A 70,716-nucleotide genomic window follows, 5' to 3' on the forward strand; every position below is an offset into this window, starting at 1 on the left:
TTGGTGCAGAGTGAGGAAAGCTAGTCTGCCGATTAGCCTTGGTACCAGCTGTCCCATGCTCGCACCTCTCTGAGCTGGAGGATGATGTCACCCTAAAAAGAAACCAGCCACTGCTGAGAGCAGAGGAGTCCAGTTATGAAGTGCAGATCTCCAAACTTCTCTCCCTTTCTCAGAGCACCTGAGGGAGGTCTCCACACTCCCCTTCTAGCCAAGGACACACAGGGCTCTTTTCAGCTGCCCCTGTACAGCCTCCCACCACCATCTCTGTACTCTTAACATCTCTGCAGCTTCTTCATGCTTCTCTCGGATATCAGAGAGATGCTATGAGACAGATGTGCCTTTCTGGAGGGCAGCTCAAAGTCTGGCAGGACATCACAGGGAAACAGTCAAATGTCCTACAGAGGGTCTCTCCTTCAGGGTGGGTCAGTTCATTTCCCAACACCATGGACTGGATTTCCTGGAGCCACGCAGGTTTGAAGGGGGCTGGGGCAATCTCACTCCCATGCAGGCTCTCTGTTGCACAACTTGCAGCATTGGTGTCTGAACTGCACCTGAAACCTCCCAACCCTTGAAAGCCCGAGAGAAGAACAGGAGCAGCATGGGCAGGAGGGAAAACAAGGAGCAATATCATGATCCTGCTGCCAAAAGAGGCAAGCAGAGAGAGACAGACAGGCACTCAGGAAAGTCTTCACCTTTACCCAGTTGGGCAGGCCACCTTGCAGACAGCGATATTGCAGGGCAGTCACTCTCAGCCCCCCTGTTGGGCAGCATGAAATGGGCCCGTGGAAAGAGAGATGTCCCTCTCCTCAGCCAGAGGTCTGGCTGCAGAGGAGGCAGCTCGTGTCCTGGACTCCATGGCTGTCAGGGCAGAGGCTCTGTTGAGTAGGAGAGGGGACATGGGGGGCTTTCTCAGAGGAAGGTGTCTGCATCAGAGGGACTGACCATGACTTGCCCAAATCCATCTGCCCATGACAATTCTTTTAGCAGTTCCATCAGCCCCAGAGCTGGCTGAACAGGTGCTTGTCCCACAGCAGATGGGCCGTGGGGCTGAGCAGAGCTGGCAGCCCTAGCCCTTGGGAAGGCAGTTTTGTGCTCGCCCCAGCATGGCTGTGAACAGCAGGTGAGCTCACCACAGAAGCTCCTGCTTGGTGCCATAGGGACGAGCAAACCAGGATCCAGTGCCCAGGTCCTGGGGAGGTTTGTGCTCCCATCCCCTGGTTTACAGAGGTGGTGCTCGAATCCCTGAGCTACAGGGCCACCCTGCAGCCTGGCAAGAGCTCTATGGATGCACTGCCACCTCGGAGTGCTCCAAAGCTGTCATCTTCCTCCTGAGCTTCCCCCAAGCCCAAGGAGAAAGCCCCTATCCTTCTCCACTCCAAATGTGGAAAGTCCACAGGAGAAGAGCATTCCCAGAGTGAGACCTCGTGGAGATGGGTGATGAACACGGCTGCTGGAAACACAACCCCCATCCCCACAGGAAACCCCTGCTCCTACTGGGCTCAGGCTCCAGCCATGCATTTCCCACAGAGAAAAACGGGCCGGGGGCTGTTGACGGAGGGGGCTGTCTCAGGGCAGGGGCTGCCAGCAGGGAGGCTCCAGGTCCTGGGGCTGGAGGTGGAGTCTGAGCCCCAGCACCCCAAGGGCCCCCAGGGACACCCCAGCCCTGCCCCACCACCCTGGGGACATTCTGCTGACACCATCTGTGTTCCCCAGCAGAGAGCAGTGCATGTAGGGTCAGATCCGGGCAGGAGGGCAGGGCAGACCATTAGTGGGGCCAGCACAGCCCAGCTCTCCTGCAGTGTAGCTGAGGGCTGGACATGGTGACTGAGTGCCAACCAAGCCCCTGTCCAGCTCCCATTGGATCAGCAGCTGATCTGGGACGACCGAGGGGAAGGAGCAGGGTCCAGCCCTTGCTTACTCTGCACTTTGGCCCTGAGGTCTAAATCTCCAGGGCAGAAGAGGCTGGTGAGAGGCACCTGGCACACAACCAGGTCCCTGCAGAGCAGGTGCTCCAGCACAGAAGTGTCTGCCCCAGAGCAAGAGCCCCTCTGCACCCTGGGGTCCCCCTGCCCTGCCACACGCAGCCTGGGACAGAGATGCCTGAGACCCCTCGCTGAGCAGCACTGGGACTTTTCCCTCACGCCTACACTGCCTACATCCAGTCCCCTCCTGCGATCCCTTCCCAGCTCTGCACACATGGTCCAGCCCTCCTGCAAGGTCCCCAGCACCAGTGCTCCAGCCTGGAGAGGAGCCGCGATGTCCCCAGCCCCAGGATGTGCTGCTGCCCATGGAGGGTCAGTGCAGGGCTCAAGGCTGGAGGAGCTCCCAGCGATGCCTGGGGAAGCGCTCCCATGGGAGAGGGTGCTGGTGACAGCTGCCGGCTGCCTCCTCTCCTCAAGGGCAGGATCCTGCTTTTTGCAGGCAGCCAAGCTGTGGCTGTTCCCAGCGGGGAGCCCAGCTTTCCCCTGCCCTGGCTGGGGGAATGGAGGGGACACACACAACCCCCACTGCTGGGTGGTGGCTTGGCTGCTGGGGGAGAGCAGACATGTCCCTCCAGGGACCCAGAGCTGAAACCCTCTTATGAAGCAGAGGCAGCGCTGGGCAGCACCGGGAATGGGGGAGTTATCTTCTGCCTCCCCAAGACAGGCACCAGACCCTGGGCAGACGCATTTGATTTTGTCTCCCAGCCTGATGGTGCAGGCTGCGGGGAAGAGGTGAGCTGTGCTCTGGCTGCTGGGCAGGGAGAGCTGAGGGCAGTCGCATGGCCCCATGCACTGCAAAAGGAAACATCTCTTCACATCACTGCCTGCTCCCGTCCCCCTGTGCCCTACACACAGATCTCCCCCTCCACAAACCCAAACTGGCGCCCCAGGCGAGGCAGCTCCTTCTTCTGCCCTTGCAGCCCAGCAGCGGGAGGGCAGAGGGGTGGGGGTGGATGGGAGCAGGAGGACGGGGGTCCCAGGGCTGCCCAGGGCCCTGGTGCCTCACAGCCCCTGCCAGGAAGGAGCCAGCTCAGGCTGTGCCAGGTGTGCTTGAGGGTCCACGAGGGCTGTGGGAGCGAGGAGCAGCCCCTGGAAACGGGAGTCCCTGTGGAGCCAGAGGAGGGGAAATCCCAGCTCTGGGTGCCCAAACAAGCTGCTCTGTACCATGTGCCAGGGCAGCGGGAAGCAGAGCTGCCTCCCAGCTGCTATGGGGAGGTGATCCCTGGGTGATGAACCCCTCTGGGTCTGGCTGGGGTGTTCAGGGCCCTGCTGTCACCTCCGGACACACGTCTGTGGGGCCACAGCCCAGAGATAACCCTGTCACTACAGCTCTGTGGTGGCCTCCATGCCTTGCGTGGCCCTGGTAGAGCCCTGGGGAAAAGAGCCAGCAGGGGCACTCTGGTGGGGGAGGAGACTGGCCCTCCCTGCCCAGAGGGGCATTACGGGACCCTGTAGAGGGACCCATTTTGGCTGGAAACTCTGTGTGTGGGTTGCAGGATGGAAATGTCTCTGCCAGCAGGAATATCCTCCAGCTGGGCTATTCACTGTTATCGCACTCCAGGGACCATGGGCACTTGCAGGTGCACAGCCTGTCTCAGAGCCCGCTGTTCCCAAGACGTGCCCCTTCCCCACTGCTGGTTCTTGGTGCTTTGCTCTCCCTGATCAGCCTTGGGGACACTCCCGCCACCTGGGGAGGGAGGCTCCAGCTCTGGATCAAACCTCCAAAGGGTTTAGTAAGAACAAATACCAATGCACGCTGTAAAAGTATGGGAACAGAAATAGAGGAAAGGCCCAGCTGTTTCTGCTGCCAGTGGGAGAAGGGAGAGCGCTCTCTGGCACTCACGGCTCTCCCAGCTGCACAGGCCTCTCTTCTGTCCCCGGTGCGCCCAACTGCACGGCAGCAGTGGGCTCCCCTGGCCCTGGGCTCAAGGACCGTTTGGCACCAGGGCCCTGTCTCTCAGCCTTGCTGTCCTCATGGGGATGTGCCAGAGCTGCCTCTTCAGCATCATCATACCCCGTGTCCATGGAGGGCAGGGATGGGGTGGCTCTCCTGGCTCCGGGGGCTCTGTCACTTCCTCGGGAGTGCAGGCTCCACCCTGGAAGCAGCAAGGACACTGCATTGCAGTTTTCCCCATGCGGGTGCCCCTCCTGGGCTGTATATCCCCTTCCAACCCCTCCTCTCACTGCCCCTGAGACACCCAGCCCAATATCCCTCCCCACTTTCCCCACCAGGAAAACACCTTGGACAGGATCCCTCCCCGTCCCGAGAGGTCAGGCTCTCAGTACACAGTGACACTCTGGGCACTGGGGACGGCACCCCAGGAGCCGGAAGCACTGCCTTCCCCCTCACCTCTCTGTGCCTCCCCGGGCTCGTCTCCCTCCTCTGTTTCCCTGGGTGCTTCCCAGTCTTGCTGCCCAGGAAGAAAATCCTCCCTGGGCTCAGAGACTTCCTTGGCATCATCATAGTCATCTGCTGGGTCACCTCTGGGCAGGGTGGGGACATCTGAAAGGAGAGGGGAGCTGTTGGCAATGGGAAGAGCCCTCTCACAGAGCGGAGGAAGGAAGGACATGCCCGACCAAGGGGCTGAAATGCTGGTGCTGGCAGGACTACAGGAGACCCTGCGTTCTGCCCACCTCCCCTTGGGTACAGGAGTGTGCGTGCAGCAGTGGGGATCCCTCTTGCCCAGCCACAAGGCTGGCAGTGTCGGGCTCTGCCCTGGAGTTGGCTGTGAAGGCTCCCCGTGTGCCTGAGGAGATGTCGGGGCTTGGAGGCACAGCTCCTCGGGGCGAATTCGGGACCTGCTGGAGGCAGGGATGGGTCGAGCACGGGAAGTCCCCATGCGACCCCTCAGGGCACAGGGCTGCAGGTACCCAGATCCAGTGGGCACATCCGACCCTTGCCCGCTCAGGACAGCTCTGGAGTCACACACGAGGGCGATTCCTCCCCACCGCGACAGTGATACTCAGTGACACTGCTGTCGTTCATACAGCTATGGGAGGGAGAGATCGACCCTTCCTCTGCCTCCCCCTCCATTACCTGGGGCTGACCCAGCACCGTCCTCCTCCTCGCTGTCCCCGGGGTCGGGCTGCAGCTTGGTCAGGGACCCCTCTGAAGAGGAGCCTGCGGAGAGGAGCAGCGGGTGTTATCGGGGTGAGCTCTGCTGGCCCTGCTCATGGCCAGGGCTGCTGGGAAGGGGGCCCTACACAGCAGGGACTGCACGGGGAGGAGGGCTTGGGGCTTGCCCTGCTGCCATGGGACAAACCCCATCTCAAAGGGCCTTTCAGAGCTGCCCTAGGACGGCCCCTTCCCTCACCCACCAGGTACAACCCCAGGGGTGCAGCAGGAGAGGCAGGGAGGAGCTGTGCCCCTGGCTGCGATGGGCAGAGCTGGTGGGGAGGAAGCTCCTCTCCTGAGCCCAGCACTGGGCTGCTCTCCCCGCAGACCCCGTGGCCCCAGCGCTGCGGGGACCACTGGCCTGGGAGCTGCCGAGGTGCTGTCCTGGGTCAGGGCTGAGGGAAAGGGCCCTGCAGATGTGCTCCCTCCCAGCAGCGACCCACACTGACCTGAGCGACCAAACTTCGCCTGTTTCTCCCACGTCAGGCTGTAGTCAATCTCCTGGTACACGGCCTCAGAGAAGGACTCCAGAGACCTCCTGGAGCCTGGGGACAGAGGCAAGGTCGGCACAGGGACATGGAGACAGGAGACTGGACCCCAATGTGCTCACCCATCCCTTCTGCCTGGGCCAGCCCAGGACACACCCCACGGCCTGGCCCCACTGCTCTGTCCACTCATCTTGGCCACATCCCTGCTGACAACAGCATCCCTGTGCATATGGTCTGGGGCAATGGCATCCTCACGCTCTCCCTTCAGAGACAGCCCCATGCCCCTTTTCACCCTGAGTCACTCCCTCCTCGGACCCTGGAGCAGCTCCCGCAGCTCCTCTCCCTGGTGAACTTCCGTTCTCTGCCAGACAGGTCGTGGCATGGGTGGGAAGGGATGGACGCAGGGAGAAGCCCAGGGACCAGACACCCGCACACAGAGAACCCCTGCCCTGCCTGCCTTCCGGCACCGCTCCTGCCCCACGGCCTCCCCTCCAGCTCTGACCAGAGTGGGGCCAGCAGCATCCTCAAAGGTCTCTCGCTGTTCCCATCTCCCCCAGCCCCTCACTGCCGTTTCTATCCTCCCCTGTCACCATCTCCTCCTGTGTCTCGACTCTCTCCACCCTGCTTGCTGCTGTCCCCAGCCAGACAGTGAAGGGGCAGGGATAGGGCAGGAGGCAGCACCCCCACCCCAGCTCTGTCTCTGCCCCTCACGGACACCCCACAGCACCCGCAGGGCTGCCAAGAGGCGTCGCCCACCTGGGACCGATGGGGAAGGACCCACCTCTGCGCTGAGCTCTGGCACTTCTCACTTGCCCCACCAGCAGGGCCAGGATCAGGCACAGCAGGGCCCCCAGGATGATGCAGATGATGACAGGCACTGAGATTCTCCTGCTATCCTTCTCATGGCCCCGGGGCAGATCTGCACAGGCAGGGACATGAAGGAGGCAGCTCCTGGCCTGGGGGAGGTGGGGACCCATGGACACCCCAGTCCTTACCCCCGACACATGGCAGCAGGGGGTGGGGGCACAGAGGTGGGTCACGGGGCAGCTCCCACACTGCTGGGGGAATCACAGCCCTCCCCAAAGCTACCTGTTCCCACCCCAGGGCCTCCTCTCCAGGGCTTCGCACCCCAGCACAGAGCCCCTTCCCTCAGGCTGCAGCTCACAGCCTGGCCTGGGGAGATCAACCCCCAGGGAGGAGGACAGGTTACCTGCTCGGGGAGGTGACATTGTCATCCTGGGTGGAGCTGCAGAGCAGAAAGAAACAGAGATGTCAGAGCCCCTTCCCTCAGGCTGCAGCTCGCAGCCTGGCCTGGGGAGATCATCCTCCAGGGAGGAGGAGAGGTTACCTGCTTGGTGAGGTGGCATTGTCGTCCTGGGTGGAGCTGCAGAGCAGAGAGAAACAGAGATGTCTGTGGGTGTGTGTGTCAGTGGATGTACCCTACAAGTCCCCTCTGAACTGCCCCCGTCTGGGTCCCTGTGACAGCACCCAGGGCCTCTGCTCTGGGCCACAGGGAGGACAGCACCAGCAGCCCAGGGGATGCACCCAGGGAGCTGCAGGAGTCCCATGGGCAGAGGCCTGAGGACACCCTGCCCCACAAACTGCTTCAACCTCCCAGTGCCTCCTTGATCATGCACAGCAGCCAAAACCCCCAGTAATTCAGTGTATACCAGCATGGCACTCAAAGCTCAGCCCCAAAGGGTCCATGGTTAGCAGAGGAGCAGACGGATGCTCCCAGAGGGGAGGCTTTCCTGAGCCAGAGTGCTGGCAGTGCCCGGGGCAGTGCCTGTTTTCCAAACAACCCACAGCCACCAGGACTGGTGTCACTCTTCCCATTCCCTCAGCAAACCACAGCCATGAGCAGGATGCTCTGCTCTGCCCAGTCTTTCCAAGCTAAAAGCTGGTGGTCCTGGTGCTCTCTATTGAACATAAAGAGCAACAGGCGCCTCCGAGAGGTGTCCAAGATGAGGGGGAGGAGACCCTGCCTGCAGGTGCCTCTGCCCCTCCTTGGGCTATGCGGGGAGCTCAGGACAGCTATTGCTGATGAACGTGGGTCACCCTGAGAGCTGAAATCTTGCTCGTGTCACTACCAAGCTCTTTCTCTGCATTGCACCTTGCTGAACAGGGAGCAAGACTTGGTGTGAGCTTTGTGCCCAGGTGGCTGCAGCATTACCATTGCAGGTGATGTGGGTCTCTTCTTGTTGGTCATTACATGACTGCGGGTTCCAGGGAGAAGAGGGGCACTGCCAAAAGGAAATGTTCCTCTTCCCACATTCAACACGATCCAGCCACGTGGGGCCAGACACATTGCCGTACTGCTGGACTCTTTCAAAGGAGCCTTCATCTCCACAGCCCAGCTCTTTGCACACCAGGGACACGGTGGCGAGAGTCATTGAGTTGGAGCAAACACTTCCCCACGTCCCGTTGTAGAAAACCTGCAGGCGCCCAGAGCAGCCATTGCTGTTCTCCAGCCTCAGGGCCACAAACTCTGGAAGGAAAGGCACAAAGTGGGGGAACAAGCTGGTTCTGGGGTGCGGAGAGAGAAACCGCAGGCATCCCTGGCAATCCCTCTGGCTGTTCTTTGGCAGCCGAGGGCAGGAGAGTTACTCCAAGAAGCAGGGACCCTTCTGGGCACTCCAGGGCTCAGACAGGCAGAGGGCACTGCCAGCAAGTCACCATTTCAGCAAGGGAGCAGAGAGCAGTCCCTGAGGTGCAGCAGTGCCCTCCCCTCTAGCCCCTGCGCATGGCTGTTCTCTCTCCATAACCCTGAGTAAAGGCCGGTGGGGACTGTGCACGGCTGTCCCTAGGACGGGGGCAGGAAGGGGGCTTGGGGCAGCCAGGGACAGTCCCGGCCATGCCCTGCTCTCCCCTCATCCCTACCTCCACACGCACCAGGCTCCCACCACCGCTCCCAGCACACACCTGAGCAGACAACTCCTGCATCCTTTTTGTGGGGGCAGTTGTGCTGTCCCCAGGTCGCGGCAGGGCAGTCCCAGAGAGCAGCTTCATCCCCAGAGCAGTTCACGTTGTCCAGCCAGATCTGCCCGGAGCCTTCCCCGTAATGAGCAGAGCCGACCACCTCCACAGCCACCCCGCAGTCCAGCTGGTGGCAAACAACGGTGGCGTCGGACAGGTCCCAGGAGTCGTTGCAGATGGTCCCCCAGGTGCCCTGATAGTAGATCTCCACTCTCCCGGCACAGCGCCCTGTCCCGTTCACCAGCCGGACCCGCCAGCTCCCTGCAGCCCGGAGAAACCCCCGCTGTCAGGGTCTCGCGGTCCTGGGGAGCACAGCGCAGCAGGGACTGTCAGAGTGACTCACCTGAGCAAACCACCCCCACGTCCTCAGCAGTTCCTGCTGGCGCTGCCTCAGGCAGGGAGATGTTGCAGAGGGTCAGGTGAGCCTCCTTCCCTCCACACTGGACCCTTCTCAGCTCCACGGGGCCCGTCCCTCCCTCAGGCTTTGGCAGATTGTAGGCTCGCTCTGCCTCTCCGCACTGGAGCTGCCGGCACACCACGCTGGCATCGTTCACGTCCCACTCGTCATCCAGGACTCTGCCCCACGCCCCGTGCAGGGCCATCTCCACTCGCCCGTCACACCGGCTCCCTCCGTCCACCAGCCGCAGGGATCCCAAGGGCCCTGCCCAGAGACAGGGGAAATGCCCTGCACCCTCTGTGAAACCAGGCAGCCCTGCACCCTGCCATGTGTCTCCCATTTCTGATGTCCTTGGACACCCTGGAGCTCACCCAACTGTAGCCAGCTCACAGTGAGGAGCTCAGGGATGGGAGTTTTCCAAGGCATTTTTTATTTTCTCCAGCCACTAAACCTTGCTCAGCCATACGCTGTCATTGCTCAGGAAGGTGCAGAGATGGGAAAGCATGGGAGGTCTGGGCAAATCTCAGAGTCACCACATATGTCCTAAATGGCGCATATGGAGCAGCTCCAGCAGGAGCAAGCAGTGGCCTAGCCAATGGCCTGGGCGATGGACAGGACGAGCACAAGCCTTGCTCCCGTCTCCACCCTGCGGCTGGCACCTGCTGAGATAGCCGGGGAAGAGCCCACATGGCCCTTCTGCATCCCCATGGATCGGGGACTGGGAGCTTGTGTCTTTGGCAGGAAGCAGAGGGAGGGGGGCCTTTCTGAAAAGACACATTGAGTTTGGGGTATATGCTGCAAGAAGCCAGGGCAAATCCCAGTCCTGCTCTGCTGCTCAGCCCCAGGCATTGCTCCTGCTGGGCGAACCCAGGGCAGTCCCTGCAGGTGGTGGCATCAGGGTCTCTCTGCAGGGCTCTCTGCAGGTCTGGGATGGGTCTGTGTGCTGCAGGAGGGAGCAGAGGGTCCTCTGCAGCCACAGTGAGTGGAGGTGTGCCCCGCAGCCTCGTCCCGTGCCTGTGCTGCAGGAGGAGCGCAGAGAAGGCCATGCCTGATGGTGGCCCTCAGCGCCTGAACCACCTGCCTTAGGGAGGCAGAGATGCCTCCTCCCTGCTCGGTCCTTGTCTCTCACAACGCAAAGTGGTCTGCCTGAGCAGGCAAAGCCCTTTGAATCCCTCCGTGGAAAGCCAGGGTTGCTCCAGGAAGAAATACACGTTCTTGTTGCCTTGGGCTTCCCTGCTTTGTTGGCTTGCTGTGTCACACACAAGGGGCAAGTCTGGCTAATCCTGCCTTTTCCCTGCACTCACCTGAGCAGAAAACACCAGCATCATTGTCCTGTGAGCACTGGGAGGCCCCCAGGGCAGTCACAGGGCACTGTCCCAAATGGGATTCGGTGCCCTCACAGTGGAAGCTCTCTCTCCAGACAGGGCCCGTTCCTCTCCCAAAATGCCCTTCTCCAGGAACAGACTCAGCAAATCCACAGTTGAGCTGATGACAGAGAACGTGGGCGTCGGAGAAGTCCCAGCGAGAGTCACAGAGGGTCCCCCAGGTTGCCTGCACCTGCATCTCCACTCGCCCCGAACACGCCGTGCTGCCATTCACTAGCCTGAAGCCTGCAAATATTGCAAAGCAGAGAGAGGGCAATTGGAGAGGATGGCTTTGTGCTCTTGCACCTCCAGTAGCCAAAGAGGGAAATGCCACAGAGATGCAATCCCATCTCCTTTGCCTGCATCACTGGAAGATTACAGACAACTCCATGCCTCCTGTACTCACACCATGCTCAGCATGGTCACTTCCACACTCCCCTACCCCACAGCACACAGCAGGCATTTCACACCTCCTCCCTGAATGCTCACGTGTGCAGGTGACACCAGCGTCGTTCGCATGGGTGCAGGTCAGGTTGCTGAGGGACCTCCAGGGGCAGGAGGAGAGGACGGATTCATTCCCCACACACTGCAGCTCTCTGTCCCAGATGGGACCGACCCCCTCTCCAAAGTGGGCTGCCCCGGGCACGGACAGGGCTCTGCCACACTGCAGCTCCCTGCAGATAACGTTAGCAGCTTTGAGATCAAAGTGTGAGTCACAGACTGTTCTCCACTGGCCTCCGTCTCTGATCTCCACACGTCCTGAGCAGGGGCTGTCCCCTCCAGCCAGCTGCACAAATCCTGGAAAAAACACCAATGGCAGGCAGTTCCCAGAGGCTTCTGGCAGTTACATGCCCACATCCCACATCGTTTCCAAGGCAGCCACATCCAAAATGCCCCGTGAACATCCCGGCAGCAGCCGTCAGTGGGTGCTGATGACACAAAGCCTTCAGGGCCTCCCTCACCTCCTCTCACACCTGCACAGTGCTCCAGGGCTTGTGTCTATCCCGGAACCACAGCCACAGGCACTGCTCAGAGAAATGATGCTGCCCCAGAGGCCTGGCACTGCCTGCCACAGGGTCCCCTGGCACAGCAGCACCTGGTCCGGGAAAATGGGCCCAGGTGTTCATGGCTCCTGCAGACTGCTCAGCCCCTGCGGAGCTCAGGGCCAGGCTGGGGAAGCACCTCGGAGCAGCCCGAAATGTGCCCTGTTTCCAGGGCTGTCCTGGGGTGTTGAGGTGTCTGGGAGGGGACACACGTGCCAGGCACAGAAATGGTGCAGCTGTAACTGGGTTGGTGTCTGGGCCAGCTGCCCCCTCTGACATGTGCCCGGGGAGGGGTGTCCCCAGGCAGGGCCACAGCACGCTGCCAGGGGTGCACACGGAGCAGACCAGTGACCGGGCAGAGGAGCAGGAGACCCACGGGAAGCCCTGGGCCAACACCAGCTCTCACTGCAAAAGCAGGTGCAGATGAGGGTCAGTAAGTGCTGGCAAAGCCCTGTGGCACAGGACAGCGTGGGGAGCCGTGGGCAGGCAGGAGTGTCTGGAAAGCAGCCAGCAGGGGGCCCTGGGCACAGGGTGCAAGGTCCTACCCGCTGCCCTGCTCCTCTGCTCCACGCCCTGCTCTTCTCCCCGCTGAAAAGGCCCTTTGATTCAGCTGAGGCACTCCTGTCTGTGAGGGGAATGACCCGAGGGGAATGACCCTGGCCATCTCGTGCCATTGCCCAGCTGTGGGGTGACGAGCAAGTCGTCCCTGGTGTCTAGGGCATGGGGACCCTCAGCACTGCCCGATGGGTCCTGGCAGAACAGGCAGAGATTGATGGAGACCAAAAGACCCTGTGGGGCCGGGTGAGGGGTTCATCTTCAGCCCGAGGCACCGCCTGAGGGTGGCTGAGCCCCTTGTCCCCTGCAGGGACATCAGCAGCAACAGTCCCAGCTTGGCAGCAAGAGGAGCCACGTCAGCGCCTGCACTGGTACCCACACATTTCTCCTTCAGGGCACAGCCCAGTTAATGCCCTGATCCCAGCCCCGACCCCAAACGGGAGGGATTGACTGACTCCTTACCTGAACAAATCACTCCAGTGTCCCGACCATGAGTGCAGAAATGTTTTCCCCAGCCAGCATGACTGCACTCAGACAAGGCAGTCTCGGTGCCTCGACACTTAAGAGCGCTCAGCCAAATCGGGCCAGATCCTCGCCCAAAATGTGCGTTCCAAAAAAACTGGAGAGCAGATCCACAGCCTAACTGCTTACAAACCACAACAGCATCTTCCATGGTAAAGCCATAACCACACACCGTCCCCCACTGACCCTGGTGTTTCACCTCCACTCTCCCAGCACAGTGACTGCCTCCAGCCTTCAGCCTCAGCTCGGAAGCACCTTCAAACAGACACAGGACCGGTTAGGAGAGCACAGAGCCCCATTGCTACCACTGTGTGGGGTCCCCTGCCTGGGGCCAAGTCCCAGACACTGGGGTGGGAGCCCTCTCCCCTCTCCGGGCTGTCCCGGGACAGTGCTTGTGTCCCTCCTCTCCCCGCAGGCTGCGCTGGGCTCGGCTGGGGGATGCCCAGCTCTGATCCTGCTGGGACATTCACACCCCACAGCCCTCGGCACCTCCTCACACCCCAGCAGCCCAATCCACCCTGCCCATGCCCATGCGGACACCGTGCCTGGCCCTGCACAGGGCACCCACTCCTCCACAGAAAAGTGCCCCATGAGCAGCCCTGAACCCCCAGACCTCCCCACACACTGCTGCTCCTCCCAGGGCCCCAGCCCCATGCCCACCGCCTGCTCTGGGAACCACCCAAACCCACCCACCTCCTGCAGGGTTTTCCACATCCCCAGGGAGCACTGAGATGATCCCCATGATCCCTCCCAACCCACGTCCCCTCCTCGCACATGGGCATGAGCCCAGCCCCTGCTCTTGGCCAGGACTCCTGGGAAGGACACCTCTCTGCTGGGCTGTGGGTGCAGGTGTCCTGGTCCCCTCCTCTCTGCAAAGCACAAACTGCCTTTCCTCAGGCCAAGCACACCCTGAACCCAGGGCAGTGAACACCACAGAAAGCCTCCTGGGCACCCCGGGGGTTGGCTGTGCCCCAGGGATCGATGAGCGCTGCAGTCACCAGCTGACCCACTGCCAGCTCCAAGGGCACAGCGCTGGGGGAACAGGGGGTCCCCAAAGGATGCCCAAGGATGAGCTGTCTCTAAACACACTCAGGCAATGACTACCACAGCAGCACAGCAGCCCTGGAAGCACAAAAACCCTTCTCCTACCCAGAGAGGCAAAAGCAAAGGCACAGGCTGCATGGACTTGAGCACCTTCTGCCCCTTGCCTCTTTGGGCTGGGGGAGGAAACCCCATTTGCGGAGGGATCCCAGTGACCTCACTGGTGCCCGTTGGCCCCAGGGCTGTGGGACAAGGAAGCAGGCACTTACCCCTGCAGAGCTGCACCCAGAGGAGTAGCCACAGCACCCGAGGGACGAGGACTCCCTCGGCCTCCATCCGCAGCCTCCTGCCCTGCTGGCCCTGTGGCAACCCACTCCTTGCCACAGCTCCTGGGGACTCGCAGGGGACAACAAAGGCAGGAGGGCAATATATATCTGCAGGTGCTGGCCCAGCTGCAGGAGGAGCCAATCGAAGCAGCAGGCACCTTTTTAGACATTATCAGGAGCCATCTCCCATCTGACACAGCCCTCCAATGAACTTCTCCAGTGCCATTCATGACCATATATGAGGGACGGCTCCGATGCGGATGTCACATCGCTGCACTGGCGCATCGTCATGGGACCCACCCCTGTGGGACAGGGCAGATCGTGGTGGGGAAATGGCTCTGCCGCCCCTTGTACCCCAGTGTGGGGACCAGGAGCTTTGGGCATCTCGTCTGCTGTGTGTACCCAAGTGGCCAAGGTGCGAGTGTCCTGTTGTCCCTGTACCATGGGGACCATGGAGCTGGGACTGCCCCTGGGGAGGGCAGTGTCATGAAGGGAAGGAAACAGCCCCAACCCTGCTACAGCCCCACTGTGCTGGGAGCAGCAGCAGTGGTGAAAGGCCTCGTTACCATGGCCAGAGCCCCTTCCCATGAGAATGGGCTTGTCGATCCCTTCCCGCACAGCCCCGCAGTGGGTGCCTTGGCCGGGAGCAGGGAGCTGGGGCATTTCACTCCTCTCACAGCAGACAGGGAAGCCCAGGCGTTCAGAGCCCTCCCTACTCTCAGGGTGTTCACCCAAGGGCCCGTTATTCCCTCGCTGGGGCTGATCGGGAGATCAAAGCCTTGCCTGCAGGTGCACAAACCACAGCCCACGTGACGTCAGCAGCCCCCGTGCCACACTCTCCCTGCAGCAGTGCCTGAGCCAGGAAGACGGTGGTTTCTCTCTGGGCTCGGTGCCCCAGGCAGTGTCACAGCAGGTCTCCACTGTGCCATCTCCAGCCCTGAACCTGCTCCCAGGGATGGGGCTGCAGGGGCTGCTGCTGATGACTTTGCAGGCACAGGTGCTGCACCCAGGTCCTGGAGGGGGATTTTTCTCCTCAGGTGACCAAACTCCTCCCGGGCTTGTGGATTCAGGGCCAGGCAGGGGCATGGCTGTCCCCTGTGCAGCAGGGTCCCAGTGCTCACAGCTCACAGCACCTTCGCAGCCCACGGCCACTGGCACTCGCCACCTCTCCATCTCTCTCTAACTGCCCTCTCATTGCACACCACCATTTAAGCAAAACAGCACACACATTTCAATGCAGATTTCTCCTTAGGAATGCTGCATCTCACACCATCACACCATTCTGCTATTGCACATCTTTATGCATTTCAATGCCATTACACTTTCACATACAGTTATGTCTTTTACTTTTCCACTTAATGAGTGGATTTCTGTTGAAGAATTTGGGGACATTGTATTAGGCTCTTTGAATAGTATCGTGGCTTGCTTTCTTCACATTACTGTATTATTTTCCCCTTTAATGGGATGCTGGCCTTAGCCTCTCAGGAGCACTTTGCACTTAACTTATTTACCTTCCCGTCCCTTCCTTTCCCAACAGGCACATGGCTTGGATATTGATTGTGAAGTCACTGGTTCCATAGGGCCTGATGGGCCAGCAGCAGGCACATGGCTGCGACACATGCTTTTGAGGGCATTCCTGCTAGAGTAACTGATAGGCCAGCAGCAGCCACATGGCTTGGACGCTGGTTGTCAGGTCACTACTCCCTGAAGAGCTCACAGGCCAGCAGCAGACACAGGCCTTGGATGTTGATTCTGATATCACTTCTCCCACATTCCTTGATAGGCCAGCAGCAGGCACAAGCCTTTGATCTTCATTCTGAGGGCACTGCTGCATTAGCATGGCACATCAGGGACACAGAGGGGACAGGACTAGACATGGAAGCAGTCAGGGCCCCCCCCCCCAAGGCCTGAAAACACAGCAAGGGCCATTCTCCATCCCTTGAAGTTGCTTTTAGTCCCCCAACAGCTTTGAAAATGCACTTGCTCTGAACATCCATTTTCAGCCCTGCTCATGTTCAGTTCCCACCTCAAGGAATCTCAGGAAGTGCTTCCAAGGGGCTTCCCAAGGATGAAGCTCTCCTCTCCCTTGTGCCTAACCTGCTGCCAAAAAGAGGCCTCTGTGTGCATTTTTCCCAGGCCTTTCTTTGGCGCTGACATTACCTCCGTCTCCTCCAAGAGCCTTTGCACCCATTCTCCAAGCAGAACATACTCAGACAGAGCATTGGACATGTTACTGTCCCAGAGGTGATATTCAAGCAAGTGTACACATGAAGAACAGAGACCCAGTACAGACCCTGCAGGAAAATCTAACAAGCTCCCTGCCATTGGACAGGTGGAATTTCTACAGCACACACAGCCTGGAAATCAGAGATTACTAACGCCACTGCTCACACCAGCTCCGGACTCATTTAGTGGCCTATCAAAGTCTTGCTGGCTCCCTGGCAGGCTTCAGCCTTCTAGCCTGAAAGAAGTACAGAGTCACACTCAATGTCCACAATTGCCAGAGGACAACATCCACATTTTAAATGTACCAGTACTAAAGAATGATAATGGAATGGAATAAATTCATGTGCACGCTACTGCCCGATGAGCTTCTCTGACAGAAGTGTCCTCACAGAAGACATCCAAGCCTTTTGTCTCAGACAGAACTGACCCCACCAATGCTTACACCCACCATATGCCTTCTGCTGACCTGTGCACTTCAGAGACAGAAGCTTCAGCAAAAGAACTTCTCCCGCCATGAACATGCTGCTGGCCTATCCGCTTCTCACACAGAAAGGACTTCACTGTGACGTTTACAGCCATGTGCCTGTTGCAGGCCTAGATGCTGCCAGGACAGGAGTGGCCTCCAAGGCAATTCCCAGCCATGTGCAAGCTGCTGGCCTGTCAGGTACTCAGAAAGAGCTGGCCCCACAGTCACCTTCACACCTATGTGCTTCTTCCTGGCCTATAAGAATCTGAGATGGAAGTTACCTCACTGGAACTTCCCCAGCCAGGAGCCAAATCCTGCTTATCAGCTGCTCAGGTAGAAGTGATCTCAAAAGCATATATCCCAGCCATGTACCCACTGCTGCCCTACCAAGAGCTAAGTGTAGAAGTGACCTCACATTCACCTTTCCAGCCACAGCTCTGCTGCTATCCAATCAGTTCATCCATCAGAAGTGACCTCACCATCAATATCCAAGCCTTGTTCCTCCTGCTGACCTATTAGGTTCTCAGGCAGAAGTGACCTCAGAATCAGTAGTGGAGTCGTGAGCCTCCTGCTGGCTTATCAACTACTGACAAAGAGTTGACTTGACATTGGTGATTTTCTGGCAGAGCTCTCATACATAGTCATAACCTCACTGCCCACACCCCGGCCACACGGCTATTGCCACCTGCAGCTCCCCCTGCCCTCCCCCAAGGCTGAGCCAGCTACTGAATGGCCTCCCTGATTCACCTCGTGGCCTCATAATGTTCATAGTGCAGCAAAACACCCAGTAGGTACCAGTTACTGCCCCAACAGAAGATTAGCTTCTGCCTATGTAGTACCCGCACCTCCCCTGTGATACTTCGGAATTGGATATCAACCTGCAAGTAATGACTGGCGACATTTTCTAACAGGACAACTGCATGGGAGCAGCGATCATGAAGCTGAAGACAGCAGGGCCTCCTGTCTGAGTCAGAGCAAGAAGCCGGCCCTCAAAGAACTCACAAGTCTGCTTCCTTCCCAAATGATGAACAAACTCAGCAAACCCTCTACACATGAAGCAGAAAAGGCGTTGTCCTATTTTATGCTTTGATCTTCCCAGAGGAAAGCAGCTGGCTCCCTGGAGGAAAGCAGCCCTGTTGCCAGCAGTGCTGCCCCCACCTGGCATGAGGGCACCCGCTAGCATTTGAACACACCCACAGCCCAACCAAACCCACTCGCACTCTCTCTCCCTCTCCTCTCCCCTTCTCTCCCTCTCCCCTCTCCCATCTCTCTTTCACGTGGTTTTCTCCCTCTCTTCTCTCCCCCTCGCTCCCTCTCCCCTCTTCTCTCTCCCCTCTCCCCCACCCAGGCCCCACTGCTTCCTCCCCTCCCTGAGGGCCCTGCATGCTGGACTCTGATTGGCTGACAGTGCCGTCAGTCCAAGGGAGCCCCGCCCTACTCCTCTTGCCAGCCAACAGGAGGGCCGCACTGGGGCGGTGCCATGGCAACCTTTCAGCCAGGAGAGGTGGCCATCAGCCCCCCTCCCCCACCCAGCAGGATGGCGCCATCTTAGAGGTGGCTGCGTGTGGCGTCGGGCGTCCCGGGGCCTCGGGGCAGCCCGGCGCCGTGGCCAGGCACGGACATGGCTGCGGCTGCGCTGGAGACCAGCCCTCCTAGAGCAGAGCTCAGGCAGGGCCTGAAGGTCCAGGGCTGATCTTCAGTGGTGGCCTGGGCCCGGAGCAGGGGGTGTGGGGGGAGGCCCTGGGAGAAGCTGCTCAGGGCCGTTAAGAACTGTCTGTGCCCTCAGGCCCCTGACTCGCACGCACAGGGACAAACCCGGTAAAAGGGTCTCTCCGCTGGCTGCTCCTGGCCAGGGGCCTTTCCAGTAGCTGACCCCAGACCCCACGGTCCCTGAGGCTGCTGGCACCCTCAGCTCACAGGCCCCATGACTGCTGGCCCCTTCTCCAGTGGTGGCACTTTGACCTCCATTCACACACATGCACACAGAGTAGAGAGCCCCTCAGCCCAGAGAACAGCTGAAAGGGGAGTCAAGAGAAGACAGGACGGGCTGCAGTTACCAGGCACAGACATGGCCAGACAAGCTGACTCACCAGGCACCTGTTCACAAGCAACCGGCACCTTTTATCCCCTTTGCCCTCTGTTTCTCCACATTGCTTCTTCCCTAAGCCAGTTTGATCCCTCCCTTTCACCATCTTTGGTCCTTCCCCAAATCGTCCCGTAATAAGTCTCCCTCAATTGCAAAATGTTCTTCCTGGTGTCCCCTATTGAGTCCCACACTTCTGCAGGCAGTAACCCCCTGCAAGGGGGTCTGCAAGGTGGTGCAGGGAGACCATTGACTCATGCGGTGGGTGTCACACCAGGACAAGGGGTTGAGGAGCCGGGTTCAGGTGCTCCGTTGGTTCTGATGAGGTTATGGGGGGTTCTGCCGCCTGTCATTGTTCCTCTGCTCCTCTGTGTTTGTGGAGATTAGCCTTTAGTCCCATAACCTATCACAAACCAGGAAGGAGAGGAAGAGCTGCCTGCTTCAGCAAGACATGCTTGGATCAGCTAGTAACTCGGTGCATTGCACTGCAGATTGATAAGTCCGGTGAGAAACTGAATCGCAGCTAAATACACTTGGAAAAGCAAACAAGGCTGAAGAGGCTTCTGAAGTCTGGCATGCTCTTAATGAAACTTCACTTTGTAAACTGGACAAGCCACAGTTCTCCAAGTCACCGTGGCTTTCCTCACATTGTACAAGTGATAGCCCTCATCCTTCTTGTGCAAACAGCAGTGTGAACGAGATGAACAGGAACAAACAAAAGTGCTCTAAGCCTTGGACAGAATGAGTCTCCTTACCCATTTCTTTGTAGCTGGTGGGAGCTCATCCTAGGTGTATGTAGCAAGGTATGTGAGCCTTTGCTACCAGCTTCCTTTAAATGTTATGAGAAGGAAAGTTTGGTGTGGCAAGCTGGGGTCTTATGTTGACTGTTGGTTTCTTTTGGATAAATGGAGTGCTTCTAAAGGGAGTCCTTCTAGATCCTTCCAAACGCAGCCATAAATGGGGGAGAGAGCAAGGGGAAAAAAGTCTTCTGTGGAGAATTTAATTCTGGGACATATGAGGTAAGCTTGACTGGCCCTCTGAACCAATTATTTGGAAGGAAAAGGTGACTTTTTTCAGGAACCCCTAAGCTATGTGAAAGACTTTGCTGCAACAACTCTTCCAAAGAACATCATTTGCCTGCAAGAAGAGTGGGGTGGGGGAGGTTCAGCTTTGAAAGGCTTTTCTTTGTGAGTTCTTCCTGAAGGCTACCTCTAGGCTCAGAAGTAAATCCAAGTTTTCCTGCTGACAGTTGCCCCACTACGAAGCCAGGAGAGTTCTGCAATCAAAATGCATAGGTAAGGCAGAATTTCCTTCTTAGCAGAACATACGTGGTTCAGAGAGTTACCTTCATGTTTGCTTATTTCCTTCAGAATTTTCTCCTGGCAAAATTGAATGTTTCACTAGACATTGTGTAAGATCAATGAGAAAAACCATCCCACCCTCTTCTGACTCTAGCCTTGACAAAAGCCTGCAAATATGGACACCTTACAAGGGAGTGTATTTCTCTACATCCAATCTCTGCAAAACTTCCAACTGGAAAAGGAAGTGTAACAGCAGCATAATGAGTTATGTCATGCTCGATCTACCTCTGAAAGTCTTCAGGGAATATGAGCATGTCAGTATCTTAGAACTGGCATCAGCCTATTTAGTGCAAGTCTTCAGCTTGTATGCAAATCCTGCATCTTTTCCCCACTCTTTTCAGATCTCTGTCCCACTTCGGTCTTTGAGATCTTACTCCTGAGTCCTCAAAATGTTACCAAGTTTGGAAAGGCACCTACGCGTAGACCTGTGTCTGTAAGGTACCCAGCACACCTGAGTCCTGAATCTTTCTTGTAGTTTATAGGCTTTTCTCTGCAAAAACTTGCAGAGTGACTAAAAGAATCCTTCTTAGGAAGCCTGTGTACAATGCCGTGAGAGGGACTAGGGCCTTCCTCCTCCTTTTGAAAAGAAAAAGAGGTATTGTGCTTCCTGGCAACACGAGGGAAAGGTATTCAGTGGGAGGGCTGAGAATTCTCTATATCCTCCTCACGGTGTGCTATGTCCTTGTAATAACTGCGGGGATACAGGATCTCTCCATAATACGGTGCTGTTGGGGTTGCGGAACTTGGAATTTTGGAACCTTTGTTCCCCAGCAGCACATTCGCATCTCTGTTACTATTTCCCTGTCATCTGTGGTGCTAGAACCTTTGTTCCTTGCTCGGACAGCGGTCTGCTCTTCCTCTGCCTACAAAGCTCTCTCCTGTAACTAGTGTTAACAGGTCTGCTGAGTTCTGTATTGTACCTGTATTCCTTGGGATTGTGCAGCCAAGCTGGTTTGACCAGAGTGCTTTGCAAGTAGATAGCCATGGCTGTTTAAGTCTTCCCAGACTGAGAAGGCATGTGAGAGGAAGAGTTGTAAAGGCGCTTCCCATCTAAAGACTGTGACACAGCTCATGTTTGACTTGCCATTGCTGTCTTGGATGTTGGATTATCCTTTGATGAAAGACCTTCATACTAGAGCCTCTTGTGTCGATGGCCTCTGTGGTGCTTCCCCTTGTGACTTTCAGCAGATTTGTGCTCCTCAGCAATTGTCTCAGTACGAGAAACTCCTTCGGTATTAATCAGTTTTTGTTCCATGCTTTCAAAAGTTGAAATGTTGTTCGTACCCTGGTGGAGTTAGGACACTGAAGAAGAATGGACTGCAGACCAGCTGAAGTAGTTGTAACATTTCTGCATTCTTGTCTGGGGCTTAATTCTCAAGGGGCCCTTTGGGCAGCCCAAGCTGGCATTGTTTCCTAGGAGATTTGCAGTGTAACAATAGTGGGGTGGCCTGTCTAACGTAGGTAGTGATGGAAGAAACTTTACACCCCAGTTAAGAGAAGAATAGAGAGTCTTTGTATGTGAGGAAAGCAGTTAGCTGCAAATGACTTATTACTATCATGCAGAGCAGTTCAAGTACTGTTAAAATCGACCCTATTTTCTTCCTAATATCTTACTATGATCTTCAGAATTTCTCTGTTTCTTCTACAGAAGTGGATTTTTCAGTGCCCTCAGCAGGAGGGAAAATGAACCTAACTAGAGTGTGTGGTTGCAAATTCTCAAACACTTATTCTTCAATCTCTCTATAAAGAGTGAACATTGGAACTAGCATTTCCTTAGTTTTTAAGAACCTGCATAAGTGTGAATGTGACTCTGCCGTTGTGTGCATTCCATATGAAGATGTCCTACTGCTTCTATTTATTCTTTCAACCCTTTTTCCACACTTGCTTTTCATTGCTGTGACATGTGCAATTTTGCATTAGTTGCGCAGAAGCAGTATTACAAAGCCGTGGATGACATGAAGGTGATGGAAGATCCTGAGGTTTTCAGTGATGCAGAAGAAGTAAGGATTCATTTCATTTATTCTTTTTGTATAAGTAATGTATTTCTGTCAGCAAAATAATGTAAATGTGCTTCTAATTTAGCTGAAATAACTTCTTCCAGAGAGCAGCACTATCTGAGAGAACCTTTAGTTTTCCTGGCCTATCAGGTACTCAGGCAGCAGTGACCCCACAATCAACATCCAAGCCATGTGCCTGCCACAGCCAATCAGTATACATGGAGAAGTGACTTCACAACCACATACTCCGCATATGTGCCTGCTGCTGGCCTATCAACACTCACATGGAAATGACCTCACAGCAACATACCCCTGTCATGTGGCTGCTGCTGGCCTATCGGGTAACCAGGTAGCAATGACATCACAGTCAACATCAAAGCCATGTGCCTGCTGCTGGCCTATTAGCACTCCTGCAGTGATAAACACATTCCCATGCCATGTTCCTCATTCTGATGTATGGCAGTGACCCCACCCAAGCGCCTGCTACTGGCCTATCAGGTACTCATGCAGGAGTGACCTCACAACCATATATCCGACCCAGCTGCCTGCTATTGGCCTAACAGGTGCTGAGACAGAAGTGCCCTCATAAGCACATACCCAGGCCATGTGCCTGCTTGTGGTGTATCTGATATTCAGAAAGAAGGGACCTCACAATCAACATCAAAGCAATGTGCCTACTGATGGATTGTCAGGTATTCAGGAAGCAGTGACCTTACATGCAATATCCAAGCCATATGCCTGCTCCTGGCCTATCAGGTACTCAGGCAGAAGTGACCTCCCATTCAATATCGAACCCCTGTACCTGATACTGGCCTAAGAGGTAGTTGGGAGGCAGTGTCCTCGCAAGCAACATCTAAGCCATGTGCCTGCTGCCTGCCTATAACTGATGCAGATAGCAGTGACCTCAGGCAACATCCAAGCCATGTGCATTTTGCTGGCCTATCAGGTAGTGAGGAAGCTGTGACCTCACAATCACTAGCCAAGCCATGTGCCTGCTGCTGGCTTTTCAGTACTCATGCACAAGTGACCAGAAAAGCACTTACCTCCGCCATGTTCCTGCTTCTGGCCTATGATGTACTCAAGTAGCAGGGACCTCAGAATCAATATGCAAGCCAAGTGCCTACAGTTGGCCTATCAGTACTCATGCAGAAGTGACCTCACAACCACATATCCCAGGCACGACTGTGCCTGCGACTATCCCAGTGCCTGCGACTGCCTACCTGCTCCAAGTTTCTTTTTATATGGCTGGGGCTCTGGGCAAACACTGCTTTTGCTGACCTCTGTGAGTTACCCAGTCACAGGACCGTATCTGCTTTTTCTGCTTGAAAAGTCCATGCTAGCGAGGGAAGACTGCAGTACCTCCGTATCACTTCCTCCCTCCCTGAAGTCCGTGCAGTTTCTATCCCAGAAGCCTTGCATAAATCAGTTGGCAAACTTCTTCAGTCTTATTAACTCTTTACTCGCTTGTCACCCAGATTTTACCCTAAGCTCCAGGGCTCACTTCTCCACTGGCTGCTTCACAGAATAACAGAATGTCTGCGGTTGGAAGGGACCTCCGGAGATCATCTAGTCCAACGCCCCTGCTCAAGCAGGGTCACCTACAGCATATAGCCCAGGACCCTGTCCAGACGTCTTTTGAATATCTCTGAGGAAGGAGATTCCAAAACCTCTCTGGGCAGCCTGTACCAGTGCTCTGCTACCCTCACAGTAAGGATATCTTATTTAAAGCACCCTCTTTATACCCTCCCTTCGTATACTTATAGACATTGATAAGATCCCCCTTCAGCCTTCTCTTCTCCAGACTGACCAGGCCCAGCTCTCTCAGCCTTTCCTCACAGGAGAGATGCTTCAGTCCTTTAAGCATCTTAATGGCCCTTTGCTGGACTGGCTCCAGTAGCTCCATATCTCTCTTGTATTAAGGAGCCCAACACTAGACACACTACTCCAGGTGCGTCCCCACCACGGCTGAGTAGAGAAGGATCACCTCCCTCGACCTGCTGGCAATACTCTTCCTAATGCACCCCAGGATACCATTGGCCTTCTTGGCCACAAGGGCACATTGCTGCCTCATGCTTAACTTGGTGTCCACCAGCATTCCACGTCCTTCTCCACAGAGCTGCTTTCCAGCAGGTCAACCCCCAGCCTGTCCTGGTGCATGGGGTTATTCCTGCCTAGGTGCAGGACCCTGCACTTGCCTTTGTTGAACTTCAGGAGATTCCTCTCTGCCCATCTCTCCAGCCTGTCCAGCTCTCTGAATGGCAGCACAGCTCTCTGGTGTATCAGCCGCTCCTCCCAGTTTTGTATCATTGGCAAACTTGCTGAGGGTGCACTCTGTTCCTTCATCGAGGTCATAGATGAAGAAGTTGAACAAGACTGGACCCAGTACTGACCCCTGGGGGACACCGCTAGCTACAGGCCTCCAACTAGACTCTGCGCCACTGATCACAACCCTCTGAGCTCTGCCATTCAGCCAGGTCTCAATCCACCAATTCACTGTCCACTCATCTAACCCACACTTCCTGAGCTTCCCTATGAGGATGTTATGGGAGACAGTGTCAAAAGCCTTGCTGAAGTCAAGGGAGACAACATCCACTGCTCTCCCCTCATCTACCAAGCCAGTCAGTTCATCACAGAAGGCTTTCAGATTGGTTAGGCATGATTTCCTCTTGGTGAAGCCATGCTGACTACTCCTGATCACCTTCTTGTCCTCCACATGCTTGGACATGGCCTCCAGGATGAGCTGCTGCATCAGCTTTGCAGGGATGGAGGTGAGGCTGACTGGCCTGTAGTTTCCTGGGTCCTCCTTCTTGCCCTTTTTGAAGGCTGCAGTGACATTGGCTTTCTTCCAGTCCTCAGGCACCTCTCCCGATTGCCATGACCTTTCAAAGAGGATGGAGAATGGCCTAGCAATGACATGCACCAGCTCCCTCAGCACTCGTGGGTGCATCCCATCAGGGCCCTTGGACTTGTGGATGTAAAGTTTTGTTAAGGAAATTTCCACTCTACTCTAGTTTTGCGGAGAAAGAACAGGCAAGGTCACGCGCCCTGCAAGCAGAACATCTTCTCTGACCTTGCCTTAGCCCTGTTTTTCCAACAAAGTTGAAGAACTGCAAAGAAGGCAGTTCAGTCCAGCCAGCAGCACAAGAAGTTGTTCAGAGGCAACACCAGAAGAGGTGCAAAATCAGCTGATGACTGCTTTTAAGATGGACCATTTAAGGCTGGCACGAAACTATCTCCTACTGTAACACAGCAAGGGAATTGGTAGAACTAAGAATTGTGGGTAGATCTGGTCAGTGATGTAAACTAAAGTATTGAATATGTAAGAACTTGCTATCGCTTAAAAGTTGTAACAAAAAGCTTCTTGGGGTCCCTTCTTGTGCTCCCAGCCAAGAGGCATTCTATTGCTAGCAATAAAACTTTAAAAACTTAGAAATGTGATTCCTGCTGCTCATTACTGGTGCCTGCGAATGAACAAAAGAGAACAGCGAATTTTAACAGGGGAAGGGACCCCAAACACCCCTAGTGCCCCCAGTGTCTCCTTCCCTGTCCCAAGTGTCCCCCTGTGTCCCCACATATCTCCATGTCATCACCCTGGTCCTAATGTGTCTCCCATGTCTCCCCTGTATTCCCCTGTCCTCCCCCCAGTCCCCACATGGACACAATGTGTCCTCCATGTCCTGACCCAATCCCCATGTGACCACTATGTGTCCTCCATGTTCCCAAACTGGTCCCCATCTGTCTCCTATGTGTCCCCACATCTTGCCCTCATCCCCAGTGTCCACATGTGACCCCCAAGTACCCATGTCCTCACCCCGGCCCCCAGAATTCCAGGATGGCTGAGGTGGGATGGGACCTCTGGAGATCACCTCGTCCAACCTCCTGCTCCAGCAGGGTCACCCAGAGCAGGTGGCCCAGGACTGTGTTTCCCAGGCGGCTTTTGAACAGCTGCAAGGATGGAGCCGCCACCACCTCTCTGGGCAACCTGCTCCAGTGCTCGGTCACCAGCTTGGTGTCCACCAGGACCCCCAGGTCCTTCTCTACAGGGCTGCTCTCCAGCAGGTCCCTCCCAGCCTGGCCTGCTGCCTCTGGTTATCCCTCCCCGGGGGCAGGACTCGGCCCTTTGCTTGCTTGAACTTCAGGAGCTTCCTCTCTGCCCCTCTCCAGCCTCTCAAGTTCCCTCTGAACAGCAAGAACCACTCAAGCCTGGCAGACTGTTACTGCCTGATTCCTCCCCAGTTTGTACCACGACCCCCATGTCGTGTCTCAGAAGGGTGCTGAGATGAGCTTGTCCTTTCTGAGCTCTTCATTTGGGGGACAAACCCCCTGCTTGTGGGATTTCTTCCCCAGCAAGGCTACAGGAGGAAGCCGCTCTTTGGAGATGCCTCTGTTGGCTCTCCTTGGCCATTCCCAATGGCTGGAGGTATTGAAGCCAGTTATGGGGGGACTGATGGATTTTTGATGACAAGGGAGGAGTTGTAGATGTTTTAGTCGGGGACTGGTGGAGGCATCTGTCCCACCAGGAGGTGCCATCGCAGCATGCCTGGAGAAGGAGAGCAGAGCAGGTTTGGGGATGGTCACCAGGGTCAGCTGCAGCCCAGCGATGGCCAGGCAGGACATAGCTTGACCCAAGGGACCTCCTAGGCCTTGGCCTCTGCTCCTGCACGGCTGTGATGGAGACAAGAAGTGTCAGGGCAGGGCTGAAGTAGCTCAGCTGGGAGAGTGTTAGACTGAAGATCTAAAGGTCCCTGGTTCAAGCCTGGGCTTTGGCACTGGGGTGCCTTAGTGGTCTTTTGCAGAGCTGGGCATCCAGGCCACGCGGGAGCTGCAACTCTTGCCCTTCTCAATGCTCCTGGGCATCATCAACACACAGATGACACAAGATGGACTTGGAGTCATTAGAGAGGAGAGCAGGGCAGCTTATTGCTGCTGATGTTTCAGCTACTGACTCAGCTTTGCGTGGAGAAACCACTGCCCCAGGATCCAAGCCCTGGAGCCCAGGGGGGTGCTGTACTGCAGGGGTCTGCAGGTGGCCATGTGGTGGCTGTAGGCCATGACAGTGAGAAGAGAAAACTGTGCTGCCATCAAGAAGAGAACCAGGCAGCTCTGGGCAGCACATCTGCCCACACATGCCTAAAAGCCTAAGGCCGAAGCTGCTCCCCTGAAGACCCTAACTGTCCAACCATCTTGGAAGCCTAGCTCCAAGGCGTTTGGGGCCTGCGAGGCAGAAGCAGGGCAGGGCCTGTGGGGTTTAATCTTGCAGTGGAAGCGCATGGAGCTGAGAGCAGAGGGCGGAGGCAGGGCAGGGGGAGCTGCAGGTGGAGGTGTCAGGGCGGGGCTGTAGGTTGTGAGGTCACTTGTGCTGCAGCAAGCTGATTGGTGAGGAGCAGCAGGCTGGCATTGTGAGGTGCTCAAGGGGAGGGCGGGGTCAGCCCAGGAGGGCAGGGAGGGTGAGAGAGGCCAGAGGCAGGTGTGCTGGACAGTGCTTGGGTGCTGATGAGGAGGTCCTCTGCGTCCCCTCACCCAACCAGCCAGAAGCTGGAGGCAGGCGTGGGAGCAGATGAAGGGCACGGAGGCCTCGGCCAAGAGACAGCACATGCATTGGGGAGGTCAGGGGTCTTCAGGTAATGGGGATGCCGCTGGTACAGGGACTGCGAGAGCACCTCTGGCAGACCCCTACCCTAAGCCTAACCACGTACCTGAAGCACTACCCTTTGGCCTTCCCTCCTTCCCCTCCTCTAGTCGCTAAGACCAAACCCAAACTGCTGTGCTGCAGCCTCAATCCTTACCCCTCTAACACTCATTCTGACCCTGTGTCTGAGGCTAATCCCTAGCCCTCATTGCTTGCCTTCAATGCTAGACCTGGCTCTAGCACTCACCCCCAAACCCAAGGCCACAAATGGAGCCCATTCCCAAAACCCTCAGCAGAAACACAAAGCCCAGCACTCAGCCATCACCCAAAAGGGTTCCCTAAGATCCCTAAACACAAAGTCCCAACCGTGCACTGATGCGTGAAGCCTAAGGCCGTAGCTGCTCCCCTGAAGAGCCTAACTGGCTGCGCTGACGTGACGCAGTATTTATCTCTGCCCCGACCTTTGGTGCTGCCACCACAGCAGCAACGCCCTGGCCCGGCCCCGTGCCCTGGCCCGGCCCCGCACCCCAGCCCCACACAGCGCCATGTCACACTGACCCAGCATGGCCTGAACTGGCCCCAGCCAACTGCTCCCACCGCCCTGGGCAGGGATGGGCCGCTGGAGCCAGCGTGTGGCAGCCACAGCGAGTCCCTTCGGCCCAGGGTGCCCAGCCCTTGGGGGGGCTGGCCTTGCGCCTGCCCGGGGCAGAGCGGTTCCTCACCCTGCCTGGGCCCAGGGTGCCCAGCGCCGGCCTGGCCCCAGCAGGGACCTGGCACACGGCTGGTCCAGGGTGGGGACCAGCACACGTTTCCCCTGGGGTGAGCACCTGGCACATGGCTGGCCCTGGTGATGGGCACAGACCCATTGCAGCCCTGTGACAGTCCCGAGCTCTTGGCAGACGTGGTGGGGCTGTTGGCAGCAGTGGGAGATGCCTGGCACCGCAGGGGAAACCCAGGGGATGCCCTGAGCCCCTGGACTGCCCTGGGCCTGGCACCATGCTCTCGCTGAGTGGAAATCCATTGCCAAAATCCCTAGGGAGGGGGTCACCCTGTGACAGCTGCATGTGGCAGGAAAGGAGAGCTGTCTGAAGAAGGCTGAGGGGCCCTGCAGCTCCTGCTGGGCTCTGGAGAAGCTGCCAGAAACACATGGCTTAGAAATGAATCCTTGGACTTTTCCTCAGCTCCCAGTGGCTTCCTGTCTGGGAGACCGGCCACTGCCTCCTGCTCCTTCCCGCTGGATCTCCTTGTACCTCCAGAATGACAGAGCAGGCTTTGAGCTCAGGCACACATTGTGGATGTCCCGTGGCAGGATCTGCATGCCCTAATGCCTCTGTTTGAGATCCACACCCCTCCTGGGTCCACATTAAGGCGGTCCCCACCTCAGCTCTGCAGCTCATGTCAGGGATGGGGTATGTTTGAGAAGGGGGATGCTGTTTGAATACGCTTGCACTTGTCATCTCCTGCGTTAGGCATGGGCTGAATGGTTGTGAGTTGGCCCACCCAGAGCATGGTGTGTCTTTCACTTATTTTCTAGAGACCCTTGCTACCTGGGGAGGTGTGTCTGACTACACTGTAAGGCATCTGGTGCTGAGCCAGGTGGGTCTGTCCCCCTGGGCCTGGAAAGTTCTTCCAAAGAGCTTCTCCAAGGCTTCTCCAAAGCTTTGCAGTACAGCAGGAGTGGGCAGGGCATAGAGCACCATCACCATGCACTGACAGATCATCAGCCTGTCCACCTAACAGTCTCATAATTCTTCTCATCCTTCCTGTTTTCAGGGACTCCGAATTATTCAGCTTGGGACCTTCGGTGTTGTAACAGAACAAGTTGGTGGTGGGAAGCGTGGCCTTCTGACTGTTCACAAACCTGTGTTCCATCTTTCAAGAATATTGCAGAGGTTCACGGCCTCCCCAATGATAAGGCCTATGTTGCTGGTAAGAAGACAGCCTGGCACTTTTGCTTCCCCTTGGGACATCTTTGGGATGTGCACAAGTGCTGTTCAGATGTGACTGTTAGACATTTAGAATTCCTCTACCAGGTCCTGTGAACAGCTCCATTTCTTTTTATTATTATTATCATGAGATCATAATGCACAACACAATTATACTCCCTCTCTCTCTGACTTGCTGTAACAGCTGGCAACATGCCCAGTGTACTGGGGCTGCCTCTTCCGCTCAGATCTAGTTAAAACCCTTGGTCCATGTTTATTGCCACACCAAACCTTGTACAGGAAAACACCAGCGTTCATACTGCTCCTTGCATTCTCCTTCTACTTAGAAGTGAGCCAGATGTAGAGAGCCTTGAAAGAGAGATGGGGACCATAGTGAGGATGAAAACCCATCAGAGGCCAGCTTTGCTGTGACTGCTGGTCAGCGCTGCCAGCCCTGCAGATGTAGTGGACATCGGTGATGCCTGTGGGGCAGGAGGAGCTCAGAGCTGTGTTTGGAGTGGGTCTTTCCTTTCAAAGGATTCCATCTTCTCTCTTATGGCAACATGAGTCTGGCTCCTTTCAGGGATAGGCCTCTGGCACCCAAAGCAGGCATGTTTGCTGTGCACGTCTGAGGGCGCTGGGGATGGCCTGAAGGATCTGAAGGGGTGTAGTGCAGTGCTTGTGTAATGCACTGAGTGTGGGCACAAGTACTGTGACCTGGCACCCATTTCCCCATCATGGGAACTCTCTGCCTTTCTCCTCTCCTTGTCCTACCGCTGTGTTTCAGGTTCATTCCAGATTGCTAGGACCTTCCCATCTCTGTAGGCAAGAAAACCTTGCTGTGCACTTGGCACATCAGTTGCAGAGTGCTTTGAACTTCTCCTAGGGAGGGATGACATCAGCTTCCCGCAGGAGCTTTACCAAATGTTAAAGAAGACAGGCCAGGAGCAGTTTCTTGCTTGAAGACCTCAAAGCTGCTGACATTCTGTTTTAGCCTGCTGAACTGCTCTGTTAGTGACTTCATTCTTCTTGTGTTGCTTCCTAGGTTGTAAAGAAACAGAGCCCCTGAAGTATGCTCACGTAGCCTCAGACATCTCCGTTCCTTGGCAAACAGTGGAGGCTTGCACAGAAGAGACCATGCGTCTTTAGTCTCGCTGCCTCGAGAGTGGCAAGAATGTTGCCCTTGTTCTGAAGGACATTGGCACGCTTGTTATTCAAGGAAAAGACGTGCAAGCGAGATTTTACAGAGACTTTCTGCAGAGGCTAAATGGGACTGAACAGCTGGTAGAAGCTCTTCTTGGGGTAAGTTTCCATTTCTCCAGTTCTGCTTCTTGTGCTTTTGAAATCCTAGCAAAGTGCAAGTGAATGCACTTCTGTTGGCCTGCCATGACCTCTCTGGTCATGGGGATGGTCCTGGCCTAGAGTAATGCCAGCTTCCTGGACTGTTCTTCTCTAGCGTTCAGAGGACTTGGTGACATAGAAGACCCTGGGACTTTCTCTACTGGGTCAAACCAAAGTCCCCTCCAGCCCAGGATCCTGTTCCCATGTGCTCGTGGAAAAATTCAAAGAAGAGATCACACCTATTGTGTGTTTTGCCATGAGACTTCCCTTCTTCCAGAAAACCAGGCTTTAGTGCCTTATGTCTTCGGATCACATTTGAATCCAAGACTGGAAGCCAAAGAACAGGCAGACCAAGGTCCAGATGGGAGCAGACCCCTTTTGCTGCTGTCACTGTGTTGGTCTAGTTGTGCTGACCAGCTCTTTGCAGTGCCTCTGGAGCCGCCGTGGCACAAAGGGGGGCTTCTCCTGATGTGTGCACCCACATGCCACACTGTGTCAGAGAGAGAATCCTTCCACCCCAGTGCCCTTCCCCAGATCTGTAGTGCAGTCCTGTCCTTCAGCCTGGGCTTTCAGGGGCAACTGTAAAGGTGAGATGTGAAAGCAGTCTGAGCTCAGCCCCTCAAGGGCTAAGCCAGAGATGCAAGCAGGCTGTAGCTGGTTCCCAGCTCTGTCTCTTCCTTCTGTCTTAGTCTGTGGCATTTTTTCAGTCCTTTCTCTGGGCCGGGACCATTTTTCCAGCTTTTTCTTCCAGTGGGTCCCAGAGCAGGACCCTCAACTACCCCTTGAACACACACCAGAGGGTTGACCCTCACAGTTGTTAGCTGCTGTGTAAAGGGAAAGGAAGGGCTGTGTCACTCTGTTCCTCCATGCTGCAAAGGCAGCCATCTGAATGTTAGGAGAGACTGTGGGGTTAACCCCATGTCTGAGCCCTTTGTTCTCAGCTCAGGAGGCATCAACTCAAGGCAGCAGGAAAAATGCAGCAGCCAGGAACCCCAGCCAGTGAAATGCCTTCTCCTGTGCTTGCCTCCATCAACTGCTGCATTAGGAAGCACCTGGTCTCCGGGCTGAGTCTCTGGATTCTGAGCCTTGCAAAAAGCCTGACAGGGTTATTCCCCTTTCTCATGTATTCCCCTCCAGCTGCTAGGCTGTATAACTGAGGGGCTGCTGTGAGGAACAGAGTTCTTTGTTTCAGCATTTCGGAGAGGCAGCTTCTTCTCTGAGCAGTGGAAATGTTTGCTGCTCTTGTGAGCACTGAGATAATTTTCTTGGCATCATCTCACATGTGTCTCTCGCCTTTGCAGGTGCCAGAGATGAGGGATTCAGTCCTCTCAGGCAGCAAAGCTGCTCATTTTCAGACCCATTCTGGTCATGTCATTCTTTGCAGAGTGAGTATGTTGGCTTCTTAGCCCTGATTCCCACAGGAGACGGGAGATGGTCTCCAGTGGCAGCACAGAGGATTTGGGTTAAAAGGAGCTTTCTCACAGGAACGATAGGGAAGTCCTGGAACAGTCTGATGAGGAAGCTAATGCCCCTCCAAGCACTGGAGGTCTTCCTTATGTCATTCAGCTGGCTCATACAGTCCTCCAGCATCTGGTATAGTCTGCATATCCAAGTGTGGATTTGGGCATGCTGAGCTTTCTTCTGGGCATGTTGTGCAGCCCAGGGCGTTTCGGCTGGGGGGAATCCCTGTCTCTGTGGATGTAAACAGTTGGTTGAAAGCAAAATTCTCCTGTAGAACTGCCTTCTGCTGCAGGTGCCCAGCTTGTGAGCACTGATGGAGGCCCAGCTCCCCCTGTGTGTCCATTGGCTGTATTTGCTTATGGGAGTTAAGGCTTAAAATTGACAATATTAGCTTAAGGGCATAAGAGTGCTGACTGGATGGCTCAAGTCAAGCGGCAGAGGCACAGGGAGAGACAGTCAATCGTGTCCTGCAGGAAGAACCAGCCATGCTGAACCCCCATCACTAGTCTTTCCCTGAGATCGAGTGCAGTGCAGGTTTCCTGCTCTGCAAGTGGCAATTCCCTTCCCTCATTTATGATGCCACAAGATATCTCAGACTGAGAGGTAAGTGCCAGTGGGAAACAGTAGTGAAACCTGGTTAGGCTGTGACATGGCCTTGAGGATGCTGCAGTGACTCTCCTGGTTCTCCAGCTATGGTTGCAGTATCCCTGTGTGGGGTGCCTGAGGCCAGGCCAGACCCAGGGGTCTGGTGACAGCACAGGTCCTGCAGGTGCTGGCTGCTCTAGTGGTGCATGTTCAGAGCCTCTGAGTGTGCTTGGAAGTGGGGCTAAAAACTTCATTGCATTGTCTTGCAGGTTCAGCAGAGAACTGAAACGCAGCCAAGGGTTCAGTCAGGCTCATTGCTTCCAGTTGGGAAGGAGAAGGAGAGTGAGTGGTGAGAAGCTGGCTGAAGAAAAGCCAAGTGTTCAGGAAGTCCTCAAGTACCACCTGGCATCAGATGAGGAGGTGACCGTCTATGTTTACTTCTCCCGCATAGGCAAGGAGGAGAAAAGAGCAGCTGAGAGGCTGGGGACACAACAGACAGACTAAGTGTGTGCCAGATCCAGGAAAAGCATGGGAGAGTTGAGGGGCAGTGACCCACCGAGATGTCAGAATCCCAGTCGCAGAGCCACTGGGTTTAATGTGACATCCTGAGACTTCTGTGACTTGGGACTGACCTGGATTAGGCTTTAATACCATGCATCTCTCTGCAACCCCAAGCAAATGCCCAGCCTTCCATCTGAGGGGCTGCTATTTGGCACTGAGAATAGGATTACAATGTGGGCCATAGAAGTTCTGAGCAGCTACACACGAAGGGATCCCTGCAGTGTTTGTCTGCGCCTTTTTGATCCTCTCACTGAATGCTGAAGCCCAGAAGCAGGTTCACCCCCAGTCTTGGCCCCACCGGACTCAGTCCCAGGCTGACCAAATGCACATAGGCCCTTGTTTGGACCCAGGGGCCTGTGTCACACCACAGTGAGCATGAAAACACCATCAGAAGCACATCCAAAAATGTATGGTCTGGAATAGCCTGCAGAATTTCTCTGCCCTTCTCTCTGTCAATCCCACTTAGTATCGTTCTTTCCCACTCCTTAACTCCTCTGGGGAGAAGAGTTGCCTCCTGAGCCAGCAGGAGAGGTACCAGTGACTGCCAGCCATGCTGGCACACCCAGAACTTTGTTCTTGTGAATTAAACCAAATCTCCAAACTGCTGTGGATCTTTCCTTGGTGTGGTGTGAACTCTGCCATTTGCAGCTTGTGAACATTGGAGGGGCCCCCAAATGACCACTGAGGAGTTGGGGGTTGAGGGCAGTGCCTGTTCCCAGGGCAGCTCTCTCGCAAGGTCATGCCATAGCTCTTTGTCTGCAGCTGCGGTCAGGGTGCCTCAGGGACCTCCCGCTCTTTGTAGGTCCCAGTCAGAGCAGTGGAGTCAGCCCTTTCATGGCCAGCACATGCCCTGGTGACAAGGGGACTCTGCAGGGAGGTGGGAAGAGCTGGTTTAGGCCTCCTGAGGCAGAGAAGGGGTTAAGGCAGAGCCTCGCTGTCCTGGTGCCAGTCCTGGCTGCAAGATGGGAGGGGACCTTTAACTCTCGTGTGCATGTTTGCTGCATTGAGGGTTGGGCTTTGGGGGGGTTTGACAGGAATGATGTGGGTCCCAAAGACTAGAAATGATATCTGCTGGAAAGACAACACAGCTAGGCACAAACCATCCCAGAGGTTCCTGCAGAGCATTGGTGACAACTTCTTGACACAGGTGGTGGAGGAGGCAACAAGAAGAGGTGTGCTGCTGGACCTCGTACTAACAAAGAAAGAAGGACTGGTGGAAGATGTGAAGGTCGGGGGCAGCCTTGGCTGCAGTGACCATGAGATGGTGGAGTTCAGGATCCTGCGAGGAGGAAGCCGGACACTAAGTAGGATCACAACCCTGGACTTCAGGAGAGCAAACTTTGGCCTCTTCAGGGACCTGCTTGGAGGAATCCCATGGGTTAGGGCCCTAGAAGGAAGGGGCACTCAAGAGAGCTGGTTAATATTCATGCATCACTTCCTCCAAGCTCAAGAGTGGTGCATCCCTATGAGAAGGAAGTCAAGGAAAGGAGGTAGGAGACCTGCATGTATGAGCAAGGAGCTCCTGGCAAAACTCAACTAGAAGAAGGAAGTGCACAGAAAGTGGAAAGGGGGAGAGGCCACTTGGGAGGTGTAGCGAATGATTGCACGGACTCAAGAGGTGGTGCATCTTGAGACGTTTATTGTTTGCTTCTGAGCATATTTATATTAAGAAGTTTGCTGCTTCAGCGGATTTACAGATATATACTATTCACGTCACAGATACGCTTCGCTAAGCTGATCGTGCTGATCACGCTCCTGTTCATGCACAAGCTAGCCAATCATCACGCTGATCATGCGGTGATCATACCCTGTACCTTGTTACTTTCTTCTCCTTTCGCATACGCTTTGCTGCTTGTAACTTCCCACCAGTTTAACCCTGTCATGACCCTCCACAGGGAGGAATACAGGAACATTGTCAGAGTATGCAGGGATGCAACGAGAAAGGCTAAGGCCCTTTTGGAATTAAATCTGGCAAGAGATGTCACGGACAACAAGAAGGGCTTCTTCAAATACATCTGTAGCAAGAGGAAGACTAGGGAAAATGTGGGCCCTTTGCTGAATGGGATGGGTGCCCTGGTGACGAAGGATGCAGAGAAGGCAGAGTTACTGAATGCCTTCTTTTACTGCTCAGGTCAGCCCTCAGGAACCCCAGACCCTGGAGGCAAGAGAGAAAGTCTGGAGAAAGGAAGACTTTCCCTTGGTTGAGGAGGATCGGGTTAGAGATCATTTAAGCAAACTTGACACCCACAAATCCATGGGCCCTGATGGGATGCACCCATGAGTGCTGAGGGAGCTGGCGGACGTTATTGCTAAGCCACTCTCTGTCATCTTTGAAAGGTCATGGCGAACAGGAGAGGTGCCTGAAGACTGGAAGAAAGCCAGTGTCACTGCAGTCTTCAAAAAGGGCAAGAAGGAGGACCCAGGAAACTACAGGCCAGTCAGCCTCACCTCCATCCCTGCAAAGCTGATGCAGCAGCTCATTCTGGAGGCCATGTCCAAGCATGTGGAGGAGAAGAAGGTGATCAGGAGTAGTCAGCATGGCTTCACCAAGGGGAAATCATGCTGAACCAATCTGAAAGCCTTCTGTGATGAACTGACTGGCTGGGTAGATGAGGGGAGAGCAGTGGGTGTTGTCTGCTTTGACTTCAGCAAGGCTTTCGACACTGTCTCCCATAACATCCTCATAGGGAAGCTCAGGAAGTGTGGGCCAGATGAGTGGCCAGTGAGGTGGACTGAGAACTGGCTGAATGGCAGAGCTCAGAGGGTTGTGATCAGTGGCGCAGAGTCTAGTTGGAGGCCTGTAGCTAGCGGTGTCCCCCAGGGGTCAGTACTGGGTCCAGTCTTGTTCAACTTCTTCATCAATGACCTGGATGAAGACACAGAGTGCACCCTCAGCAAGTTTGCTGATGATACCAAACTGGGAGGAGCGCCTGATACACCAGAGAGCTGTGCTGCCATTCAGAGGGACCTGGACAGGCTGGAGAGCTGGGCGGAGAGGAACCTCATGAAGTTCAACAAAGGCAAGTGCAGAGTCCTGCACCTAGGGAGGAATAACCCCATGCACCAGGACAGGCTGGGGGTTGACGTGCTGGAAAGCAGCTCTGTGGAGAAGGACGTGGGAGTGCTGGTGGACACCAAGTTAAGCATGAGGCAGCAATGTGCCCTTGTGGCCAAGAAGGCCAATGGTATCCTGGGGTGCATCAGGAAGAGTGTTGCCAGCAGGTGGAGGGAGGTGATTCTCCCCCTCTACTCAGCCCTGGCGAGGCCCCATCTGGAGTACTGTGTCCAGTTCTGGGCTCCCCAGTACAAGAGGGATGTGGCACTACTGGAGCAAGTCCAGTGAAGGGCTACAAAGATGCTTAGGGGACTGGAGCATCTCTCTTATGAGGAAAGACTGAGAGAGCTGGGCCTGTTTAGCCTAGAGAAGAGAAGGCTGAGGGGGGGAATCTTATCAATGTGTATAAATATCTTAAGGGAGGGTGTCAAGAGGATGGAGCCAGACTCTTTTCAGTGGTGTCCAGCGACAGGACACGAGGCAATGGGCACAAGTTGAAACACAGGAATTTCTGTCTGAACATGAGGAAAAATTTCTTCACTGTGAGGGTGACAGAGCACTGGCACAGGTTGCCCAGAGAGGTTGTGGAGTCTCCTTCTCTGGAGATATTCAAAAGCTGCCTGGACGCGATCCTGTGCAATGTGCTCAAGGTGACACTGCTTGAGCATGGAGGTTGGACTAGATGATCTCCAGAGGTCCCTTCCAACCTCAACCATTCCGTGATTCCGTGATTCTGTGACATGGAAGCTCACAACCAGAAGGGATGTGGCCATAATAGTCTGTGGCTGCCTTGGCTGTAGAGATCATGAAATAGTGGAGTTCAAGACCCTGAAGGGAGCGAGGAAGGAGAGTAGCAGAGTCAGGGCCTGGAGTTCAGGCGAGCAGACTTCAGCCTTGTCAGGGAACTGGTAGTGGGGGATTCCATGGAGGCAGGTCTGAGCGGCAAAGGAGCTTGAGAAAACTGGCAGGTGTGTAAGAATAGCATCCCCTGCCCCAGGCACAAGAACGGTCCACCTTGCTACGCAGGCAAACAAGCAGAAATATCATGAGACTAGCTTGGCTGACCGGAGAACTCATGGTGGAACTCCAGTGCAAAGAAGGGAGTATACAGGAGGTGGAAGCAGGGACAGAAAGAGATCCTGGGTGTGTGGGGATGGTGTCAGGTATAGAAGAAATTCTTAATACTTTTGGGTTAGGTCAGAACAGAAGCTTTATATCCTATAGCTAGCTATAGGGGAGAGCAAACGGCAACAGTGGTCACAATAAACCTCACCACCATGGTCTCTGCATATCAAACAGGAACAAGGCTTTTTAAGTTCTTTCTTACTTTTTCCAGAATTTTCTTAACCAATCAAAGATCACAATCAAAAACCTTTCCTTTTATGGAATACTATACATCCATTGGGCCTCAAGACCGGCTGGATCCAGTTTTAACTGGTGACTCTGACCCATGAAGGGAAGTGCCAGAACAGTTAAGAAACATCCATCGTAGGCCTCAGTCAAGAGTTCCTTTTAAATCCCTAAGCAGTACAGCAAGCCTTGAAATGCATTACGTGGTCTGTATATACACACAAGCAACCACACGGGAAAGCCAAAGCTCAGCTGGAGACTTGCAAGAAGAGCTTCCTCCACTCAATGAGTACTGGAAAATATGGGTACCTTGCTGAACAGGGTGGTTGAATTAATGAGAGCAAAGCAGGTCAGGCTGAGCTCCTCTGTGCTTTGCCTCAGTCTTCACCAAAAGGTCTCTGGGCCTCTGTGCTTAGGGAGAGGGTTCAAGGAGGAGAAGAGCGAGCAGGAGTGGAGGAGGATGGAGTGAGGGATCTTTGATCTGACTGGGCAGGCTCTCGGCTGCCCCGGCTGACCTCACAACAGCTGCCCTCCTGCCTGCCTGCTGCTGGCTTATCACAGTGCTGAGGCAGGAGTGACCTCACAGTCAAGGTCCCAGCCATGTCCTCGTCTCCTCCTCTCCTTCTTCTCTCCCCCAAATCTGTCACCTGTGCTGGGGGAATGTTCTGATGCCCTTGCTGAGATCACAATGCCTGCCCACCTGCCTGATTGCTGATGGCCTATGAAGTTGCTGTGATAAAGATGACCTCACAGTTTGTCTGGGCCTGAAAGGCACTAAGAGGTCTTAATGTTCCTGACCAGCCCCATGTGGGGCCTCCACTAAACCACTAGCCATGGGCCCAGGAGCCCCATTTCAGCTCAGCTTGGGGGCTTCAGTCCCTGCCTGAGCTGTGTCATAGAGTGACAATCTCCAGCTCAGCCAGAGTCATGACTGACCCATGCATGACTGGACACCAGTGATCTCGATCCTGGCCCGTGGACTGACTTTCTGGCCTGCCCTTGGTCCTGCCTTGTTACCATGGTCCTGCCTGCTGATCACAGGGCTGTGTCTGACCCAGGTTACTCTCACCAGACCTGAACCTGACCTCGAGCCTGATCTTGTGATTGGCTTCCCAGCTTGAACTTGAACCTGTGTTCCTTCTATGCTACAGTACTTCTAATAAAATCCTACAAAAGCCCTGCAGGCCATAATGCTGGTGAACCACATCACGGACGGGGTCTGCACAGTGCGCCATGCACTGACTCAAGGTCTGCGCCAGAGTTTATCAGCTTGGGGTTCCCAGCATCAGAAGAGACTTCTTTTTTTTTCTTCTTTTTAAACTAATTTGCTATAACCTTTTTCTGGGATGCTAATAAGATAGTATCTTTCTTAAGAGAGAGAGTTTGTTCCTTTCTTTGTGACCAAAAAGAACCAGCTTCTCCTAGTGCAAAGCAGAAGTGCTGGCTGCAGAGGCACTGGGTAAGAGGAAGGTCGATCCCATGAGGATGAGGTGGATGATTCAAGGCAGTGGCTGGGGGTGTCACAAAAGGTCCCCCAAAGGTCAGCACAGTGGTAGTATCCTGACTCGGTGCCAGTCTAGGCAGTGTCCAACTTTGATGAAATATCAGCGTGTCAGTGTGCTCTTCTCTGGGTATCAGAAGGGAGAGAAACAGCACAGAGGGGCCTTGCTGGAGCCTCTTATGAACATCCCTCTGCATCAGCTCCATGCTGCTGACAGAGCACTAAGACAGGGTAGAAATGCAGTGATTCCCTGGGGTCTAGCAGGGAGGTTAAAAACTGACAGTAAAACTGAATTCACAACAGCCCCAGATCACCAACTGGCAGTCACTTTTGCTCTCCAAATTTACCTTCCTTTGCATTTCCTGAACATTGCACACAGACTTTGCTTTTGTGTCCTCTATGCCCTCTGTAGCAGCTCGCAGCACAAATACCTCGATCCTCCCCACTTTCCTTACCCAAACCTACTCACCCATCGGGCTGCCCTGTGCAGCGCAGCTGCAGCACCTTGCAGCCCTCTGTCCATGCACAGAGGGCAAAGCCCTGCTCCTGCCACCCCACAAGCTGCTTTGGTCCTCTTGCCAGCTCTCACTGCTGCTGAACCCTGCTCTCCCATTGGGATCTCAGCTGCAACTGTGACCAAGGACATCCCGCTCTGTCTTGAGTCTCAGCCTCTCTCCAGCTAACAAGTCAGACCAAGAACTGAGCACAGACTGGACTGAGGGTGCTGTGCTCTTCCCTGAGGTTGTGCCGGGGATTGATTAAGGGCTGACCCTGCCATGGGGGACTCTGGCAGAGCTGTCTGCATGTCACGCAGATGTCTGAATTGCTTCCACATTCTCACAGAGCTGCTGGAGTGGGGACTCATCCAGCCTCTCTCACTACCCCATGGCACTGCACCCTGCCTTCTCCCCATTCAGTGATGAGATGTGCAGACACAACCACCCAGCACGGACACACACTCTTCCCTCTTCTGTCCTTCCCATCAGGGAAGAGCATGGCACCACCATTTCAGCTCAGGTTCAACAGGACGCTCATGCATCCTCCATGCTGCTCTCCAGCTTCTCTGGCCACCTTGCATGGTCCAGGAAGGACGTCCCAGAGCAACGTGCATGTCCCAGCCAGCAGCAGATCTGCTGTCCTAGAGCCAGCTCCCCAGGGATGTAGCTCCAGAGAAGTTTGGCTTTTGTTGTGACCAAGCACAAGTGAGAGGAGTGGGGAGAAAGGGAGTAGCCATCCAAGCAAGGGGATTGTCTTGCCAGCTCTGAGAATGAGCTTGAAAATGCTTGTCCGTAGGGGCAGGGACTGCAGGACTGCCACTGTGCCAAAAGACTCCTTCCAGGCTGGTTTTGAGCCAGGAACAGGATCATCCTTGATGAGGATGAAGTTTGAGGCCATGTGCACAGAGCAGAATAGAGTAGCAATCCCTCTCCTTAACCTCTTGGCCACCTCTTCACCATGCTGTTGTTGTCAGTTTGTATTTTTCAACCTGGGATAAAACAAATCCAGCTACAGTGTGTTCTTCTGGACTTCTGGTTTTGTTTTTGAACATCAGAGCTGACCAGAAGGGAGAAATCTGAACGATGTGTCCTGTGTTGTTGTAGGCAAGAGCTGAATCAAACAGTCCCGCCGACTCCCTTCTGGTGCAGGGAGGGGAATTTTCCTTTTTCCCTCTGGGTTTCCCAGGCCAGTTCCTGGGAGGGGAAAAGAGCATTTTTTCGAGCAGGGGAGGTGCAGGGAGGTTCCCAGCACATCAAGGGGCTGGTGAAGGCATGGCAATGAGATGCTTTGGGAAAGTGTTTGGAATTCATTTGTGGCTGTTCATGCTTCCCTTCCTTCTCTTCTCTGGAGGATGACACAGGGCATAATGGACAGCCTTCTCTAAAGCCTGATTTGTTATATTTTGGCAGTAGTAAAGTGTGTGCCTTGTGCTTGGTGCTGATCCTTACCCTGTTGATCACCTTGCCTGTTCCCTCCCAGTGTAACACCCCTCAGCAAGACCCATCTCTGCACACACACACACACACGCACACGCACACGCACACATGCACACAGAGAATTTTGTGAGCAAAATCCAGGGTTCCGGGCAACATGGTGCTGCCAGTCATGCTGCTAAAAGGACACTGTCCCTGGGTGGGCTTAAACCACGAACCTTTTGGTTAACAGCAGAAAGTGCTCCCCCACTGCACCACAGAGACCCCAGCCTGGGGCTGTCCTGGAGCAGCTCTGGCCGGTGTCAGGACGGTCCTCAGTGATGCAGGAATGGGAACGTCCCTGAGCCCAGGCACATGCCCAGCACCAGGGAAGGGGACACTGCCCTTCGCCCACTGCCGGGTGCTGGAGGGCAGAGCGGTGCAGGGGGGAGGCCTGGTGCCTGGCTGAGGGGCTGTGGGCAGTTCCCTTCCCAGCATCAGCTCTGCCTGCTCCCGTGGCCCCTCCACTGCACACACAGGGGCCAATCGGAGCTGTGGGCACCTCACCCTGGGGAGGGCCTTTCCCTCACCTCGTTTGCTGCTGCTGCTGCTGGTGTTGGGGACAGATATGATGCACACAGGAGTGCTGCACAGGGTGGCAGAGGTAACTCAGGGAAGGGGTTTGCTCCTCTCCATCCATCCTCCACTGGGAGGGCCAGAGCGTGGGAGCAGCGCCTGCAGCAAGAGTCTCCTCCTGCCCCCATAGGCAGCAGAGGCATTGAAGGGGCAGTAGTCTGTGGTGCAACCGTGGTCCAGCACCAGTCCCCAGCTGAGAAGCCATGCCAACTTCCCCCGTCCCAGCCTATGGGCCAGCCAGAGGGTTCAAATGCTGTTTTCTGCGGAGGCTCTCAGGGCACCAGGGGTCAGCAGGGCTGTGCTTGGCAAAGGGCACATCATGGGACAACAGTATGTCCCAGCCCTCAGCAGGCTGTAAGGGGATGCAGGTCAGTGGAAGAGTTCCTGCTTTGCATGCAGGAGGTCCTGGGTGCGATTCCCCTCATTTCCAGGGGTGCTTTTGTCCTAAATCTCCATTGTCCCCACAGGGGTGAAGGCCGGGAACTGGATGCATTGCTCCTCTACAGAAATGGTGGACTTGCCCTGTGACGGGATGCCCTGTGGGAAGTGGAGCTCCCCATGTAGGAAGTGACCAACTGGCACACCATCTGAAATGACACAGAACCCTGTGGGACAGGAGGGCGTGGCATGTATAAAGGCAACAGGACTGGATGCTGGCTGGGAGGCTATTTTAGCTGTAGCAGCAGGATTGCCCTGGGCAGGCAGGCAGGCAGGTGGTGTGAGGGCATCAGGCTCATCAGATGCACCTGACCATGGGAGATGAGAGCTCAGCAGGAGGGCAGAGGGGAGGCAGTTGGAGGTGACCACTGGGATGTTGCTGGTGAATCACTCCTGTCCCAGCAGCACCCAACCAGCAGCAGGTGAACAGGCACTGGAGTCACTGCAGGTGGCAGGAGCTGATTCAGCAGCTGGGGAGGTGGGAGTAGGAGCAGGAGAGGCAGGAGAAAGCACAATGGCTGGTGTGGTGGTTGTGAGGTCACTTCCATTACACTTAGCTGATTGGCCTGCAGTGGGCAGGCAGGCATTATGAGGTCATCAGTGGCATCCCAGAGGCTGTCCATCAGCAAGGAGAGCTTGGGAGGAGGTGAGAGGGAGGGAGAGGTGAAGGTGGCATTGGTGGGTTTGATTATGAGGTCTCTCCTTTCACAGCAGTTTGTTGGCCAGCAGCAGGTGGGCAGATATGTGAGGTCATCAAGGGCATGACAAAGCCCATGAGGGAGATGTGAGAGGCTGGAGGGAGAGGCAGGTGACCATGATAGCTGTGGCATAGTGATTGTGAGATCACTTCTATGCTGCAACCAGATTGACCAGCAGCAGGCAGGCAGGTGGGCACTGTGAGGTCATTGAGGGGAGGAGAAAGCCCCCAGGAGAGAGGTGAGCTCCTGAAGAGGAGAGAGGCAGAGGCAGGTGAAGGTGGCATGTCTGGGAGCTTGTTTGTGAGGTCACTTCTACTGCAGCAATCTGACTGGGCAGCAGGCAGGCAGGCAGTGTGAGGTGAGGAAGCAGATCAGAAAGCCTTCCCCATGGAGATGAGAGCTCAGGAGGAAGGCAGAGGCAGGTTGAGTGACATGCCTGGGATGTTGATTGTGAGGTCAGTTCCTTGCACCAGCTGCACTGGCTATTAGCATGTAGGTCATCAGGGAGGTGGTGTGAGGTCATCAAGAGCATCAGAAAACTCCTGCCAGCAGAAAGGAGAGCTCAGGGGTAGGGGAGAGGGGCAGGCAGGTAAAGGGGGACCAGCCTGGGATGGTGGTGTCACTTCCTTTGCCCTGTGGCAAGATCTTTGGAATTGAAGTTATGACTGTGATACAAGGATGATGTTCAGATTTGTCCAATATAGTCCTCTGTCAACAGATTCTGCATGCTCTGCAGTGGTTGCATAGGACCGTGGCCAGCTGGCTAATAAGGATTCACTGGAACAGCCCCATTCAGGGACTCTCATCCAATCCAGCTGAAGATGCTGTTGCAAGGACACCTGTGGCAGTGAATACCATCAAGAGCTAGACAGCAGCCAACTACCCTGTTCAAGAGGTTTGGATTCCCCACATGAGCATTACCTAAGTAACAGATCTCAAGGAATTCGAATTTTTTAAAACAAACTCTGTGTCCAAGAATGTCTGTGAAGCAAATGCATCATTCTGATCCATCACCTTCTGGTAATGGGCTCAGGCACCTGTGCGGTGCCCCTCTGCTCCTGCTATGGGCGCTGTGTGGAGCTTCAGAGCAGGTGCACTGTCTCCTACATCCAAGGCCAGAGATTTGGCTGCAGGTCTGCCCTTGGTTCTGGCAGATGTCTCCTGGGGATCCCAAGGACATCATGCTGGTGATGGAACAGGGCCATGTCTTCAGCTTTGTCACTCTTTGCCCATGTCCACATGCATGAGTGTGGGAGCAGAGCCTGGCAAAGGGAACAGTCCCATCGCTCCTAGGGACATGCTTTCCTGCAGGCTCTGGGGATGGTCTGGTGGGCCTGGGCTGGGCTGGATGGTGCCAGCACAGAGACACCTGCCCCAAAGCCTTGCTGAGCGCAACCCCGGGTCCTGGGTACATCCCACCTCCAACCTTCTTGGGCGGCTGTGGTCCTGACCAGCCTGTGATGGGGGTCATGCTGGCCACAGGCCCACTTCCAGGCTCTGACTCAGCCTGGGGGTGGTAGAGAAGAGTAAAGTGCCTGTCCTGTGCCTCTTCCCTGCCAGCTCTGCCCTCCGGCATGTGTTGTGTTTCTTCCTTCCCATAACACCAGGTGGGGGCATGTTTCATCCTTGGGCAGATGTGCCAGGGAGGGACAGGACCCCTGGCTGTCCAGGCATCCTCCTCTCTGCAGGGGCTGGGTGGCAGGGAAGGGGCCTCTCCCCAGCATGCTGAGCACTGAGGGGCCCCTGTGCCAGACCTTGGGGACAGCATGTCCTTTGGTGGGGGCTGAACCCAGCCCCACATGTGTCTGTGGGGCAGGGCAGGGGCTGGCACAGCCCCAGAGCTGGTTGAACAGGTGCTTGTCCCACAGCAGATGGGCCGTGGGGCTGAGCAGAGCTGGCAGCCCTAGTCCTTGGGAAGGCAGTTTTGTGCTCGCCCCAGCATGGCCGTGAACTGCAGGTGAGCTCACCACAGAAGCTCCTGCTTGGTGCCATAGGGACGAGCAAACCAGGATCCAGTGCCCAGGTCCTGGGGAGGTTTGTGCTCCCATCCCCTGGTTTACAGAGGTGGTGCTCGAATCCCTGAGCTACAGGGCCACCCTGCAGCCCAGCAACAGCTCTATGGATGCACTGCCACCTTGGAGTGCTCCAAAGCTGTCATCTTCCTCCTGAGCTTCCCCCAAGCCCAAGGAGAAAGCCCCTATCCTTCTCCACTCCAAATGTGGAAAGCCCACAGGAGAAGAGCATTCCCAGAGTGAGACCTCGTGGAGATGGGTGATGAACACGGCTGCTGGAAACACAACCCCCATCCCCACGGGAAACCCCTGCTCCTACTGGGCTCAGGCTCCAACCGTGCATTTCCCGCAGAGAGAAACAGGCAGGGGGCTGGTGACAGAGGGGGCTGTCTCAGGGCAGGGGCTGCCAGCAGGGAGGCTCCAGGTCCTGGGGCTGGAGGTGGAGTCTGAGCCCCAGCACCCCGAGGGCCCCCAGGGTTGCCCCAGCCCTGCCCCACCACCCTGGGGACGTTCTGGTGACACCATCTGTGTTCCCCAGCAGAGAGCAGTGCATGTAGGGCCAGATCCGGGCAGGAGGGCAGGGCAGACCATAAGTGGGGCTGGCGCAGCCCAGCTCTCCTGCAGTGTAGCTGAGGGCTGGACATGGTGACTGAGTGCCAACCAAGCCCCTGTGCAGCTCCCATTGGGACAGCAGCTGATCTGGGACGGCCGAGGGGAAGGAGCGGGGTCTGGCTCTTGCTTACTCTGCACTTTGGCCCTGAGGTCTAAGTCTCCAGGGCAGAAGAGGCTGGTGAGAGGCACCTGGCACACAACCAGGTCCCTGCAGAGCAGGTGCTCCAGCACAGAAGTGTCTGCCCCAGAGCAAGAGCCCCTCTGCACCCTGGGGTCCCCCTGCCCTGCCACACGCAGCCTGGGACAGAGATGCCTGAGACCCCTTGCTGAGCAGCACTGGGACTTTTCCCTCACGCCTACACTGCCTACATCCAGTCCCCTCCTGCGATCCCTTCCCAGCTCTGCACACATGGTCCAGCCCTCCTGCAAGGTCCCCAACACCAGTGCTCCAGCCTGGAGAGGAGCTGGGATGTCCCCAGCCCCGGGATGTGCTGCTGCCCATGGAGGGTCAGTGCAGGGCTCAAGGCTGGAGGAGCTCCCAGCAATGCCTGGGGAAGCGCTCCCATGGGAGAGGGTGCTGGTGACAGCTGCCGGCTGCCTCCTCTCCTCCAGGGTAGGATCCTGCTTTTTGCAGGCAGCTAAGCTGTGGCTGTTCCCAATGGGGAGCCCAGCCACTGGGACCAGGACACACACAACCCCCACTGCTGGGTGGTGGCTTGGCTGCTGGGGGAGAGGAGACATGTCCCTCCAGGGACCCAGAGCTGAAACCCTCTTACGAAGCAGAGGCAGCGCTGGGCAGCACCGGGAATGGGGGAGTTATCCTCTGCCTCCCCAAGACAGGCACCAGACCCTGGCAGACGCATTTGATTTTGTCTCCCAGCCTGATGGTGCAGGCTGCGGGGAAGAGGTGAGCTGTGCTCTGGCTGCTGGGCAGGGAGAGCTGAGGGCAGTCGCATGGCCCCATGCACTGCAAAAGGAAACATCTCTTCCCATCACTGCCTGCTCCTGTCCCCCTGCACCCTACACACAGATCTCCCCCTCCACAAACCCAAACTGGCGCCCCAGGCGAGGCAGCTCCTTCTTCTGCCCTTGCAGGCCAGCAGCGGGAGGGCAGAGGGGTGGGGTGGATGGGAGCAGGAGGACGGGGGTCCCAGGGCTGCCCAGGGCCCTGGTGCCTCACAGCCCCTGCCAGGAAGGAGCCAGCTCAGGCTGTGCCAGGTGTGCTTGAGGATCCACGAGGGCTGTGGGTGTGAGGAGCAGCCCCTGGAAACAGGAGTCCCTGTGGAACCAGAGGAGGGGAAATCCCAGCTCTGGGTGCCCAAACAAGCTGCTCTGTACCATGTGCCAGGGCAGCGGGAAGCAGAGCTGCCTCCCAGCTGCTATGGGCAGGTGATCCCTGGGTGATGAACCCCTCTGGGTCTGGCTGGGGTGTTCAGGGCCCTGCTGTCACCTCCGGACTCACGTCTGTGGGGCCACAGCCCAGAGATAACCCTGTCACTGCAGCTCTGTGGTGGCCTCCATGCCTTGGGACCAGGGTGACCCTGGTAGAGCCCCAGGGAAAAGAGCAAGTGGGGGCACTCTGGTGGGGGAGGAGACTGGCCCTCCCTGCCCAGAGGGGCATTACGGGACCCTGTAGAGAGACCCATTTTGGGTGGAAACTCTGTGTGTGGGTTGCAGGATGGAAATGTCTCTGCCAGCAGGAATATCCTCCAGCTGGCCTATTCACTGTTATCGCACTCCAGGGACCATGTGCACTGGCAGGCACACAGCCTGTCTCAGAGCCCGCTGTTCCCAAGACGTGCCCCTTCCCCACTGCTGGTTCTTGGTGCTTTGCTCTCCCTGATCAGCCTTGGGGACACTCCCGCCACCTGGGGAGGGAGGCACCAGCTCTGGATCAAACCTCCAAAGGGTTTAGTAAGAACAAATACCAATGCACGGTGTAAAAGTATGGGAATAAAAATAGAGGAAAGGCCCAGCTGTTTCTGCTGCCAGTGGGAGAAGGGAGAGCGCTCTCTGGCACTCACGGCTCTCCCAGCTGCACAGGCCTCTCTTCTGTCCTCGGTGCACCCAACTGCACGGCAGCGGTGGGCTTCCCTGGCCCTGGGCTCAAGGACCGTTTGGCACCAGGGCCCTGTCTCTCAGGCTTGGTGTCCTCATGGGGATGTGCCAGAGCTGCCTCTTCAGCATCATCATACCCCGTGTCCATGGAGGGCGGGGATGGGGTGGCTCTCTTGGCTCCGGGGGCCCTGTCACTTCCTTGCGAGTGCAGGCTCCACCCTGGAAGCAGCAAGGACACTGCATTGCAGTTTTCCCCATGCGGGTGCCCCTCCTGCGCTGTATATCCCCTTCCAACCCCTCCCCTCACTGCCCCTGAGACATCCAGCCCGTTATCCCTCCCCACTTTCCCCACCAGGAAAACACCTTGGACAGGATCCCTCCCCGTCCCAAGAGGTCAGGCTCTCAGTACGCAGTGACACTCTGGGCACTGGGGACGGCACCCCAGGAGCCGGCAGCACTGCATTTCCCCCTCACCTCTCTGTGCCTCCCCGGGCCCGTCTCCCTCCTCTGCTTCCCTGGGTGCTTCCCAGTCTTGCTGCCCAGGAAGAAAATCCTCCCTGGGCTCAGAGACTTCCTTAGCATCATCATAGTCATCTGCTGGGTCACCTCTGGGCAGGGTGGGGACATCTGAAAGGAGAGGGGAGCTGTTGGCAATGAGAAGAGCCCTCCCGCAGAGCAGAGGAAGGAAGGAGGTGCCCGACCAAGGGGCTGAGATGCTGGTGCTGGCAGGACTACAGGAGACCCTGTGTTCTGCCCACCTCCCCTTGTGTACAGGAGTGTGCGTGCAGCAGTGGGGATCCCTCTCGCCCAGCCACAAGGCTGGCAGTGTCGGGCTCTGCCCTGGAGCTGGCTGTGAAGGCTCCCCATGTGCCTGAGGAGATGTTGGGCCTTGGAGGCACGGCTCCTCGGGACGAATTCGGGACCTGCTGGAGGCAGGGATGGGTTGAGCATGGGAAGTCCCCATGCGACCCCTCAGGGCACAGGGCTGCAGGTACCCAGATCCAAGGGGCATATCCAACCCTCGCCCGCTCAGGACAGCTCTGGAGTCACACACAAGGGCGATTCCTCCCCACCGCGACAGTGATACTCAGTGACACTGCTGTCCATTACACAGCGATGGGGAGGAGAGATCGACCCTTCCTCTGCCTCCCCCTCCATTACCTGGGGCTGACCCAGCACCGTCCTCCTCCTCACTGTCCCCAGGGTCGGGCTGCAGCTTGGTCAGGGACCCCTCTGAAGAGGAGCCTGCGGAGAGGAGCAGCGGGTGTTATCGGGGTGAGCTCTGCTGGCCCTGTTCATGGCCAGGGCTGCTGGGAAGGGGGACCTACACAGCAGGGACTGCATGGGGAGGAGGGCTTGGGGCTTGCCCTGCTCCCGTGGGACAAACCCCATCTCAAAGGGCCTTTCAGAGCTGCCCTAGGACGGCCCCTTCCCTCACCCACCAGGTACAACCCCGGGGGTGCAGCAGGAGAGGCAGGGAGGAGCTGTGCCCCCGGCTGCGATGGGCAGAGCTGGTGGGGAGGAAGCTCCTCTCCTGAGCCCAGCACTGGGCTGCTCTCCCTGCATACCCCTGGCACCAGCGCTGCGGGGACCACTGGCCCGGGAGCTACCGAGGTGCTGTCCTGGGTCAGGGCTGAGGGAAAGGGCCCTGCAGATGTGCTCCCTCCCAGCAGCGACCCACACTGACCTGAGCAACCAAACTTTGCCTGTTTCTCCCACGTCAGGCTGTAGTCAATCTCCTGGTACACGGCCTCAGAGAAGGACTCCAGAGACCTCCTGGAGCCTGGGGACAGAGGCAAGGTCGGCACAGGGACATGGGGACAGGAGACTGGACCCCAATGTGCTCACCCATCCCTTCTGCCTGGGCCAGCCCAGGACACACCCCACGGCCTGGCCCCACTGCTCTGTCCACTCATCTTGGTTACATCCCTGCTGACAACAGCATCCCTGTGCATATGGTCTGGGGCAATGGCATCCTCACGCTCTCCCTTCAGAGACAGCCCCATGCCCCTTTTCACCCTGAGTCACTCCCTCCTCGGACCCTGGAGCAGCTCCCGCAGCTCCTCTCCCTGGTGAACTTCCGTTCTCTGCCAGACAGGTCGTGGCATGGGTGGGAAGGGATGGACGCAGGGAGAAGCCCAGGGACCAGACACCCACACACAGAGACCCCCTGCCCTGCGTGCCTCCCAGCACCGCTCTTGCCCCACGACCTCCCTTCCAGCTCTGACCAGAGTGGGGCCAGCAGCATCCTCAAAGGTCTCCTGCTGCTCCCGTCTCCCCCAGCTCCTCACTGCCATTTCTATCCTCCCCCGTCACCATCTCCTCCTGCGTTTGGACTCTCTCCACCCTGCTTGCTGCTGTCCCCAGCCAGACAGTGAAGGGGCAGGGATAGGGCAGGAGGCAGCACCCCCACCCCAGCTCTGTCTCTGCCCCTCACGGACACCCCACAGCACCCGCAGGGCTGCCAAGAGGCGTCACCCACCTGGGACCGATGGGGAAGGACCCACCTCTGCGCTGAGCTCTGGCGCTTCTCACTTGCCCCACCAGCAGGGCCAGGATCAGGCACAGCAGGGCCCCCAGGATGATGCAGATGATGACAGGCACTGAGATTCTCCTGCTATCCTTCTCACGGCCCCGGGGTAGATCTGCACAGGCAGGGACATGAAGGAGGCAGCTCCTGGCCTGGGGGAGGTGGGGACCCAGGGACACCCCACTCCTTACCCCCCACACATGGCAGCAGGGGGTGGAGACACAGAGGTGGGTCATGGGGCAGCTCCCACACTGCTTGCGGAATCACAGCCCTCCCCAAAGCTACCCGTTCCCACCCCACGCCTCCTCTCCAGGGCTTCACACCCCAGCACAGAGCCCCTTCCCTCAGGCTGCAGCTCACAGCCTGGCCTGGGGAGATCAACCCCAAGGGAGGAGGACAGGTTACCTGCTCGGGGGGGTGACATTGTCGTCCTGGGTGGAGCTGCAGAGCAGAGAGAAACAGAGATGTCTGTGGGTGTGTGTGTCAGCGGACGTACCCTACAAGTCCCCTCTGAACTGCCCCCGTCTGGGTCCCTGTGACAGCACCCAGGGCCTCTGCTCTGGGCCACGGGGAGGACAGCACCGGCAGCCCAGGGGGTGCACCCAGGGAGCTGCAGGAGTCCCACGGGCAGAGGCCTGAGGACACCCTGCCCCACAAACTGCTTCAACCTCCCAGTGCCTCCTTGATCATGCACAGCAGCCGAAACCCCCAGTAATTCAGTGTATACCAGCACGGCACTCAAGGCTCAGCCCCAAAGGGTCCATGGTTAGCAGAGGAGCAGACGGATGCTCCCAGAGGGGAGGCTTTCCTGAGCTCTGGTGGTGGCAGTGCCTGGGGCATGGGGACTTTCCAGTCTAAATGCTGGTGGTCCTGGTGCTGTCCATTGAAAATAAAAAGCAACAGGCACCTCCGAGAGGTGTCCAAGATGAGGGGGAGGAGACCTTGCCTGCAGGTGCCTCTGCCCCTCCTTGGGTTATGCAGGGAGCTGAGGACAGCTATTGCTGATGAACGTGGGTCACCCCGAGAGCTGAAATCTTGCTCGTGTCACTACCAAGCTCTTTCTCTGCATTGCACCTTGCTGAACAGGGAGCAAGACTTGGTGTGAGCTTTGTGCCCAGGTGGCTCCAGCATTACCATTGCAGGTGATGTGGGCATTTTTTATTTTCTCCAGCCACTAAACCTTACTCAGCCATACGCTGTCATTGCTCAGGAAGGTGCAGAGATGGGAAAGCATGGGAGGTCCGGGCAAATCCCAGAGCCACCACATATGTCCTAAATGGCACATATGGAGCAGCTCCAGCAGGAGGAAGCAGTGGCCTAGCCAATGGCCTGGGCGGTGGACAGGACGAGCACAAGCCTTGCTCCCGTCTCCACCCTGCGGCTGGCACCTGCTGAGATAGCTGGGGAAGAGCCCGCATGTCTCTGCCCTTCTGCATCCCCATGGATCACCAGGGATCGGGGACTGGGAGCTTGTGTCTTTGGCAGGAAGCAGAGGGAGGGGGGCCTTTCTGAAAAGACACATTGAGTTTGGGGTATATGCTGCAAGAAGCCAGGGCAAATCCCAGCCCTGCTCTGCTGCTCAGCCCCAGGCATTGCTCCTGCTGGGCGAACCCAGGGCAGTCCCTGCAGGTGGTGGCATCAGGGTCTCTCTGCAGGGCTCTCTGCAGGTCTGGGATGGGTCTGTGTGCTGCAGGAGGGAGCAGAGGGTCCTTTGCAGCCACCGTGAGTGGAGGTGTGCCCCGCAGCCCCGTCCCATGCCTGTGCCACAGGAGGAGCGTGGAGGAGGCCAGTCCTGATGGTGGCCCTCAGCGCCTGAACAACCTGCCTTGGGGAGGCCAGAGATGCCTCCTCCCTGCTCGGTCCTCGTCTCTCACAGTGCAAAGTGGTCTGCCTGAGCAGGCAAAGCCCTTTGAATCCCTCCGTGGAAAGCCAGGGTTGCTCCAGGAAGAAATACAAGTTCTTGTTGCCTTGGGCTTCCCTGCTTTGTTGGCTTGCTGTGTCACACACAAGGGGCAAGTTGGGCTAATCCTGTGTTTTCCCTGCACTCACCTGAGCAGAAAACACCAGCATCATTGTCATGTGAGCATTGGGAGTCCCCCAGGACAGTCACAGGGCACTGTCCCAAATGGGATTCGGTCCCCTCGCAGTGGAAGCTCTCTCTCCAGACAGGGCCCGTTCCTCTCCCAAAATGCCCTCCTCCAGGAACAGACTCAGCAAATCCACAGTTGAGCTGATGACAGAGAACGTGGGCGTCGGAGACGTCCCAGCGAGAGTCACAGAGCGTCCCCCAGGTCCCCTGCACCTGCATCTCCACTCGCCCTGAACACGCCGTGCTGCCATTCACCAGCCTGAAGCCTGCAAATATTGCAAAGCAGAGAGAGGGCAATTAGAGAGGATGGCTTTGTGCTCTTGCACCTCCAGTAGCCAAAGAGGGAAATGCCACAGAGACGCAATCCCATCTCCTTTGCCTGCATCACTGGAAGATTACAGACAACTCCACACCTCCTGTACTCACACCATGCTCAGCACGGTCACTTCCCCGCTCCCCTACCCCACAGCACACAGCTCACAGCAGGCATTTCACACCTCCTCCCTGAATGCTCACGTGTGCAGGTGACACCAGCGTCGTTCGCATGGGTGCAGGTCTGGTTGCTGAGGGACCTCCAGGGGCAGGAGGAGAGGAGCGATTCATTCCCCACACACTGCAGCTCTCTGTCCCAGATGGGACCGACCCCCTCTCCAAAGTGAGCTGCCCCGGGCACGGACAGGGCTCTGCCGCACTGCAGCTCCCTGCAGATAACGTCAGCGGCATTGAGATCAAAGTGTGAGTCACAGACTGTTCTCCACTGGCCTCCATCTCTGATCTCCACACGTCCTGAGCAGGGGCTGTCCCCTCCAGCCAGCTGCACAAATCCTGGAAAAAACACCAATGGCAGGCAGTTCCCAGAGGCTTCTGGCAGTTACATACCCACATCCCACATCGTTTCCAAGGCAGCCACATCCAAAATGCCCCGTGAACATCCCGGCAGCAGCTGTCAGTGGGTGCTGATGACACAAACCCTTCAGGGCCTCCCTCACCTCCTCTCACACCTGCACAGTGCTCCAGGGCTTGTGTCTATCCCGGAACCACAGCCACAGGCACTGCTCAGAGAAATGATGCTGCCCCAGAGGCCCGGCACTGCCTGCCACAGGGTCCCCTGGCACAGCAGCACCTGGTCCAGGAAAATGGGCCCAGGTGCTCACGGCTCCTGCAGCCTGCTCAGCCCCTGCCGAGCTCAGGGCCAGGCTGGGGAAGCACCTCGGAGCAGCCCGAAATGCGCCCTGTTCCCAGGGCTGTCCTGGGGTGTTGAGGTGTCTGGGAGGGGAGACACGTGCCAGGCACAGAAATGGTGCAGCTGTAACTGGGTCGGTGTCTGGGCCAGCTGCCCCCTCTGACGTGTGCCCGGGGAGGGATGTCCCCAGGCCGGGCCACAGCACGCTGCCAGGGGTGCACACGGAGCAGGCCAGCGACCGGGCAGAGGAGCAGGAGACCCACGGGAAGCCCTGGGCCACCACCAGCTCTCACTGCAAAAGCAGGTGCAGATGAGGGTCAGTAAGTGCTGGCAAAGCCCTGTGGCACAGGGTAGCGTTCGGAGAGAGGGGCAGGCAGGAGCAGCTGGACTTCAGGTCAGCGCTGCCTGCATGGGCCGCGTTCCCCGCAGGGCTGTGACAGAGGACCCAGCAGGGCCAGTCTGAGCATGTGGTGACACAGGAGGGAGCAGCCAGCAGGGGGCCCTGGGCACAGGGTGCAAGGTCCTACCCGCCACCCTGCTCCTCTGCTCCACGCCCTGCTCTTCTCCCCTCTGAAAAGCCCCTTTGGTTCAGCCGAGGCACTCCTGTTTGTGAGGGGAATGACCCGAGGGGAATGACCCTGGCCATCTTGTGCCATTGCCTAGCTGTGGGGTGCCGAGCAAGTCGTCCCTGGTGCCTAGGGCATGGGGACCCTCAGCAATACCCGATGGGTCCTGGCAGAACAGGCGGAGATTGATGGCGACCAAAAGACCCTGCAGGGCTGGGTGAGGGGTTCATATTCCAGCCCGAGGCACCACCTGAGGGTGGCTGAGCCCCTTGTCCCCTGCAGGGACATCATCAGCAACAGTCCCAGCCTGGCAGCAAGAGGAGCCACGTCAGGGCCTGCACTGGTACCCACACATTTCTCCTTCAGGGCACAGCCCAGTTAACGCCCTGATCCCAGCCCCGACCACCAAAGGGGAGGGATTGGCTGACTCCTTACCTGAACAATTCACTCCAGCGTCCCAACCATGACAGCAGTAATGTTTTCCCCAACCAGCATGACTGCACTCAGACAAGGCAGTCTCGGTGCCTTGACACTCAAGAGTGCTCAGCCAAATCGGGCCAGATCCTCACCCAAAATGTGCGTCCCGAAGAACTTGGACAGCAGATCCACAGCCCAGCTGCTTACAAGCCACAGCAGCATCTTCCATGTCCCAGCCATAATCACACACCGTCCCCCACTGCCCCTGGTGTTTCACCTCCACTCTCCCAGCACAGCGACTGCCTCCAGCCTCCAGCCTCAGCTCCACAGCACCTTCAAACACAGACACGGGACCAGTTAGGAGAGCACCGAGACCCATTGCTACCGCTGTGTGGGGGATCCTCTGCCTGGGGCCAAGTCCCAGGCACTGGGGTGTGAGCCCTCTCCCCTCTCCGGGCTGTCCCGGGACAGTGTTGGGATCCCTCCTCTGCACATGGGCTGTGCTGGGCTCGGCTGGAGGATGCCCAGCTCTGACCCTGCTGGGACAGTCACACTCCACAGCCCTCAGCACCGCCTCCCACCCCAGCAGCCCACTCCATCCTGCCCATGCCCACGTGGACACCGTGCCTGGCCCTGCACAGGGCACCCACTCCTCCACAGAAAAGTGCCCCAGGAGCAGCCCTGAACCCCCAGGCCTCCCCACACACTGCTGCTCCTCCCAGGGCCCCAGGGCCCTGACCACCGCCTGCTCTGGGAACCACCCAAACCCACCCACCTCCTGCAGGGTTTTCCACATCCCCAGGGAGCACTGAGATGATCCCCATGATCCCTCCCAACCCACATCTCCTCTTCGCACATGGGCATGAGCCCAGCCCCTGCTCTTGGCCAGGACTCCCGGGAAGGACACCTCTCTGCTGGGCTGTGGGTGCAGGTGTCCTGGTCCCCTCCTCTCTGCAAAGCACAAACTGCCTTTCCTCAGGCCAAGCACACCCCGACCCCAGGGCAGTGAACACCACAGAAACCCTCCTGGGCACCTCGGGGGCTGGCTGTGCCCTGGGGATCGATGAGCAGTCGATCAGCAGTCACCAGCTGACTCACTGCCAGCTCCAAGGGCACAGCGCTGGGGGAACAGAGGGTCAGCAGAGGATGCCCAAGGATGGGCTGTCTCTAAACACACTCAGGCAATGACTGCCACTGCAGCACAGCAGCCCTGGAAGCACAAAAACCCTTCTCCTACCCAGAGAGGCAAAAGCAAAGGCATAGGCTGGATGGACTTGAGCACCTTCTGCCCCTTGCCTCTTTGGACTGGGGGAGGAAACCCCATTTGCAGAGGGAGCCCAGTGACCTCACTGGTGCCCGTTGGCTCCAGGGCTGTGGGACAAGGAAGCAGGCACTTACCCCTGCAGAGCTGCACCCAGAGGAGCAGCCACAGCACCCGAGGGACGAGGACTCCCTCGGCCTCCATCCGCAGCCTCCTGCCCTGCTGGCACGGCCCTGCTGCAACCCACTCCTTGCCACAGCTCCTGGGGACTCGCAGGGGACAACAAAGGCAGGAGGGCAATATATATCTGCAGGTGCTGGCCCAGCTGCAGGAGGAGCCAATCGAAGCAGCAGGCACCTTTTTAGACATTATCAGGAGCCATCTCCCATCTGACACAGCCCAGCCCTCCAATGAAGTTCTCCAGTGCCGTTCATGACCATATATGAGGGACGGCTCCGATGCGGATGTCACAGTTGCTGCACTGGCGCATCGTCATGGGACCCACCCCTGTGGGACAGGGCAGACCGTGGCGGGAAATGGCTCTGCCGCCCCTTGTACCCCACTGTGGGGACAGGGAGCTTTGGGCATCTCGTCCGCTGTGTGTACCCAAGTGTCCGAGGTGTGAGTGTCCCGTTGTCCCTGTACCATGGGGACCATGGAGCTGGGACTGCCCCGGGGGTGGGCAGTGTGACGGGCGAGTGAGGACTTAACAGGACTAAAGTTGTCTACCAACCGATATGCACAAGGATTGACATGCGCAAGGCTGCGGAATGGCAGCATTAACAAGACTGAAGAAGTCTGTCACCTGGAATCTGCACGGACCCCCAGGGAGGGAAGAAACAATACGGAGGTATTGTGGTCTTGCCTCGCTAGCAGGGTCCTCCCAAGCAGACAGTCCTGTGATTGCGAAACTTGCTAAAAGTCAGCAAAAGCAGTATTTGCCCAGAGCCCCAGCCGTATAAAAAGAGACTTGGGAGCTAGGAGAGTTTGAGCAGGGACGGGAACGTGACCTGACCATCCTCTCCGGCTGGACCGTGAGTATCCCCCCCCCCTCCCCTTTTCCTGGGACGCTGGGTTAAGGTAACTCCTCGAGGTTGAGAGCCCTCTCACTAGGAGAGTGAACAAGCTAGCTTTCAAGCAGGGATAAGCAGTCCTTCCAATTAATAGTGCAGTAATGTACGGTTTCAGGTTATCCTTTCTAAATTAGTAACTGATGGTTTTGTGTTATCCTTTCTAAATTAGTAATCGCATTATTTTAATGGATGTTACTAATCCAAGAACTTGTGTGAGGAAATAAACATCTTTTTTATTATTATTATATTACTGTCTCAGTCGTTGCTATCGAACCTTCATAGCATGAGAGCGTGACAGTGTCATGAAGGGAAGGAAACAGCCCCAACCCTGCTACAGCCCCACTGTGCTGGGAGCAGCAGCAGTGGTGAAAGGCCTCGTTACCATGGCCAGAGCCCCTTCCCGTGAGAATGGGCTTGTCGATCCCTTCCCGCACAGCCCCGCAGTGGGTGCCTTGGCTGGGAGCAGGGAGCTGGGGCATTTCACTCCTCTCACAGCAGACAGGGAAGCCCAGGCGTTCAGAGCCCTCCCTACTCTCAGGGTGTTCACCCAAGGGCCCGTTATTCCCTCGCGGGGGCTGATCGGGAGATCAAAGTCTTGCCTGCAGGTGCACAAACCACAGCCCACGTGACGTCAGCAGCCCCCGTGCCACACTCTCCCTGCAGCAGTGCCTGAGTCAGGAAGACGGTGGTTTCCTCTCTGGGCTCAGTGCCCCAGGCAGTGTCACAGCAGGTCTCCACTGTGCCAGCTCCAGCCCTGAACCTGCTCCCAGGGATGGGGCTGCAGGGGCTGCTGCTGATGACTTTGCAGACACAGGTGCTGCACCCAGGTCCTGGAGGGGGATTTTTCTCCTCAGGTGACTAAACTCCTCCTGGGCTTGTGGATTCAGGGCCAGGCAAGGGGGATGGATGTTTGTCCCCTGTGCAGCAGGGTCCCAGTGTTCACAGCTCACAGCACCTTCGCAGCCCACGGCCACTGGCACTCGCCACCTCTCCATCTCTCTCTAACTGCCCTCTCATTGCACACCACCATTTATGCAAAACAGCACACACATTTCAATGCAGATTTCTCCTTAGGAATGCTGCATCTCACACCATCACACCATTCTGCTATTGCACATCTTTATACATTTCAATGCCATTACACTTTCACATACAGTTATGTGTTTTCCTTTTCCACTTAATGAGTGGATTCCTGTTGAAGAATTTGGGGACATTGTCTTAGGCTCTTTGAATAGTATTGTGGCTTGCTTTTTTCACGTTACCGTATTATTTTCCCCTTTAATGGGATGCTGGCCTTAGCCTCTCAGGAGCACTTGGCACTTAACTTATTTACCTTCTCCTCCCTTCCTTTCCCAACAGGCATGTGGCTTGGATATTGATTGTGAAGTCACTGGTTCCATAGGGCCTGATGGGCCAGCAGCAGGCACATGGCTGCGACACGTGCTTTTGAGGGCATTCCTGCTAGAGTAACTGATAGGCCAGCAGCAGGCACATGGCTTGAACGCTGGTTCTCAGGTCATTACTCCCTGAAGAGCTCACAGGCCAGCAGCAGACACAGGCCTTGGATGTTGATTCTGATATCACTTCTCCCACATCCCTTGATAGGCCAGCAGCAGGCACTTGCCTTGGATCTTCAATCTGAGGTCAGTTATGCCTCAGTACCTGATAGGCAAGCAGCAAGCACATGGCTTGGTTGTTGACTGTGAGATCACTTCTTCCTGAGTACCCAATAGGCCAGGAGCAGCCACAAGGCTTGCATGCAAGCTGACTGCTAGGTCCCTGCTCCCGCAGTACCTGAGAGGCCAGTAGAAGGCACATGGCTTGGATCTTCATTCTGAGGGCACTGCTGCATTAGCATGGCGCATCAGGGACACAGAGGGGACAGGACTAGACATGGAAGCAGTCAGGGGCCCCCCCAAGGGCCTGAAAACACAGCAAGGGCCATTTTCCATCCCTTGAAGTTGCTTTTGTTCCCCCAACGGCTTTGAAAATGCACTTGCTCTGAACATCCATTTTCAGCCCTGCTCATGTTCAGTTCCCACCTCAAGGAATCTCAGGAAGTGCTCCCAAGGGGCTTCCCAAGGACGAATCTCTCCTCTCCCTTGTGCCTAACCTGCTGCCAAAAAGAGGCTTCTGTGCGCATTTTTCCCAGGCCTTCCTTTGGCGCTGACATTACCTCCGTCTCCTCCAAGAGCCTTTGCACCCATTCTCCAAGCAGAACATACTCAGACAGAGCATCAGACATGTTACTGTCCCAGAGGTGATATTCAAGCAAGTGTACACATGAAGAACAGAGACCCAGTATAGCCCTGCAGGAAAATCTAACAAGCTCCCTGCCATTGGACAGGCAGAATTTCTACAGCACACGCAGCCTGGAAATCAGAGATTACTAATGCCACTGCTCACACCAGCTCCAGACTCATTTAGTGGCCTATGAAAGTCTTGCTGGCTCCCTGGCAGGCTTCAGCCTTCTAGTCTGAAAGAAGGACAAAATCCCACTCAATGTCCACAATTGCCAGAGGACAACATCCTCATTTTAAAGGTACCAGTACTAAAGAATGATAATGGAGTGGAATAAATTCATGTGCACACTGCTGCCCAATGAGCTTCTCTGACAGAAGCGTCCTCACAGAAGACATCCAAGCCTTTTGTCTCAGACAGAACTGACCCCACAAATGCTTACACCCACCATATGCCTTCTGCTGACCTGTGCACTTCAGAGACAGAAGTTTCCGCAAAATAACTTCTCCAGCCATGAACATGCTGCTGGCCTATCTGCTCCTCACACAGAAAGGACTTCACTGGGACGTTTACAGCCATGTGCCTGTTGCAGGCCTAGATGCTGCTAGGACAGGAGTGACCTCCAAGGCAATTCCCAGCCATGTGCAAGCTGCTGGCCTCTCAGGTACTCAGAAAGAGCTGGCCCCACAGTCACCTTCACACCTATGTGCTTCTTCCTGGCCTATAAGAATCTGAGATGGAAGTTACCTCACTGCAACTTCCCCAGCCAGGAGCCAAATCCTGCTTATCAGCTGCTCAGGCAGAAGTGATCTCAAAAGCATATATCCCAGCCATGTACCCGCTGCTGCCCTACCAAGAGCTAAGGGTAGAAGTGACCTCACATTCACCTTTCCAGCCACAGCTCTGCTGCTATCCAATCAGTTCACCCATCAGAAGTGACCTCACCATCAATATCCAAGCCCTGTTCCTGCTGCTGACCTATCAGGTACTCAGGCAGGAGTGACCTCAGAATCAGTAGCGGAGTCATGTGCCTCCTGCTGGCTTATCAGCTACTGACAAAGAGCTGACTTGACATCGGTGATTTTCTGGCATAGCTCTCATACATAGTCATGACCTCACTGCCCACACCCCGGCCACACGGCTATTGCCACCTGCAGCTCCCCCTGCCCTCCCCCAAGGCTGAGACAGCTCCTGAATGGCCTCCCTGATTCACCTCGTGGCCTCATAATGTTCATAGTGCAGCAAAACACCCAGTAGGTACCAGTTACTGCCTCAACAGAAGATTAGCTTCTGCCTATGTAGTACCCACACCTCGCCTGTGATACTTCGGAATTGGATATCAACCTGCAAGTAATGACTGGCGACATTTTCTAACAGGACAACTGCATGGGAGCAGCGATCATGAAGCTGAAGACAGCAGGGCCTCATGTCTGAGTCAGAGCAAGAAGCCAGCCCTCAGCTCAGAAGTCTGGTTCCTTCCCAAATGATGAACAAACTCAGCAAATCCTCTACACATGAAGCAGAAAAGGCGTTGTCCTATTTTATGCTTTGATCTTCCCGGAGGAAAGCAGCTGGCTGCCTGGAGGAAAGCAGCCCTGTTGCCAGCAGTGCTGCCCCCACCCGGCATGAGGGCACCCGCTAGCATTTGAACGCACCCACAACCCAACCAAACCCACTCACACCCTCTCTCTCTCTCCCCTCCTTTCCTCCCTCTCTTCTTCCCCACCGGCCCTCCAGGGACCTGCCCCGGTTCAGGGCATGGCCTCCCTCTCCCTGGGGGTCACTGCAGAGCAGCGCAGCGCCCTGCTCCGGGCGCAGGCCTGGCTGCAGAGGAAGCTGCCCTGCCAGCTGCTGGCGCGGGGAGCTGCCTCTGTCCTGACGCCGCTGCCTGAGGGGGCTGTTTGCGCCCTGCCCCGAGCGACCGTCCTCGTGGGGCCGCGGGGCGTTGCTGCTGCGCAGCTCTGCCCTTCTCTCCCGCTCCTCTGCTCTCCTCTGCCCTTCTCTCCCTCTCCCCTCTCCCATCTCTCTTTCACGCGGCTTTCTCCCTCTCTTCTCTCCCCCTCGCTCCCTCTCCCTCTTCTCTCTCCTCTCTCCCCCACCCAGGCCCCACTGCTTCCTCCCCTCCCTGCTGGACTCTGATTGGCTGACAGTGCCGTCAGTCCAAGGGAGCCCCGCCCTGCTCCTCTTGCTAGCCAACAGGAGGGCTGCACTGGGGCGGTGCCATGGCAACCTTTCAGCCAGGAGAGGTGGCCATCAGCCCCCCTCCCCCACCCGGCAGGATGGCGCCATCTTAGAGGCGGCTGCGCGGAGCATCGGGCATCCCGGGGCCTCAGGGAGAGGGTGTGGGGGGAGGCCCTGGGAGAGGCTGCTCAGGGTCGTTAAGGCCTGTCTGTGCCCTCAGGGCCCTGACTCGCACGCACAGGGACACACCTGGCAAAAGGGTCTCTCTGCTGGCTGCTCCTGGCCAGGGGCCTTTCCAGTAGCTGGCCCCAGACCCCACGGTCCCTGAGGCTGCTGGCACCCTCAGCTCACAGGCCCCATGACCGCTGGCCCCTTCTCCAGTGGTGGCACTTTGACCTCCATTCACACACATGCACACAGAGTAGAGAGCCCCTCAGCCCTGAGAACAGCTGAAGGGGGAGTCAAGAGAAGACAGGACGGGCTGCAGTTACCAGGCACAGACATGGCCAGACAAGCTGACTGACCAGGCACCTGTTCACGAGCAACCGACACCTTTTATCCCCTTTGCCCTCTGTTTCTCCACATTGCTTCTTCCCTAAGCCAGTTTGATCCCTCCCTTTCACCATCTTAGGTCCTTCCCCAAAACATCCCGTAATAAGTGTCCCTCAACTGCAAAATGTTCTTCCTGGCGTCCCCTATTGAGTCCCACACCTCTGCAGGCAGTAATCCCCTGCAAGAAGGTCTGCAAGGTGGTGCAGGGAGACCATTGACTCATGCGGTGGGTGTCACACCAGGACAAGGGGTTGAGGAGCCGGGTTCAGGTGCTCCGTTGGTTCTGATGAGGTTATGGGGGGTTCTTCTGCCTGTCATTGTTCCTCTGCTCCTCTGTGTTTGTGGAGATTAGCCTTTAGTCCCATAACCTATCACAAACCAGGAAGGAGAGGAAGAGCTGACTGCTTCAGCAAGACATGCTTGGACCAGCTAGTAACTCGGTGCATTGCACTGCAAATTGAAAAGTCCGGTCAGAAACTGAACTGCAGCTAAATACACTTGGAAAAGCAAACAAGGCTGAAGAGGCTTCTGAAGTCTGGCATGCTCTTAATGAAACTTCACTTTGTAAACTGGACAAGCTGCAGTTCTCCAAGTCACCATGGCTTTCCTCACATTGTACAAGTGATAGCCCTCATCCTTCTTGTGCAAACAGCAGTGTGAATGAGATGAACAGGAACAAACAAAAGTGCTCTAAGCCTTGGACAGAATGAGTCTCCCTACCCAGTTCTTTGCAGCTGGTGAGAGCTCATCCTAGGTGTATGTAGCAAGGTATGTGAGACTTTGCTACCAGCTTTCTTTAAATGTTATGAGAAGGAAAGTTTGGTGTGGCAAGTTGGAGTCTTATGTTGACTGTTGGTTTCTTTTGGATAAATGGAGTGCTTCTAAAGGGAGTCCTTCTAGATCCTTCCAAACGCAGCCATAAATGGGGGAGAGAGCAAGGGGGAAAAATGTCTTCTATGGAGAATTTAATTCTGGGACATATGAGGTAAGCTTTTTTTCTGAACCAAGTATTTGGAAGGAAAAGGTGACTTTTTTCAGGAACCCCTAAGCTATGTGAAAGACTTTGCTGCAATAACTTTTCCAAAGAACATCATTTGCCTGCAAGAAGAGTGGGGTGGGGGAGGTTCAGCTTTGAAAGACGTTTCTTTGTGAGTTCTTCCTGAAGGCTACCTCTAGGCTCAGAAGTAAATCCAAGTTTTCCTGCTGACACTTGCCCCACTAAGAAGCCAGGAGAGTTCTACAATCAAAATGCATAGGTAAGGCAGAATTTCCTTCTTAGCAGAACATACGTGGTTCAGAGAGTTACCTTCATGTTTGCTTATTTCCTTCAGAATTTTCTCCTGGCAAAATTGAATGTTTCACTAGACATTGTGTAAGATCAATGAGAAAAACCATCCCACCCTCTTCTGACTCTAGCCTTGACAAAAGCCTGAAAATATGGACACCTTACAAGGGAGTGTATTTCTCTACATCCAATCTCTGCTAAACTTCTAACTGGAAAAGGAAGTGTAACAGCAGCATAATGAGTTATGTCATGCTCGATCTACCTCTGAAAGTCTTCAGGGAATATGAGCATGTCAGTATCTTAGAACTGGCATCAGTCTATTCAGTGCAAGTCTTCAGCTTGTGTGCAAATCCTGCATCTTTTCCCCACTCTTTTCAGATCTCTCTCCCACTTTGGTCTTTGAGATCTTACTCCTGAGTCCTCAAAATGTTACCAAGTTTGGAAAGGCACCTACGCGTAGACCTGTGTCTGTAAGGTACCCAGCACACCTGAGTCCTGAATCTTTCTTGTAGTTTATAGGCTTTTCTCTGCAAAAACTTCCAGAGTGACTAAAAGAATCCTTCTTAGGAAGCCTGTATACAATGCCGTGAGAGGGACCAGGGCCTTTCTCTTCCTTTTGAAAAGAAAAAGAGGTATTGTGCTTCCTGGCAACACGAGGGAAAGGTATTCAGTGGGAGGGCTGAGAATTCTCTATATCCTCCTCGCTGTGTGCTATGTCCTTGTAATAACTGCGGGGATACAGGATCTCTCCATAATACGGTGCTGATGAGGTTGCAGAACTTGGAATTTTGGAACCTTTGTTCCCCAGCAGCACATTCGCGTCTCTGTTACTATTTCCCTGTCATCTGTGGTGCTAGAACCTTTGTTCCTTGCTCGGATAGCAGCCTGCTCTTCCTCTGCCTACAAAGCTCTCTCCTGTAACTAGTGTTAACAGGTCTGCTGAGTTCTGAATTGTACTTGTATTCTTTGGGATTGTGCAGCCAAGCTGGTTTGACCAGAGTGCTTTGCAAGTAGATAGCCAGGGCTGTTTAAGTCTTCCCAGACTGAGAGTGCATGTGAGAGGAAGAGTTGTAAAGGCGCTTCCCATCGAAAGACTGTGACACAGCTCATGTTTGACTTGCTATTGCTGTCTTGGATGTTGGATTATCCTTTGATGAAAGACCTTCATACTAGAGCCTCTTGTGTCGATGGCCTCTGTGGTGCTTCCCCTTGTGACTTTCAGCAGATTTGTGCTCCTCAGCTATTGTCTCAGTACGAGAAACTCCTTCAGTATTAATCAGTTTTTTGTTCCATGCTTTCAAAAGTTGAAATGTTGTTCGTACCCTGGTGGAGTTAGGACACTGAAGAAGAATGGACTGCAGACCAGCTGAAGTAGTTGTAACATTTCTGCATTCCTGTCTGGGGCTTAATTCTCAAGGGGCCCTTTGGGCAACCCAAGCTGGCATTCTTTCCTAGGAGATTTGCAGTGTAACAATAGTGGGGTGCCTTGTCTAACTTAGGTAGTCATGGAAGAAACTTTACACCCCAGTTAAGAGAAGAATAGAGAGTCTTTGTATGTGAGGAAAGCAGTTAGCTGCAAATGACTTATTACTATCATGCAGAGCAGTTCAAGTACTGTTAAAATCGACCCTATTTTCTTTCTAATATCTTACTATGATCTTCAGAATTTCTCTGTTTCTTCTACAGAAGTGGATTTTTCAGTGCCCTCAGCAGGAGGGAAAATGAACCTAACTAGAGTGTGTGGCTGCAAATTCTCAAACACTTATTCTTCAATCTCTCTATAAAGAGTGAACATTTGAACTAGCATTTCCTTAGTTTTTAAGAACCTGCATAAGTGTGAATGTGACTCTGTTGTTGTGTGCATTCCATATGAAGATGTCCTACTGCTTATATTTATTCTTTCAACCCTTTTTCCACACTTGCTTTTCATTGCTGTGACATGTGCAACTTTGCATTAGTTGCGCAGAAGCAGTATTACAAAGCCGTGGATGACATGAAGGTGATGGAAGATCCTGAGGTTTTCAGTGATGCAGAAGAAGTAAGGATTCATTTAATTTATTCTTTTTGTATAAGTAATGTATTTCTGTCAGCAAAATAATGTAAATGTGCTTCTAATTTAGCTGAAATAGCTTCTTCCAGAGAGCAGCACTATCTGAGAGAACCTTTAGTTTTCCTGGCCTATCAGGTACTCAGGCAGCAGTGACCCCACAATCAACATCCAAGCCATGTGCCTGTCACAGCCAATCAGTATACATGGAGAAGTGACTTCACAACCACATACTCCGCATATGTGCCTGCTGCTGGGGTATCAACACTCACACGGAAATGACCTCACAGCAACATACCCCTGTCATGTGGCTGCTGCTGGCCTATCGGGTAACCAGGTAGCAATGACATCACAAGCAACATCAAAGCCATGCGCCTGCTGCTGGCCTATTAGCACTCCTGCAGTGATAAACACATTCCCATGCCATGTTCCTTGTTCTGATGTATGGCAGTGACCCCACCCAAGCGCCTGCTACTGGCCTATCAGGTACTCATGCAGGAGTGACCTCACAACCATATATCTGACCCAACTGCCTGCTATTGGCCTAACAGGTGCTGAGACAGAAGTGCCCTCATAAGCACATACCCAGGCCATGTGCCTGCTTGTGGTGTATCTGATATTCAGAAAGAAGGGACCTCACAATCAACATCAAAGCAATGTGCCTACTGATGGATTGTCAGGTATTCAGGAAGCAGTGACCTTACATGCAATATCCAAGCCATATGCCTGCTCCTGGCCTATCAGGTACTCAGGCAGAAGTGACCTCCCATTCAGTATCGAACCCCTGTACCCGATACTGGCCTGGGAGGTAATTGGGCAGCAGTGTCCTTGCAAGCAACATCTAAGCCATGTGCCTGTTGCCTGCCTATAACTGATGCAGATAGCAGTGACCTCAGGCAACATCCAAGCCATGTGCATGTTGCTGGCCTATCAGGTAGTGAGGAAGCTGTGACCTCACAATCACTAGCCAAGCCATGTGCCTGCTGCTGGCTTTTCAGTACTCATGCACAAGTGACCAGAAAAGCACTTACCTCCGCCATGTTCCTGCTTCTGGCCTATGATGTACTCAAGTAGCAGGGACCTCAGAAGCAATATGCAAGCCAAGTGCCTACAGTTGGCCTATCAGGTACTAAGGTAGCAGTGACCTCACAACCAGCCAAGCCATTTGCCTGTTGCTGGCCTATCAGTACTCATGCAGAAATGACCTTGCAACCACATATCCCAGCCACGTGCCTGTGACTGCCTACCTGCTCCAAGTTTTTTTTTATGTGGCTGGGGCTCTGGGCAAACACTGCTTTTGCTGACCCCTGCGAGCTGCACAATTACAGGACTGCTTCTTCCATGCTAGCGCGGGAAGACTGCAGTACCTCTGTATCACTTCCTCCCTCCCTGAAGTCTGTGCAGTGTCTATCCCATGGCCATGCGCATATCAGCTGGCAAACTTCTTCAGTCCTGTTAACTCTTTACTTGCTCGTCACCCAGATTTTACCCTAAGCTCCAGGGCTCACTTTCCTGCTGGCTGCTTCACAGAATCACAGAATGTCTGCGGTTGAAAGGGACCTCTGGAGATCATCTAGTCCAACCCCCCTGCTCAAGCAGGGTCACCTAGAGCACATAGCCCAGGACCCTGTCCAGACGGCTTTTGAATATCTCTGAGGAAGGAGACTCCAAAACCTCTCTGGGCAACCTGTACCAGTGCTCTGCTACCCTCACAGTAAGGATATCTTATTTAAAGCACCCTCTTTATAGCCTCCCTTCAGATACTTATACACATTGATAAGATCCCCCTTCAGCCTTCTCTTCTCCAGGCTGATCAGGCCCAGCTCTCTCAGCCTTTCCTCACAGGAGAGATGCTTCAGTCCTTTAATCATCTTAATGGCCCTTTGCTGGACTGGCTCCAGTAGCTCCATATCTCTCTTGTACTGAGGAGCCCAGCACTGGACACACTACTCCAGGTGTGGCCTCACCAGGGCTGAGTAGACGAGGAGGATTACCTCACTCGACCGGCTGGCAATGCTCTTCCTAATGCACCCCAGGATACCATTGGCCTTCTTAGCCACAAGGGTACGTTGCTGGCTCATGGTCAACTTGTTGTCCACCAGCACTCCCAGGTGCTTTGCTGCAGAGGTGCTTTCCAGCAGGTCAGCCCCCAACCTGTCCTGGTGCGTGGGGTTATTCCTCCCTAGGTGCAGGACTCTGCACTTGCCTTTGTTGAACTTCATGATGTGTACAAGTATCTGAAGGGAGGGTGTCGAGAGGATGGGGCCAGACTCTTTTCAGTGGTGCCGAGCGACAGGACGCGAGGCAATGGGCACAAACTGAAACACAGACACTTCCATCTTAACATGAGGAAAAACTTTTTCACTGTGAGGGTGACAGAGCACTGGAACAGGTTGCCCCGAGAGGTGGTGGAGTCTCCTTCTCTGGAGATATTCAAAATGCGCCTGGATGCAATCCTGTGCAATGTGCTCTAGGTGACCCTGCTTGAGCAGGGGGGTTGGACCAGATGATCTCCAGAGGTCCCTTCCAACCTCAGTGATTCTGTGATTCTGTGATTCTGTGATGTTCCACTCCGCCCACCTCTCCAGCCTGTCCAGGTCCCTCTGAATGGCAGCACAGCCCTCTGGTGTATCAGCCATTCCTCCCAGTTTTGTATCATCAGCAAACTTGCTGAGGATGCACTCTGTCCCTTCATCCAGGTCATTGATGACTAAGTTGAACAAGACTGGACCCAGTACTGACCCCTGGGGGACACTGCTGGCTACAGGCCTCCAACTGGACTGCACCGCTGAGCACAACCCTCTGAGCTCTGCCATTCAGCCAGTTCTCAATCCACCTCACTGGCCACTCATCTAACCCACACTTCCTGAGCTTCCCTATGAGGATGTTATGGGAGACAGTGTCAAAAGCCTTGCTGAAGTCAAGGGAGACAACATCCACTGCTCTCATCTACCCAGCCAGTCTTTCCAGCATAGAAGGCTATCAGGCTCGTTGAGTATTATTTCCCCTTGGTGAAGCCATGCTGACTACTCCTGATCACCTTCTTTTCCTCCACATGCTTGGACATGGCCTCCAGAATGAGCTGCTGCATCAGCTTTCCAGGGATGGAGGTGAGGCTGACTGGCCTGTAGTTTCCTGGGTCCTCCTTCTTGCCCTTTTTGAAGACTGCGGTGACATTGGCTTTCTTCCAGTCCTCAGGCACCTCTCCTGATTGCCATGACCTTTCCAAGAGGATGGAGAGTGGCCTAGCAATGACATGCACCAGCTCCCTCAGTACTCGTGGGTGCATCCCACTGGGGCCCATGGACTTGTGGATGTAAAGTTTTGTTAAGGAAATTTCCACTATACCCTAGTTTTGCAGAGAAAGAACATGCAAGGTCCTGCAGGTCCTTCAGGATGGAGAGTGGCTTAGCAATGACATGCACCAGCTTCCTCAGTACTCGTGGGTGCATCCCATCAGGGCCCATGGATTTGTGGGTATCAAGTTTGCTTAAATGATCTCTAACCCGATCCTCCTCGACCAAGGGAAAGTCTTGCTTCCTCCAGACTTTCTCTCTTGCCTCCAGGATCTGGGATTCCTGAGGGCTGGCCTGAGCAGTAAAGACTGAAGCAAAGAAGGCATTCAGTAACTCTGCCTTCTCTGCATCCTTCGTCACCAGGGCACCCGCCCCATTCAGCAGTGGGCCCACGTTTTCCCTAGTCTTCCTTTTGCTACTGACGTATTTGAAGAAGCCCTTCTTGCTGTCCTTGACATCTCTCGCCAGATTTAATTCCAAACAGGCCTTAGCCTTCCTCGTCACATCCCTGCATACTCTGACAATGTTCCTATATTCCTCCCAAGTGGCCTGTCCCCCTTTCCACTTTCTGTATACTTCCTTCTGGTTGACTTTTGCCAGGAGCTCCTTGCTCATCCATGCAGGTCTCCTGCCTCCTTTGCTTGACTTCCTTCTCATAGGGACGCACCGCTCTTGAGCCTGGAGGAAGTGATGTTTGAATATTAACCAGCTCTCTTGAACGCCCCGTCCTTCTAGGGTCCTAACCCATGGGATTCCTCCAAGCAGGTCCCTGAAGAGGCCAAAGTTTGCTCTCCTGAAGTCCAGGGGTGCGATCCTACTCGGCGCCCTGCCTCCTCCTCACAGGATCCTGAACTCCACCATCTCACGGTCACTGCAGCCAAGGCTGCCCCCGACCTTCACATCTTCCACCAGTCCTTCTTTCTTTGTTAGTACGAGGTCCAGCAGCACACCTCTCCTTGTTGCCTCTCCACCACCTGTGTTACACAAAGCCCAGCACTCAGCCATCACCCTAAAGAGTTCCCTAAGCCCACAAACTGCAAAGCACAAACCTCCCGCTCATGCCTCAAGCCGAAGGCCGAAGCTGCTCCTGTGAAGAGCCTAACTGTCCAACCATCTTGGAAGCCTAGCTCCAAGGCGTTTGGGGCCTGCGAGGCAGAGGCAGGGCAGGGCCTGTGGGGTCTGGAAGTGCAAACACATGGAGCTGAGAGCAGAGGGCAGAGGCAGGGGAGGGGGAGGGGGAGGTGGAGGTGTCAGGGCGGGGCTGTAGGTTGTGAGGTCACTTGTGCTGCAGCAAGCTGATTGGTGAGGAGGCCAAACCCAAACTGCTGCGCTGCAGCCTCAATCCCTACCCCCTTACCCTCACTCTTACCCTATGCCTGAAACAAAATGAAATGCAGCAATTTCCCTCTGAACATGAGGAAATGCTTCTTTACTGTGAGAGTAACAGCACTGGAACAGGTTGCTGAGAGAGGATGTGGTTTCTCCTTCCTTGGAGATATTCAAAAGCTGTCTGGACAGGGACCTGGGCAAGCTTCTCTAGTTGGACCTGCTTGAGCAGGGGGGTTGGACTAGATGATCTCCAGAGGTCCCTTCCAACCTCAGCCATTCTGTGATTCGGTGAAGCGGCATGCTGTGGGGCAGTGAGCCTGAAGGTTAGGGTAAAACCTGGGTTCAGAGGGGTTTGGATCTATTGGTGTGCCCTGATGAACCCAGGGAAGAGCTCACTGGAAATTCCTGCCTTGAAGATGGCAATTGTCTTCTCCCCATTTAGGATGCTCTCAGGGATGTCAGAAGGAAAGCGGAGGGCCAGCTGGGAACTGTGTCCACCCTGACATTCCCCTGCCGCCTCCGCGGGGTGCACGGCCGCACCAGAGCACCAGACCTTGGGGCGCGCATGGCCCCCGTCACAGTGGGCTGGGGCAGTGCAGCCGGGGTGCACAAGGCCTGATGGGTGAGGAGCAGCAGGCTGGCATTGTGAAGTGCTCAAGGGGAGGGCGGGGTCTGCCCAGGAGGGCAGAGAGGGTGGGGGAGGCCAGAGGCAGAGGCAGGTGTGCTGGACAGCGCTTGGGTGCTGATGAGGAGGTCCTCTGCATCCCCTCAGCTGACCAGCCAGAAGCTGGAGGCAGGCATGGGAGCAGATGAAGGGCGTGGAGCTCTCAGCCAAGACAGCACATGTGTTGGGGAGGTCAGGGGTCTTCAGGTAATGGGGATGCCGCTGGCACAGGGACTGCGAGAGCACCTCTGGCAGGCCCCTACCCTAAGCCTAACCATGTACCTGAAG

At 55.7% G+C, this 70,716-nt stretch overlaps 1 pseudogene; it reads right to left on the reverse strand.

The window, feature by feature from the left end:
- Positions 1-3,821: 3,821 nt before the first annotated feature.
- On the reverse strand, positions 3,822-54,878 carry LOC136993991 (scavenger receptor cysteine-rich type 1 protein M130-like; annotated as a pseudogene).
- Positions 54,879-70,716: the final 15,838 nt, after the last annotated feature.

Source organism: Apteryx mantelli, chromosome 23 (genome assembly GCF_036417845.1).
Source record: "Apteryx mantelli isolate bAptMan1 chromosome 23, bAptMan1.hap1, whole genome shotgun sequence".
In the NCBI taxonomy this organism is placed as follows: domain Eukaryota; kingdom Metazoa; phylum Chordata; class Aves; order Apterygiformes; family Apterygidae; genus Apteryx; species Apteryx mantelli.